Genomic DNA, 70,403 nt, shown 5'->3' with positions numbered 1-70,403 from the left:
TAGTTTCCCTTGGCACTTTCCTCAGAGGTGTCCCAGCAAGCTAGAGTCAGTCAGAGGACATTGAGGGCCAGGCCAGAGTTTAGAAAGAGTCCCAGGACTACCTGAGCGCTGCCGTCACCTGCCACAGGGGTAGCTGTGCAGCCAGTCTCGTGGCAGAGGCTGGGGTTTCCTGGATCTCAGGAGAAGCGTCACCTCTACCACCCTCTCAGGGCCCTGGGCTTTTGCCCTCAAGCTGCCTCTGGATCTAGCAAAGGCCTCAAACCATCTTTGGAGTGGGTGAGTTCCAAGAGCTGCATTAGACTAGCTCGTCTCCTCCGACGCCGAGTTCCAAGGGATGATTCACACCTAAGAGCTGATGGGGTACAGCAGGAGCATGTCGGGGACCCCAAAACCTCGCACTGTGTTGGGAAAGTATGGATTCAAGAGCTCACTGATGCAGGTTCGAATCCCCCACTCTATCACAGAGCATCTCAGTTAAGAGGAGATAGACATGAGAGTAACAGAAAATTCACAGCAGCAGCTATTGTGCTGTGAGTGAGTGGCCCTTGCCCTCACGGTGCAAGGTAGCACGTGCCTACCAAGCAGCAAAACAGAGGGAGGGACAAAGGAGGAGGAGCAAAGAGCAGACACACAACCTGTGTCTTAGGGAAGGCTCCCACACACTGCTGCCTAAGGCGTCCACTTACCTCTCTTTGGCCAGAACTCAGTCACATGACCACACCCGGCCACAAAGGAGGCTGGGAAATGCAGTCTTCATTCTGGGCAGCCACGTTTCTTACTAAAACTTTTCTTACCCTGATAAATAGTAGCAAGTTATTGGAGAATAGCAGCTCCTACCACACTAGACTGTGGCCTCAGGCAAGTCTCATGGCCGCTCTGGGCTTGGAGATAAAGCTATCTTACCACAAACAAGTTGCATGAACTGAAACCCCGGATGCAAAGGATTTAGCACAGAGCCTGGAATATACTATGCTCAACCTCTCCTTTTCCATTCCTGTCTCCAGATATTCTGGAATGTGCGGTGGTAGCTCTCAAATGTGGCCGCAGCTCCTGCAGCCAGTGTCTGAGTGCTTTCTCTATGCAAACTCACAAGATCAATGTTGGAAATAGATGCTTGGTGCCGCAAAGAAAAATTAGCACTGAGACAAAGGATCTTTCAGCAACGCAATTTTTACTTCCTGGACTGCAGGAAGGGTACCCTCGCTAGCCATCTTGCCACAAGAGTACAATGAACAAAAGCAAACAGACAAATTTATCCCTTACGCGTTTGGGGTTGTCCTTACTGCTGTGTCTGATCTCCGTCGGCTGGAGCCAGACCTCACGATCTAAACTAAAACCCAATTGGCTAAGAACTTAAAACTTTTCTAAACAGGTAAAAGCAATGGAGAGCTGGGACATGCCTGTGAGCACGTCCAGCACAGATATTTTGGTCAAAGTACAAGGACATAGAATGTACTACGTGCCAGTAAGCATGGCATGTCTAACTGCTATATAGAATAGAGCTTAACAAAGTTCTTAGCACACTTATTCTTTAGCAAGAAAGGAAACTTTAAAGAGGAACTTTTCTACTTCCCACAGTCACCCTGAAACTTCTTACCAGAACTTCTGAACCAGACCTCAGGGTAGTAGAGTAGGTCACAGTGACATTTAAAGAAGAAATAATGCCAATATCACACACACTATTTACCCGGTAGAGTCTATGCATTATTCCATTTCATTCCTGCACAACCCCAGGCAATAGGAACTATTATCCAGATGGATAGATTGGGAAACTGAGGTTCAGAGAGGTTAAGCCACTTGCCCAAGGTGACAGACAGTAACTGGCTGAACTGGGATCAGATCCTGGTCTGTCTGGCTCCGCGTCCTCGTCCTGTAATCATCATGGTACACCAGTCAGGGGTTTCCCTGTATGAGGCATCTACTCACCGCCCCGTGATGGAAACTATTGTTAAAAGATGTCGGCCACACAAGGGAATCGGGGCGGAGGGGACCCCATGAAGGAAGTCTTTTCGCAGGTGAGGAGACTGAACTGAGCTTTGGGGCCTGTGAGATGCTGATTACAGTTGTTACCAGGCAGGCAACCTAGGAAGACGCCTGGAGCCTGGAGACACGATGTGAGTCAGAGCCTTGGACTTGCCTGCACACTCCCCATATCGCCCCAGCCTCAAGGGCAGACAGCCAGGACCAGATAGGAGTGGGGACAGCCCTAGCCCCTGGCCAACCGCTCTGAAGAGAAAAAGCTTCTTCATAAGCTGCAGTAAATCCTCGGGGTTAATTGCAGCCTGAACATTCATTTCAAAGACCTCACTTCCTGAATCCCAGGAGCATCCAGGAGAATGGGGACCAAGGTGGCCCGGCCCAGAAAAAGCAAGATACAGACAGTTCTCAACCTGTACGGTCTCAAGGAGAAAGAGGGCTCTCCCAGCAGGACAAGTGGGTGGGCTGAGCGCGGGGGAAGGATGGCACAGGGGACTCCATCAAGAAGGCGGTGACCGTGGGCTTGAGCACCCACTCCCTGCTGCAGAACCCAGCCTGGCCCGGCTTCCGGAGCCCTCCAACCTTCACCCTCGGGCTACTTGACTTCCACCTAAATCCAGCACTGCTCCTTGCAAGAAGGCAGGGGTGTGACTTCTTGCTAGTCTCATCTGGCCGGTCTCCTTGGAAAGTGGGAGCTCCCCAAGGGAAGGGCTGATGCAGGCCCCTTCTGGACCTCAGTTCCCACAGTGATTCCCCAGTAGGCTTCCCCACGAAGTGTCTGATGGAACATTGGCCCAGCATGGAGGCCAGTTCCTCCACTGGAGCTGCCCGAAACATGCTGTGTGATCCTGGGAAATGTACTTAAGTTCTCTGAGCCTCATCTTTCCTTTTACACGGCAGGGAGGTAATCCTGCCTTTGGGAGAATGAACTGAAGTAAATCACCCTGACCCCCTAGACGAAAAGGAGGGAGCAGGAGAAATTCTCCCAACCCGCAGGGCCCAGCACAGAGGAGGCGGCACCCCCAATTCATTAACGGCAGACCTGGTGTGCCCGCCCAAGTTCACCGGCAGGGGGCGCCAGGCCACCGCTCGGTGCTCGAGCCTCACTGGGGCGCGGGGAGAGTCTGGTCTCAACAGGTCTCGCCTCTGGCACGGTGCGTCTCGCGGCCCAGAAAAGGCACCTTGTCCCCAGAGGTCTGAAGTCACAGACTGTGTTTATTCAAAGCCAGCCACCGTTGCTCACCCGTCTGATTTCCTCTGGGTGTGTGTGGACGGGGGTGCGCGTGACCGCGTCTGTGCACCGGGGACGGTGCTGTGGGCTTTGCGCTGAGCCAAGGGTCCGGCAGGGGCGGTGCTGATGCTGCAGGAGGATCGGGAGCCATGCCTCGTGCTCAGCCCCGCGGGAGCCGCTCTGTGTGCCCGCAGCGGGGAGGGCCACCGGGCAGACCGCCTCCTTGGCCGGTGGCCCCTGCAACGGACCCGTCTCTCCGGTGCCTCCGCTCGCCGAGTCAGTGTGAGGGCAGACGGAGGAAGCCCTGCTTGCTTCTCTAGTCAGAGGAAAGGGGCCACGGGATTGTAAAACAGGCCTTCGGTTCTTGGACAAGAAGGCAAAACCGAACCAAACCAAAAGCCTGGTGAGATCACTGTCTTACCCAGAGGCAAGTGATTGCTCAGGCCAAATCACCCAGCCTGGGCTCTGATACCTGCCGCGCCAGGTGGGGCCCGTGCGCCGGGGAAGGGGGCCGGCATGGCCTCTGCCTGAGCTCCCAGCCTGAGGAGGCAGTGCGTCCTCACTATGGGACTATGCGCCACCACGCCCAGCTAATTTTTGTATTTTTCAGTAGAGACGGGGTTTCACCATATTGGCCAGGCTGGTCTGGAACTCCTGACCTTGTGATCCGCCCACCATGGCCTCCCAAAGTGCTGGGATCACAGGTGTGAACCACTGGAATCGCCCTTTTCATAGACACTGAAGGGTCACCATGTGATCATTTTTCCCAGGCTGAGGGTACAGACAGGAGCTGGCAGAGCAGGGAGGGTGCTGGGCAATTTCCACATGATCACCAGTCCTGGGGAAGGCCACTGGGGTAGGTGGCCAGGGGTGGGGTGGAGGTGGGGGGCTGCCGCAAAGGCTTCCAAGACTCTGAAGGAGGCGAGGCAAGTTGAGTCTTAAGAAGCCAGAGGATGCCGGGTACGGTGGCTCAAGCCTGTAAGCCCAGCACTTTGGGAGGCTGAGGCGGGTGGATCACGAGGTCAAGAGATCAAGACCATCCTGGTCAACATGGTGAAACCCCGTCTCTACTAAAAATACAAAACATTAGCTGGGCATGGTGGCGCGTGCCTGTAATCCCAGCTACTCAGGAGGCTGAGGCAGGAGAATTGCCTGAACCCAGGAGGCGGAGGTTGTGGTGAGCCGAGATTGCGCCATTGCACTCCAGCCTGGGTAACAAGAGCAGAACTCCATCTCAAAAAAAAGAAGCCAGAGGAATCATCTAATCAGGTGACAGTGCCTGTCCTCAAGGGGCCAGTGGGCCAGGCAGGCACCCACAGCAGCTGTGACAACTTCAGGCAGACCACAAAGCACTTTACAGTTTGCCAAGTTATTTTATACACACTTACTCTGTGATGTCGGTAGAAAAATGAAGCTCAGAGATGTTAGGTAACTTGTCCCAGGACACACAGCCAGGACTTGTGCCTGTATCTCCCAAGCTCTAGCCTGAGTTGGCTCCTGAGGTAGCCTCTGCCCCTCCTACCAACTCCCTGAAGCAGAACCTTAGTTAGAGCCACAGGGCCCATCTTGTTCTGACAGGTCTAGAACTTGCCTTTGTTTTATTTTTCAGGTGATTGGCACTGGTTAGCTTCTACAGGCCTGGCTCACCCAACCAAACACACAGGAGATGGATGGATGGGCAGAGAGAATACCACTGTGACTGCTTACAGTGAGCACCAGTTGGTTTAGAAGGCTGGTGTCAGGAATTGACTCAAGTCATCCATTCCCTCCTGGTGTTACCAGGAAAATGCAGAACCAGAGCAAATGCAGCCAGCCTTCCATGAAGGATTTCTCAGTCTGTCAGACTGGGCTACAGAAATGCGTGACGTGGTTGGGCACAGTGGCTCATGCCTGTAATCCCAGCACTTTGGGAGGGAGAGGTGGGTGGATCACAAAGTCGAGAGTTCGAGGCCAGCCTGACCAATACGAAGAAACCCCATCTCTACTAAAAATACAAAAAATTAGCCAGGCGTGGGGGGGGGGCACCTGTAATCCCAGCTACTCAGGAGGCTGAGGCAGAAAAACCGCTTGAACACAGGAGATGGAAGTTGCAGTGAGCCAAGATCATGCCACTGTACTCCAGCCTGAACGACAGAGCAAGACTCCGTCTAAAAGAAAAAACAGAAATGTGTGACGTGCCGGGAAGCGTCAGGGAAAGGGTGGCTCAGGAGTGACCTGGGTTGTAATCATGGCTCTACCAGTTCTTAACAACATGGCCTTGGCAGGTCGCTCAAGTCTCAGCCTCTTCATCTGACACATGGAGATGATGCGTAGAACAGCCCAGGGCTTCTGGGAGGAGCACAGAGCTGATGTGCGGAGCAGAGACTGGGTCCAGGCAGATAAACAGGAGCTCTTCTATTTGCAGGAAGCTGGGTGACTTCCCTGTCTACAGAAGGCGTATTTGCAACCACTCTCTGAAAGCCATTATCCCTCACCCGGTCAGCACTGGGTCTTTTCACAAACCCTGGCTATTCCCTGAGCCCTTCTCTAGCACAGGGTCTCTCCAGTCAGGCAGGTGCCAAATAATTCACTGCGCTACAGTTTTATTTAGTGACATTCTTGTTTCTCTTTCTTTTCTTTTCTTTTTTTTTTAAGACAGAGTCTGGCTGTCACCCAGGCTGGAGTGCAGTAGCATGACCTTGACTCACTGCAACCTCTGCCTCCTGGGACTACAGGCACATGCCGTCATTCCTGGCTAATTTTTGTATTATTTGTAGAGACGGGGGTCTCACTATATTGCCCAGGCTAGTCTCTCAAACTCCTGGGCTCAAGTGATCTACCCGCTTTGGCCTCCCAAAGTGCTGGGATTACAGGCGTGAACACCATGCCCGGCCAATTTAGTGTCATTCTTACCCTAAGGGTGCACAGCGCTCAACTTGAGGGAGATGTTTTCTGGTTCTTGGAGTGGATTTGAAGATACTAAATTTCCCTTCCCTCAGCCGCATGCCTTCCCTGAGTGACAGGTTTCCAAGTCTGGGGAAGCTGAGATGACAGCCTGGTCCTGCCACTTGCCACAGTGTGTGACCTCGGTCATGTTCTGGAACCCCAGATTCCTTATGTGTCAATCAGGGGACATTCAGCCATGGGGTTGGGAGACGATTACACTTGAAATGTGTGAAGTGTCGGACATCTGGCCCAGCGTGAGGAGGGACTCAATAAGTGATCATTGTCTCGTAGTCATGAAACAGATGCTGGGTTTTATAAGTTTCAAATTTTGAGACTTCACCCATGGGAGGGAAAGATCAACTTCACAAACGGGGCTATGGGGGAGGTTTCCCACGGGCATTGGAACCAGGTTGGTTGAGTCCCTCTGCTCCTTGCCCTCGGCTCTGTGTCCCTGATCCTGCTGGTATCAGCCCACTGTGGAGAAGGGAGGATGCTCCCGGGGTGGTCTGCTTTCCCCATTCCCCCCAGACTGGCTTCTTACCTGGAGACCTGAGGGACCAGGGAACTGAGGCTGGAGCTGCCCAGAGGAATCTGAAGATTTGGGGTTGGTGGGTGGAGAAGAGGGTGTGGGGTGCTTCCTTTTGGAAGAGCCTTTCTTCCCCCCGATGCCCCCTCCCCTTACAATCTCTACTCCACCCGCATTCTCTACACAACCCTCTGAAGGAGGCAGGCGGCCCCAAGCAGGTCTTCCTGAAGACGCCCCAGTTCGGTCTTACTCTCCAGGAAAGCACACACCTAAGAAAGCTAACTCCGACCCCTGCTCCGGTTGGAAGCCTGACGTGGGTGACACGAATGCGAGCCAGCCTAGAGCAGGTAGGACTTCGGGATCCCCTGATCTGGGCTGCACACACAGCCCACAGAGGCCCCTCACAGCTGGCCTTTCAGTCTCTGCTCATCACCATCCTGTGGGTTATTCCCATTTTACAGACCAGGAAGCTGGTCCTGGGAGGGAAGGGGCCTGCCGAGGTCACACCGCCTATCCTTCACTCTAGAGTACATGGAGAGCAGGACTTGCTGTCTCCCAGGGTGGCCCCTTGATGAGCCGAGGGCCCAGGAGGGTGATTGGCTGGCTCAAGTGCTCAGCTCAGCTTCCTGGAGAGATATGCCAAGTCCTAGTACTTTAGGAGAAGGGTGGGAGACAGCCAGTGCCTGGAAACAGCACCCTGGCCATCCCCCACCCAGCCCCTGACCTGCTGGATGGGGCTCAGACTCAGGACGAGCTACTGGAAGCCTGGGTTCCCCTTAGGCTAGGAACAGAAGGGTTAGGAAGGGCTTGGGGAGGCACCTGCCCTCAGTGCTTACCCGTGGGAGTCTGGGGTTTCCCGCTGTTTCCTTGTCCCTCTGGGTTTTTGTGTCATTTTGGTTTTGATTCTCTTTTTGTTTTTCTCCAGGGCTGACAAGAAAAGGAGAGATGGTGGTATACATTTCTGAGCTGGGAATCTGGAAGGGGAACTGAGCTAGACTCTGGTGTGTATCACATTAATTGTATGTAACATTTCTACAGGTCTGCCCTTACTGTGCCTTTGAAAACTGTCATGGTTAGCCAAGGCAGGTGGATCACTTGGGGTCAGGAGTTCGAGACCATCCTGGCCAACATGGTGAAACCCCATCTCTACTAAAAATACAAAAATTAATGGGACCGTGGTGGTGAGCGCCTGAAATCCCAGCTACTTGGGAGGCTGAAGCAGGAGAATCGCTTGAACCTGGGAAGTGGAGGCTACAGTGAGCCACTGCACTCCAGCCTGGGCGACAGAGTGAGATTCTGTCTCACAAAAAGATAGAAAATGGTTATGATTTGATCCCATAATTGGTGGCCCCATCTCTGTCTCTGACTGTCTGTCTGCCTCCCTGTGTCCCTCTCTGCCCATTTCCTGTTTCTGTCTTTGTCTCTCTCTCTCTCTCTCTGTGTGTGTGTGTGTGTGTGTGTGTGTGTGTGTACAAGTAGATATATGTATATATAGTCTGACTTTGTCACTGTCTCTCCCCCGACTAATCTGATCTGAAGGATCACAGAGCTGGATGGGACAAGGGTCACCATCTCATCCATTCACAGCCTTTGACCAAGATGGTCTGTGAACCACTGGATGTGGGTTCGGTTTTGAAACAAACTTCCCCTTCCTGCCCACTGGGGCGTCAGTTCATGCTCAGCTTAGGTTTAACAGTCTCTATATTTCCTCCTTGGGCCAAACTCTCACCCTTCCTGCTGCCGTTTGGACACTGGCTTTGGTGTCCGGCGCGGAATCATGATAAGGCAGAGGCCACAGTCCTGCCCCCACCCAGCCATGCCTGCTGCGCAGTGAAACCGATGCTCGCTGGGGCGGTCCTGGCCAGGAGAGAGGAGGAGGGGCAGAGGCAGCTGGGGAGGGTGCACAAGAGGCCGCGGGGGCGGAGGGGGGGCGGACTGCAGCCAAGGGCTGCGTCTGAGGCTATTTATAGACGGACACACGGAGACACGCACGCAGGGCCAGAGAGTAAGTACTGTTTGTTTCCTGGAAACTGGACTGCTCTCCGTCCTACCAGATTTCCCAGGGAGCGTCAGACTGAATTAGGGAAAGCTGTGTCCGCTGCCTGGTGTCCGCCCTCCACGTAAGGAGAGATCCGATTGGCTCCAGTCCCCCTTGGTAACCGCAGCGCCGGCTCCTGGCCTGGGGAAGGAAGCCCTGTCCAGGAGCTGCTGACTGCCCTGCTCACTTCTCTGTCTCATCTCTCGCCTCCCAGGCCTCCTCACGCTGCTCCCACAGCAAAACACTGCACCGCTGCTTCCCACTCTCCGGGCCTCGCCCCTGCACCCCCCGGCCTTTGCACACACAGCTCCGTCTGCTAGGAATGCTTTCCCATCCATTCCTATTCTTCTAGCAAAGCTCTACCCACCTGCCACGCCTCACCTCTTCTGAGGGGTCTTTTCTCACCTCTCGTCTGAAAGCTTAGGATTCTGCACGGTTATCTCGCTGCTGTTATTTCTGTTTACATCCGTCTCCGCCTCCAAACCATAAATTCCTCAAAGTCAAGGACTTTCTCTTACTCATCTTTGCATCCTCAACATGTAGACCAGTGCCTGAACCAGAGCTGATGAGCAATGGAGAATTGTTGAGTGAATGGATGAGACTTTCACAGTCTAGCTGCTGAGAGCTCAGGTCTCTGTTCAGTGGAAGATATGGTTTAAATACCAGCACTATGTGAACTTCACCTGGAATTAGAAAAATAAAGAAAGAAAGAAATGCATGCCAGCTCTGCCTCTTGCTAGCTACGAGATTTTTCCGGTTACTTGGCCTCACTAAGTGATTCTGCCTCTATAAAACGGGCTGTAACAGTAGAACCTTGCTTATGTGATTAACGTAAAATTTTAATGACAGTGCATACTCACATAGCGCCTGGCTCACATGTGGGTTTTTCTCACAACTCACGTTTTGTCTTTCAGCAAATCCTGTAGGTTCCTCCTTTAAAATGTCCAATCTGTTCTTACCTTCCCACAACCCTATCCAAACCACCACCATTTCCCACTGATACCCCACCCTCACTTATTTCCAGCACAGCTGTCAGAAGGGTCTCTTAAAAATATGTCACATCAGCTGGGCACAGTAGCTCACGCCTGTAATCCCAGCACTTTGGGAGGCCGAGGCAGGCAGATCACAAGATCAGGAGTTGGAGACCAGCCTGACTAACATGGTGAAACCGTATCTCTACGGAAAACACAAAAATTAGCTGGGCTTAGTGGTGGACACCTGTAACCCCAGCTACTTGGAAGGCTGAGGCAGGAGAATCGCTTGAACTCAGGAGGTGGAGATTGCAGTGAGCTGAGATCACACCATTGCACTCCAGCCTGGGTGACACAGCGAGACTCCATCTCAAAAAAAGTATGTATGTCACATCACGGCAGACTCCTCCGCTAAAATTCTCAGTGCTTCCTCTTCACTCAGAGGAAAGGCCCAGACCCTCATCATCCTTATCACAGCCTACGAGATCCTTTAGGATGGTGTCCCCCGCCACCTCCGAATCCCCCTCCTTGTTTTCTCACCTGCTCTCCTGGCTCCAGCCGCACACCACTCCCCCCCAGTGCCTTTCCATGTGCCATTTCCTCAGATTGGAATTCTATTCCTTCAGAATTCTCGTGCTTCCTTCAAAGCTACCTTCTTTGTGCGGCCTTCCCTGACTGTCCAATCTAAACTTTCAGTGATATGCTTTTCGGTGATATGCTCACTCTTTCTCTAGCCCCCTTTTTTAAATTTTTTAAAAACTTTCGTTGAGATGGAGTCTCGCTCTTGTTGCCCAGGCTGGAGTGCAGTGGTGTGATCTCAGCTTATTGCAGCTAACGTTCCTGGGTTCAAGCGATTCTCCTGCCTCAGCCTCCCAAGTAGCTGTGACTACAGGCATGTGCCACCAATGCCCAGCTAGTTTGTGTACTTTTAGTAGAGACAAGGTTTCACCATGTTGGTCAGGCTTGAACTCCTGACCTCAAGCACTCCACCCGCCTCGGCCTCCCCCGTGTTTCTTAGAGGCATGAGCCACTGCACCAGGCCTCACTGTTGGTACCTGCCATTCCACTTCGCTGCTGGATTATTTCACGTTAGCCTTTATCATTAATAGTAACATGTATTTTAGTTATTTCCTTATTTACCATCTGTCTTCCCTAGTAGAATATAAACTTCCAGGGAGCAGGGATTTTTGCTTGTTGTGTTCATCGTTGTATTCCAGCATCCAGGACAGTCTGGCATGAATAAGTACTCAGTAAATACTTTGTTGAACAAGTGGATCAGATCTGGCAAGTTTTGCTAGAGTACATTTCCCTCTGTTTACGGGAGCTTGGTGCCCTGAGACTGTGAAGACGAGACTTATATTGATGTAAAATATGAAAGGTAGCATCCCAGAGATCTGGATGGGGCTCGGCCACTCCTCCTTGCCCCTGGGCAGCCAGAACTGACTCAGAAGGCAGAACCCCAAACCATACTTCTGCCTCAGACTGGATTTTCCCCTCCTTCCAGCCCAGCCCAGCTGCCTCCAGCAGAGGGTTTGGCTTGGGAGTTGGTATCAGCATTGCAAGTTTCTACCTGGGGGTGAAGGCTGGAGGCTGAGTGCAGGAGATGGTCACTTGGAGACCGGACGAGCCCAGGGGCGGAATGAGTTCAGCTGCTCACATAGATGTTGATGTTTCCTCAGGAGGTAGCAGGAATTTAGAGTACAGTGAAAGGCCCTGAGCCTTGCAGGGCGGGATCGTTAGTCAGTGAGAGAGGGTGGCCAAGAGGGCCCATGATGATGAGAAGGTAGGAGAAATGAACTTCAGAGAAGGGCATGAGGAATGATGGCAGGGGAGGGCTAACACAGAGCAAAGAAACACTGGTCCCTGCCGCCTCATCCTGAGGGGTGTTGGGTAAGGCAGAAAAACAGGCTTCTCTTGACACAGTCTGCTTCAGGGAATGCCAGGAGATGGGGAAGGTGCGTGGAGGGGGTGAGGACATAGGTGACTTTTCTGGGCCCAAAGGGGGCTCAGTGAAACGATTTGGAAAGGAAGGTGGTGAGAGAGGCTAGCACAGAGCATGCCCACAGAGGAATGGGGTGAGAACATGTGCCCTTCGGACAGTGACCAGCAGCCAAAGACGGAGTGAGGAGCTCAGTCTTGGCTGGGCCTTGGAGGTGGCAACCAAGGGGTCCAGGAGTGAGGCCCAGCAACTGAGACATGAGACCCAGAGTGCTGGGCAGGCAGAGAACGACAATCTCCAGGGAACTGCCACTTACGCTCTCAGGGGCCAGCCACTGCCTTGACGTCTGCAGAGTGGTGTCCGTGTCTTGGAGGGACAGGGCCTTCGGGGTCCTGGATGCAGGCTGTGTGCTGCCCTAACTCACCTCTTCATCCTCTCCACTACTCTGTATGGCATTGGCCCACACAGGCCCACTCTCCTGCTGCTGGGAGGGAGGGGCTGGAAAGTGTTAGGAATTCATCAAGCTTGTAACTAAAGCTGACTCTATGCCAGGCCCCATCTGGGGAAGGAATCTGCTCCCCCAAAGGCAAGGATTCCCCTGAGGGTTGCTTCTCAGCTGCTGCCCTACTAACCCAGTAGTGTCTGTGGGAAGAAGAATGATCTGGGCTTCTCACCCTCCTTTGCCAGCCTGGCTCTGTGATCAGGGAAGGGTGAAGGCAAGAAGGACGGCTGGGGGTACAGGAGAGAGGGTGAATAGGGGATGGGATGGGAGCTGGGTCGGGAGAGGGATGGGGACAGATGGCCAGCCCAGCCCTAGTGACGTGTTTTTGCTTCTGCGACTCCCTGTGTGTATCAGGAGCAAAAGGATGGGAACGATCTGCTAAAAGTCTGTTATCCTGGAGGCCCCCCAAGAATGTGACCTCCCACACCTTTCTCCCTCTAGGCCTTCTCCCATGGTATAAGAAGGTGTGACTGAAAGTGCCGGAAACTCACAAGGGAACACATGGACTTGGGACAGAAACAGATCTGAAGCCGGATTTATTGCCTCTTTCCCAAATTTAGAAGACAGACATGTTGTAAACGCTCCTCATCCTCACTCCCAGGGGCTCAGGATAAACCCCCTTTATCTTCAGACGAAAACCAAGAGAAGAGGCCCTGAACGTATTGGAGCTTCCCCAGATGTTGTTTTGGCAGCGCTGTAATGGGGCTGGGCCTCCTGGGGCTGAGTGTCTGGGGCAAGCAGGAAGCTGGCATCACAGCTGTGACAGCCAGAGACCACCCGGGGGGTGGGGGCTGAAGGGTGGAGGAGGACAGATTCAGAAAGCAGGACATGAGAAAGACTCTAAAGAAGAGGTACTGCAGCGTCTCACCTCCAGCCTCCTGGCTCTGGGCCTGAGGTATTTCTCTACCGCACCATGGGCTCAGGTCCAGGGGAGGCCAAGCACTTTTCCATCCCTGTGATTTGGAGGAAGGAGCCAGGAGAAAGAGAGAGAAAGTTGGACTTACCCTGAGCCTCAGTTCGCTTAGATATAACAAAAGAGTACTGGGCTAGGAGACCCACTCTGCCTCTTAACCTGTCATCTGGGTCCACACTGACGGCTCCTTGGGCCCTAGTGGAATACGTGATCACCTGCCAGCGAGAGAGGATTTTCCTGATTAGGTGACAGATATCCCGGAGGCCTACTTCCTGAGTTGATCCCATATCCAATTACTGGCCCAGTCCTGTCAATCATCCTTTTGAAATACCTTCTACTCAGCATCACCGAAGCCACCAACCCTTAGATAGTTCTTGGATAGTTTCAGCAGTTTCCCAAGTGGTCTCTTTGCCTGACCTTTCCTCAGTCCATACTCTGCTGTCAGAGCTCCTTCCAAACTTCAGGTCTGTCTTGTTCTTTCATGCTTAAAAGCTCTGAAGGCTTCCTGCAGTTGAAAGTTTAATTCTTAATTTGGCTTTCAAGTCCTTTACAATCTGGCCCAACCTCTAAGCTCAATTCACCCATTCTCAGTGTTTCTCAAATACATACTTTGCACTCTCATACCATTGTGCCTTTGTAGTTTTTTTGTTGGTTTATTTTTATTTTTGTTTGTTTGTTTTTGAGACAGAGTTTTGCTCTTGTTGTCCAGGCTGGAATGCAATGGTGCCATCTCAGCTCACTGCAACCTCTGCCTCCCAGGTTCAAGCGATTCTCTTGCCTCAACCTCCTGAGTAGCTGGGATTACAGGCATGCCACACCACACCCAGCTAATTTTGTATTTTTAGTAGAAACAAGATTTCTCCATGTTGGTCAGGCTGGTCTCGAACTCCTGACATCAGCTGATCCACCCACTTTGGCCTCCTAAAATGCTGGGATTACAGATGTGAGCCACCGTGCCCAGTCTTTTTTTTTTTTTTTGGATATAGAGTTTCGCTCTTGTTGCCCAGGCTGGAGCGGTGAGCCACCACACCTAGCACTGTCTTTTTTTCACACTTGCTGCCCAGGCTGGAGTGCAATGGTGCAATCTCGGCTCACTGCAACTTCTGCTTCCCAGGTTCAAGCAATTCTCCTGCCTCTGCCTCCTGAGTAGTTGAGATTACAGGCACCTGCCACCAGGCCTGGATAATTTTTTATATTTTTAGTACAGATGGGGTTTCCCATGCTGGCCAGTCTGGTCACAAACTTCTGACCTCAGGTGATCCACCCGCTGAGGTCTCCCAAAGTGCTGGGATTACAGGTGTGAGCCACTGCGCCCAGTGTAGCTTTAACAGTGGAGTCTTGCAGTTTTTTTTTTTTTTTTTTTTTTTTTTGAGACGGAGTTTCACTCTTGTTACCCAGGCTGGAGTGCAATGGTGCGATCTCAGCTCACCGCAACCTCCGCCTCCTGGGTTCAGACAATTCTTCTGCCTCAGCCTCCTGAGTAGCTGGAATTACAGGCACGTGCCACCATGCCCAGCTAAATTTTTGTATTTTTAGTAGAGACAGGGTTTCACCATGTTGACCAGGATGGTCTCAATCTCTTGACCTCGTGATCCACCCACCTCGGCCTCCCAAAGTGCTGGGATTACAGGCTTGAGCCACTGTGCCCGGCATCTTGTAGTTTTAAGAGTGAGATCTTGCCATGTTGCCCAGGCTCTGGAGCGCCATGGTTATTCACAGGCATGATCATCGCAGTCTACAGCATCAACTCCCCACCTCAAGGAATCATCCTGCCTCAGCCTTCAGAATAGCTGAGTGCCCAGCTCATTGTACCTTTACTCATGTTATTTGCTTTGCAGGAAATTCTCTCTGTTCAATTCTTTGCCCATCAAAAAGCCTACTGATTACTCAAGACTGACTTCTATATTATCCCCTGTGTGAAGCCTTCCTGGACTCACCATCACTCCATCTCCCTACTGGAACTAATCACTTCCTCCTCTATGCACTCAAAAACTCTTATATATATAGTGTAACAGTTCATTGTGTAGATTTGTGAGATTGTGATTTCTTGAAGGCAGACACTGGGTTGTACATTTATACTTCAGTGTCTGGCACACATACTTTGGCCTCCAGCACACAGTAGGTACTCAGTGAAGCTTTATTAAATTTGGTTGAATTAATTATCTCCAGGCAAGTGATACCGAAGGAGCAAAAACATTATTCTTCCCATATTATTGAAGAAAAAAGTAAGACGTATATAGGACAATGGACATGTCAGAAAAGTCTCTAGAAAGGGGTCTGGGGTGGTAGGGTGAGGGTGGGCTAGGGAAGGGTGGGAAAGGATCCTACTTCCTCCATTCCTTCCACTGAGAAACAGGCTGGGGAGGAGTGGAGAGGAATCTTTATTTAGATTAAGAACGGGTGGTCTGAGCGGCTTGTTATGATATATTGATCTTTTGCTTTTCTTTTTTCTTTTTTTCTTTTTGAGACAAGATCTCTGGCTGGACATGGTGGCTCATGCCTATAATCCTAGCACTTTGGGAGGCCGAGGTGGGTGGATCACTTGAGGTCAGGAGTTCAAGATCAGCCTGGCCATCATGGTGAAACCCCATCTTAAAATAAATAAATAAATAAAAATTTAAAAAAAAAAAAAAAAAAGATCTCACTCTGTTTCCCAGGCTAGAGTATAGTGGCACAGTCTTGGCTCACTGCAACCTCCATCTCCTGGGTTCAAGCGATTCTCCTTCCTCAGCTTCCCGAGTTGCTGGGATTACAGTTGTGTGTCACAATACTTGGCTAATTTTTGTATTTTTAGTAGAGATGGGGTTTCAGCATGTTGGCCAGGCTGGTCTCCAACTCCTGACCTCAAGTGATCTGCCCACCTTGGCATCCCAAAGTTCTAGGATTATAAGCACCTGGCCTTATATCAGTCTTGTGCTGATGATGACTGACCCCAATGGCATATAATTATGCTTTTTTATTTTGGTGTCCCCGAATGGGCTAATTAAGCTTTGGAACTGACATATTTGTTCTAGTGTGGTGGGCAGAGCACGCTCCTTGTTGCCACACTGCCTGGGTTCAAATCCTAGCTATGCCGTCTTAGGCAAGTTATTGAAGCTCTCTGTGCCTTAATTTCTTTATTTGAAAAATGAGATTCATAGTAATTCTCACCTCTTAGAGTTGTTGGGAGAATCAGGTGAGTTTACAGTACTTAGAATAGTGTCTGGCACATAATAGTGGTCACTACATGTTAACTATTATTACTCATAATTTATACTTTCCACAAAAAATTTGAGATAGCTTGAAATATTAAACCACATAGAGAAGAGGATAATTATGTGTGTATTGTTTTTTTTGGAGAATTTCTAAGTCTCATATGTGTATATTTATATTGTATTAAAGATCAGAAACTAATTGGTAGTAGGAGGGAGCAAGAGAAAAACAGGTATTTACCAATTTGTTGAATCAGTTACTTCTCTGACACCTAAATTTATCTTTGAACTTCCAGGAAGCCAAGATAAAAAGGGAAATACACACATTATTTGGTTTTTCATTGTGAAATATAAGAAAGCATTCAAGTTAGCTTGTTAAAACTCCCTCCCTAGTCCCCTACATTTACACATTCCTCAAGAAGAAATGTATGATATGAATCCCTGTGTTGGAATATTGGAGCCGAGGGATCTGCAGCTGTTTTCAGTTGGCTTTTTGTATCTTCCTCAATTGGGCTACCTTTAATAAGAGCTCATAATGACAACAGAAGTCATCGGGATATTGGCTGGGATAGTAACAATCAATATCATCTCTACATTCTTTCTATTCTTATCTCAGTTTCCTTTCTTCTCTCTTGGCTCAGGAACTCTCTGGGGTCAGGGGTTGAGCCTCACTGGGTCAAATAATCAGATGGCCCCAGGTGGTTTTAGCCACCTCCCCGCAGCATTAGAGCTGTGTAGAAGCGAGGTGGAACCATGGCAGAAACTCAGGAGGCGAATGGAGACAGGAAGGTTGTGAGATAAGTCTAAGACGGCTTTGAGAAGACTGAGCTTCCACATTTGGAACAGAACGATTATCTCAGTGGGAATGGGTAAGTTCCTAGAAAGGTAACAACTCTTTGCTGGGTGTGGTGTCTCACGCCTGTAATCCTAGCACTTTGGGAGGCTGAGGCGGGCGGATCGGGAGGTCAGGAGATGGAGACCAGCCTGGCCAATACGGTGAAACCCCGTCTCTACTAAAAATACAAAAAAATTAGCTGGGCATGGTGGCGGGTGCCTGCAATCCCAGCTACTCAGGAGACAGAGGCAGGAGAATTGCTTGAACCCAGGAGGCGGAGGTTGCAGTGAGCAGAGATCACACCACTGCACTCCAGCCTGGGCGACAGTGTGAGATTTTGACTTAGAGGGTGAGGGGGGAAGAAAACAACTCTCTGTCCTCTACCTTTTGAATTCAGAGGAATCTATTGTAAGTCAATATCCTTATGTAAAAATATTGCATAAATCCAGGAAGACCACCACCACCACCACCACCACCACCACCACCTCCACGATCCTCCAGCCTGACCTGCCAGGCTTGAAAAAAGTGGCTCTTTGCCCAAGAACTTACACACTCAGAAGCTTTGGATCTGTCTCATTGAATTCTTAGACAGGTTCAGAGATGTGGGTGGGGGTTAGAGCCTAATCACTCCACAGAAGAAAACAAGAAGAATCTATATTTTTTGTTCCTGAGAGAGGGGAGCAAGAAAGAGGGGCTTGAGTAACCTTCACATGGTGTTGGGAAGGCCTGGAGCCAGCGCTAGAGAGGAAGCCGACGGAAGTTTAAGAACAGAAATGCCCAACTCTCTCTCTTTTTAGCTGTTTATATTTTTGTGAAATTAATCCCCTCCGGAGACCCCAACCTTCACCAAACCCCATGATGCACATAACAGACCTTGTCAGGAGTTCATATGAAGAAACAAGAGGCAGGGCTGACACGGCTCACGGGTCAGCAGGATGATTCCCAAACGGAACTGACCTGAGATCTCAAAGCCAGAGGCACTGATGAGAAGGAATGTCTTTCCCACCCTCCATCCCCACTTCCAGGGAATTTGGAATCTTTTGAGGAAGACTATTGGGTCACTCATTGATCTTCGAATAAAACATAAAACCAGGAGCCCCCGTGGCTCCGGCCAGTTGTTCTGGCGCTTGAGGAGGCGAGGCTACCTGTTCGAAGCCAGCCTGGGCAACATAAGAACCTTTTGCTCATTTAAAAAACAAAAAAAAAAATTGAGCCAATCTATGAGCAGTTGGCTACAGCAGCTATCCAACAGCTTACCCACTGGGAGCATGGAATCAGGTGTTACCTTCACATGTCTGACAGTCAATGAGGTAATGAGGACAACCATCTCCCAAGGGAGGGCTCTTGCCTACCCACTGTGCAATCTACTTCTCAGCAACCTAGCACAGTCTTCCCTAAAAGGGGGTTCTATAGGGCTCACTGAAGCCAGCGAATGGGAGGAGAAATGCTGCAGAAATTTACTCTGTGTGGCTGGCCCTCTGGCTCACCGCCATTTAGGTATGGGTCACAAATCAATCACTGGACCTCGTGATCTGAATACCTTTTTTTTTTTTTTTCTTTTTTGAGACGGAGTTTCGCTCTTGTTACCCAGGCTGGAGTGCAATGGTGCGATCTCGGCTCACCGCAACCTCCGCCTCCTGGGTTCAGGCAATTCTCCTGCCTCAGCCTCCTGAGTGGGATTACAGGTGTGCACCACCATGCCCAGCTAATTTTTGTTTGTTTGTTTGTTTGTTTTTTGAGACAGAGTTTCGCTCTTGTTACCCAGGCTGGAGTGCAATGGCGCGATCTCGGCTCACCGCAACCTCCGCCTCCTGGGTTCAGGCAATTCTCCTGCCTCAGCCTCCTGAGTAGCTGGGATTACAGGCACGCACCACCATGCCCAGCTAATTTTTTGTATTTTTAGTAGAGACGGGGTTTCACCATGTTGACCAGGATGGTCTCGATCTATTGACCTCGTGATCCACCCGTCTCGGCCTCCCAAAGTGCTGGGATTACAGGCTTGAGCCACCGCGCCCAGCCCTGAATACCTTTTGTCCTCTTTGTCCTAGAGTGATCAAAGGAAGGAGATTTAGTCCCCACCCTCAGAAGTGGAGAGTGTGGGCTTTTCATTCTGATTGGAAAGAAATGGTTCCTGCCCTCGGGACACTCCTGAGTTCCCGAAGCGAGGAAGCTTCCACACCCAGGACACAGATGCAAAGCCGCCAGCAGATTCGCAAACCTGGGCAGAAGTGTGCTGCGCAAACCCCATTCACAATTAATCAAGGAGCTGGAGTCAAGGTGCAGCAGGAAATAGCTTGTTGGGCCTGGGAATGTCGAGCTGAGCTGGATTTGGAAGGCGAGATTTCTTACTGGCAGCAGCCACAGAAGGCAGTCGTGTCCTGTGCAGTGTCCAGTACTGAGGGAAGCGTCTGCACAAGGACGGCTCGCTCACCCGCGGTTCCCCTCCCTGCTGGAAGGGTAACTCAGGCGTGCTCACCACCTGCTTCCTAACAGAGGGCGCAGACAAACAGCCTGCCACAGTGCACACAAGAGGCAAACTCCGGATGACTTTATTTACAGAGATGAAGCTTTTCAACAGGGTCAAAGGGCATTCTCAGAGCACACAGGTGTGGCCCGGGAGAGGCAGGTTCTGGAGGGGGCACCTGAACAAGTTGCTCCTCCCTGGCACGAAGTGACCACCTGTAAGTCTGAATAGCACCTCACCGCTTGCAAAGCTGTTTTACACCAAGCAGAACACTCATCTATCCTTACAAGGCTGGAGGCCAGTACCCTCTATATTTTACAGAGAATGAAGCTGGGGCTTGAAGGAATTATAAGACAATCTTAAGGCCACACGGCAGAGGTGAGGGTGTCCTTTCTACCACCCGACACTGGCCGAGCATCACAGCCTTCGGGTCCTGGACTTTGGGATGCAAGAGCATTCAGGGACGATCAGAGTGCATCCATGAAAGGCCACCTGGTCATCTGCATTTCAATCTAGCTCTGCACATTTCAGAAGAAACCCAAAGAGGGAGGAGGCAGACAGATAGTGTCCGGGAAGGCTGCCCGCCTGGGCTCTGGCTCTCAGGAGGAGAGGGGGAAGCCAGCGTCCTTTTTCCAAACGCGGGTCACCTCTGCCTCTGCCTGGGCATTGTCTGGGAGAGGAGAGCCTGGCCCTGGATAGCTGGCAGCTGTGGCCCTCCCGGCCACTCCGGAGTCTGTGCCCATATAAGGGAAGCACTTCCAGGCGGCTGAGGTGGAGGCTGTGACGCCCCCGTCCACGTCAGCGGCCGGCGGGAGGCGCAAAAGCCGGGCAGGAAAACAAGTGACGCGGAAGGGAGGCGTGGGGCGGCGGGCGGGAGCCGCGGCGCCTGCCGAGTTAACCCCTGCCCCTGCGGCGGGAGCCCCCAAGGACAGAGCGCGGCTATCCAAGGTCGTGGGCTGTCCTTGCGCTTCTGTGTGAATGGGGGCGCGGAGCAGGGGAAGCCGGGGGCCAGGGGCCGCGCTGGTGACACCTGCCTGAGCACCCCTGTCCTGGGGTGGGCACAGGCATTTGTGTTTTGGAAGATCTGCCCTTTGGGCGTCCAGGTGTGTTTGAACACCTGCGCATTTTGCCTGGTGGCGTCAAGGACGCACAGTACATGGACAGCCGCTGTGTGTATTTTTACTTCAGAGCCTAGGGATTTTGCCATGGGGTGTTTAAAGACAATCAGGTCTCCTCTTGAAACTCAATCTCTTCTGTCCTGAAACAAGCAAACAAAAAGAACAACTGGTATCTGTGCTTCCAGAGACCCCGGAAAGTCTCAGGAGAGGCGCTGCTGTAAGGGGACTGGTTTCTCATTAGCCAAGTGGCCTCCCCACTCTTTCCTCAGACCAGGCAATAAAAAGGTATGGCCTAGGGGCTGACGGAGAGGCAGCTGGAAAAAGGAGGGTTTCTAGAGGCCTCCTGCCAGGCAGAGGCCAAGAAAGAAGCAGAAAAGGAAGAGAAGCTGCAATGAGAACTCAGGGCTCATCACGGAGCCTTCATTGTCTAGGGGTAGGTTGGGGAGGCTCTTTGATTTCTGAGTCCAGCTGTGTGCTCAGATAAAGCCTGTTGGAGTGCTGTTCTCAGAGGCCTGCCACGTCTGGCCTTAAATTGTGTGTGCGCGTGCCTGCCTGTGGTGGGCTGGGAAATAACTTGGCTAGCTCAGCCTCCGGGAAAGTCCCCAGGGCCTCCCAACCATCCCTTCACACCCACAGTGCTCAGCCACCCACATTCACTGCTCTGAGACCTACTTCCTCTCTCTCCTTCCCCTGGTCCAGTCTATCCCTGGTGGAGAGTTGTCTGGGTGGAAAACTCACCCCATCCCCAAACTCTGGGTACTGTGATAGAGTGGGAGTCTGGGGCGTGAAAAGAGACAGTGGTCCTCTTGGTAGGGCATTGGCCGAGGATGTGGCAAGTTTGCCTTGGCTGTGAGCACAGTCCCTGTCCCTGAAGCTTACCCTTGGGGTGGCTGGTGAACATGGTTTTATGCCTGGGAATTTTAAAGGCTGCTGGAAGGGCCTTCCTTCCTCAGAGCCAGTGGCCTGGGACTGGAAGATAACCAAAGGTGTTGAAGAATGAAAACAATGGGCAGGTGTTTGTGTTTCTGCCTGGACGGTGCTGCATGGTGGTTATGGCTCTGGGCTTTGGGGTCAAATGGCACTTTAGCTCTGCCCCTTGCTGGTAGGTCTTCTGGCAAGTTCCTGACTTCTCAGAGCCTCAATTTCCTTGTTTGGAAATGGAAGTAAAAGTTTTAATCATACTGATTCGTTATTGTTTGAGGCAGGGTCTCACTCTGTCACCACACCCAGGCTGGAGTGCAGTGGCATGACCATAGCTCACTGCAATCTTGACCTCCTGGGCTCAAGCGATTCTCCCACCTTAACCTCTGGAGTAGCTGGGACCGCAGGCAATGCACCACCATGCCTGGCTGATTTGTTTTTGGTATTTTTTGTTGAGACAGGGTTTTGCCACGTTGCCCAGGTTGGTCTCAAACTCCTGAGCTCAATCAAACCATCTACCCCAGCCTCCCAGAGTGCTGGAATTATTGGCAGGAGCCACCGTGCCTGGCTTATATTGTTCTCTAGAGGATGAAAAGAGATCACATTTATCAAGCATTCTGCACATATGTTCACTCCTTCCACAATATTTGCGCACCCGGAACATAAACACATTAAATAGTAACTTTTATGACTATTAGCAGTGATTGTAGTGTCATAAAAGTCCTCTTGGACACCACATGGAGAGTTAGCCGGAGTCACCAGGTGTTCAACGTTTGCCTTTGGAAGTCTCCTGCCTCTCACCTTTCTTTGAGGTCACTCTGGTACCTCATCAACTCCAGCACCTCCTCCACCATCGTGACCCCAGCCTGGCCTGGAAGAAAAAGCAATGGACATAGAAGCACAGGACTGAGGCTTCCACCCCAGCTCTGCCCTACGCTGGAACCCTCAGCCCTTCTGAGCCTCAGTTTCCTTATCGCTGAAATGGAGAGAGGACTTTCTGGCTGGCTTATTTATTGTGAGAGTCGAGAGAATAAATATTTGTGAAAATACTTTGAAAACAGCCCCCACCTATCAGTTCTCCACCAGGCGAATTCTCCCTTCTCATCCTCAGCACCAGCTCCTACCCCACGCCGCCCCTTTAAGTCTCTCTGTAGATTATCATGGCTTTAAGCATTTTGTTCACAGCTCTGTTGACAGTGTTCCTTTGACTTCAGAATTCTGGAGGTGGCTTAATTTTGACTTCCCTATGGACACCTCCTCAGGGCAGGGAATATGCCTTATTCATTCGTCCTGTGATTCCCCTGCCAGACCCAGGAAGGGCACATCGTAGGAGCTCAGCCCACACTGATTCTTTTTCTTCTACCAGCAAATCTCAGGGATGGAGGCCTGAAAAAGTGGCCCCAATAGAATTTGGGGAAGCAGGCTCTGTCCTCCGAGATAGAGGGGTTGAGGAAGGCAGGAGGACAGGAGGAAAGGAGGGGTCATCCATGCACTGTGCAGACCACAGGACGGCCGCTGTCGCCACACACAGACACAGGTAATGCCCGTCCCCGCAGGGTGGCATTGTGCTGACTGGGTTTACTCAGAGTTCCCAAGGCTGGGAGAACCTCTGAGAGCCTCAGCAGAGAACCCAGCCACTCTTCCTGGTGGGAAAGCAAACATTCTGCCTAAAAGGGAAGTCCCTGGGTTTCAAATTCCACTTCCTCACAGGCAGAGCGCTAACCTAAACCCTGCCCTCTCTTCCTCCCTCACCCCACAGGCAAACCATTTCCTCTTCTGCTGAGCTCATGGAAACAAACAACAGCTGTCCTCTCATTGATTGGTTTAAAAATAAGAGACTCTTGCTTTACCTCCCCCTTACCTCTGATGGCCAGAGACCTCAGCACAGTCCCTTCAGGCCTCCACCCACTCCCCTGGGCACAGAGGGGCAGCCCCTGGGCTGCCCACAGCCTCTCTCCTCCTCCCTGTGGGGACCAGACTTTGCCTGCCACTGAGCCACACCCGTTCACCCTCAGTGGGGTGACTGCAGCAGCCCTGTCATTGAGTCATTTTTTTTTTTTTTTTTTTTTTTGAGACGGAGTCTTGCTCTGTCATCCAAGCATGTTCTCGGCTCACTGCAACCTCCACCTCCCAGGTTCAAGGGATTCTCCTGCCTCAGCTTCCCGAGTAGCTAGGACTACAGGTACGCGCCACCACGCCCAGCTACTCTTTGTATTTTTAGTAGAGACAGGGTTTCACCATGTTGGTCAGGACGGTCTCAATCTCTTGACCTCGTGATCTGCCCTCCTCGGCCTCCCAAAGTGCTGGGATTACAGGCGTGCGCCACCGTGCCAGGTCCTGGCCACTGGGTCTTACCAGTGTGGCTCCTGCACTCACGCTTTTTGCCACATCACTTTGTCTCTGCAGTGGGCCTTGCGCAAGGCTGGGAGGAAACAGCCTCTGTAGAAATCAAGATTTCCTGCCCCGTGAGGGCTGGTGCAGCGCCGTGGAGCTGCTTCCTACAATGTTGCCAGGCAAACTGCAGGCCAAGGAAAAGATCGGGAGTGTGAAGTTCTGAGTTCACAGCTACTCAGAAACCCCTCTAAGCGTCATTGTTCTCCTCTGAAAGACGACAGTGGCAAACTTCATACAGAGTGACTGTCAGGGTCAGAGGAGATGTGGTTGTGAAGGCGCATCGTAAACGGTGCCACCACGGACACACGAGTTGCTGCTTCTGCCTGCCACCTCCACAGACCCCAGGTCACCACCAGCTGCCATCTCTACAAGTGGCCCTGCCTTCCTGAAAACCCCAAACCAAGTCTTGCCTCCCTGGGCCTCTGAGTCCACCCCATCCTGTCTCCTCGGGCGTACTTACTCAGCCTGCAGCACAGGGAAACGCGCCTGTTGCTTGAGAGGCGTGGAAAGTTTCCTCCCGTTTTTTCCATGGTTTGTTTGTCTTACCTGTTCCGCCTGCTTCCTGGTAGCACCAGAGTGTAAGCTGGTTCCTCTGCAGTGGATCCATGGCCAGTTCCTGTCTGTTCCCTCACAGCACAGGACAGCAATAAGTGTGATCAATGGAAGTGTGTGTGGGAGAGGGCACACAGCCAGATGGCTCCGTGGGGCAAAGCCTTATTTCTACCACGTAAGACTTTGTAGACAATCAGTCTCTGGCTACCGAGGGGTTTTGTGTTCATTTTCTCTTGTGAATCAAGCTAATTTTGGATTCACTGGGATACAATAATGAACTAAAAGGCAGCTGCCTACAGGAGCTCAGAGAACCAAGCAGTGTCAAGCCCTGGGAAGCCTTTTAGACAATGATTTGCGGAGAAGGAGAGGGACAGTCATAAAGTTCCCACATCCCTCCCAGTCCCAGGCTCACCTTGCAGAGGTGTGGTGGAGGGCAAACACGCCCAGCAGCTTCTCATTTGAAAGCCGACTGGCACAGCCCGCCTCCAGTGGGCTACCCATATTGCTGGGCCAGTGAGCCTCCAAGCTGGGAAATCCTGGCCAAACAAATGCCCTCCTGCCCCAGAGAGCAGAGGGTTCCAGAAGATCAGGGTAGCTTTATCCCTGGCTTAGCAAGCAGACCTGGAAGTGGGATGGAGAAGGGCTTTTGAATCTCCTTCCAAAGGTCCAGAGAAATCTCCTTGGAAATTGGATTCATTATTGATTATTGTAACAAGAGTTCCTCCTCTCCCAGGAAGCTCCCCAGAGTGGTCTTCTTCTAATAGAGGCAGAATTGTGTGATGGGTGGTCGGAGGTTCTGGCTGCTGTACTAGACCACTTGAGTTCAAATCTTATCTTCAACAAGTTATCTAATATTCACTATGCTTTAGTTTCCTCATCCATAAAGAGGAAACTACATGATATCTATCACACAGGATTGTTTTTGAATAATGAGTTACTGGGGGCCAAACATTCAGGGCTCAAAATTGTTATTGTAAGAAAAGACTTTACTTAAGAGTCTTCCTAGTTTAATTTCTCTACTGCTATGAAAAGAAATTCTCTCTCTGATTCTGACACCTTTGTTTGTTTCTTTTTCTTTTCTTTTCTTTTTAAGAGAAGTGGTCTCACCATGTTGCGTGGGCTGGTCTCAAACTCCTGGGCTCAAGCCACCTACTCATCTCAGCCTCCCAAAGTGCTGGGGTGATAGGTGTGATCAATATATTACATATATGATGTTATATATAATATATTATGTTTCTCCTGGCCTCTGAACTTCAGGTTCAGTGAGAGGAGAATGCTCAGTTCCTTCCTGTGGACTACGAAAACCACAGGAGCCATTCATCAACAGCAACAGGGTGATGAGAGCCATTTGGGAGTATTAGGAAGCAGAAGGTCTGAGAGCTTTTCAGACTAAGAAACTCACCTGGCCACGATGTCCCTGACTTGACTTACTCAGTCCCTATCCTGCCATATGGTTATTATAACTATATTGTAACCCAGAACTTTCCCATTTATTGTGTTATTTAATCTTCATGATGAGCCAACAGAATAGTCTATAAAGATCTTATCAGAGAAGCCAACTGGGACCCGGGGAAGGGTCTCCCACCTCCTGCCGTACTGAGAAGGATCCCTTCCAACTTTGCCCCGGGCCGTTCCACTGAGGAAGCTGCAAGGTGGTTCCAAGGAAGACCAGTTCAGAGTCCATAAATAGCAGGATGACTTAATGACAGGTTGAATCAGTGGGTTATTTGGAGCAGGCACTGCAGGGAAAGGGCTGGCCCTGTCAGACGTGGCTCATCCTCTTCCCTCTTCAAAAGCACTCCCTCTTAATGCTTGACCTCTCAGAGTCAAGGAAGTATGTGGCTCTATTGCTAGAGCCAAAATCTGCAGAGTCAAGTGCACATCCAGCCTGCTAACCAGAAATTCCAGGTGCCCCTAGGACAGTGGAGCTGGCCTCAAAGTCACAAGAGCTTTCTGGGTTTAGGCACACCCTGCACTGCCGCTGGGGGACTGGGAGTAAGACACAGAACCTCTCCAGACACCTGGCCTGGGAGGGTCATCCTGTCCTGCTTACAGCAGAGAGGAACAGAGCCTGTCAGTCCCAGCCCCAGCTCTCCAGCATGATGCCAGAAGTCAGGAGCCCGGTGAGCTCTCTGCCCCAGCCACCAACTCTCTGGACCTCAGTCCCCTTCATTGTAAAATGAGGATGTCAGACTAACCGTAGCTAAGATAGCCGTGAGCTTGGACAGCCTGGATGATCTTCTCGGAGCCAAATGACCCTAATTCCTTCCATCTTCTGTCATTTGCTGTCCACTTGTTGGTCTCATATACATCTTGTAAAGGCTTTTGTCAGTTCAGTTCAATTCAACATTCTCCAAGCAGCTGGTATACAAGGGACATTGACCCAATCCTGGAAAATTAATGGTGCCAAGATATCTGTTTCCAGGTGCTTCCAGTCTAGCAGAGGAAGGCAGGCAAGGGAGCGGACAAGGCGATTAGGGTCTCTGGAAGCTGTGGGAGGGAGAAGAACAGAGAAAAGATCCCACCAGGCCATAAACGGTCTTCCTGAGGAGACTTGAGTCTGGGAAGAAACTCATCCCTTTCCAGGAGAAGTAGATGCAAGGGAGAAGGGGACTAACATTTTCTGTTTGTTTTAAGATTTGGTTTCACTATGTTGCCCAAGCTGAAGTAAAATGACCATTCACAGATGCAATAATTGCACTGTAGCCTTGAACTCCTGGCCTCAAGGGATCCTCTCACCTCAGCCTCCTGAGTAGCTGGATAGGTGTAAGCCATTGCACCTGGCTGGGGGGACTGACTTGTAAGTTATTATTTATTTATTTATTTATTTATTTATTTATTTATTTATTTTTGAGACAAGGTCTGGCACTGTTGCCCAGCCTGCCGTGCAGTGGTGTGATCTCAGCTTACTGCAACCTCCGTCTCCCAGGCTCAAGTAATCCTCTCATCTCGGCCTCTGAGTAGCTGGAACTATAGGCACACACCACTACACTTAGCTAACTTTTGTAACACCATGTTGCTCAGGATGGTTGCATGAGCGACCATGCCCAGCCTTAATTATTTCCAATAGACCAAACACCGCACTAGACAACTTACATTATTTCACGTCATTCTCATAACCTTTTGAGTAAGTATTAAGCCCATTTTACAGATGAACAAACTAAGGTTCAGGGTACCTAAAGCCATGCTACAGGGTCAAGCTGAGACTCAAATTCCAGTCTGCCCAATTCCAGAACCCATGCTTTTTTCCACCCAGCTAACAGAGTGTGAAGGGCACAAATAGCTGAGACTTTGCATACTGGGTAGGGCCTGGGCCTACTGGCCTTTTCTGAATCCTCCTGGCCTCTCCCACAGCCAACAGGAGAACTGCCACTTTAAGAGGCACAGCCCCTAGAAGGGTTGGTTTCCATTCATTTTTAATGGCCCAGCTGCTGTGGTCTCCCTGCCTCCCCATGGGCTAGTCCAGGAGTTTCTCTGCAACTGAGCACTCTCACCACGAGGAGGCCTGTCAATGTTTAATAGCAGCAAGGATCTTATCTCGGTTACCCAAGTCGTTTAGATTACTCCTGCGCAGGGTGCTTGGAGCATGAGAGGAGGCCGCAGATGGCAGACCCATCAGTTACCCCACTGCTCTGCGGACGGAGGAGGGATTATGGGAGCAGAAAGTGCTAGAGGGTGGGAGAAACGGAGGGAGGGTGGCGGGGAGACACACTCTAACAGGACAGAATTTGCATGGCCCTGGCTGCATTCTCCACCCTCCCTATTCTCAGCCACCTCCCGCGGCGGCTGCCCACTGTACGCACTTTCAAGGCCCTCCTGGGAGACCCAAAACACAGCGGAGTGAGTGGTTGAATTTTTGTGGAACTTGAACCTAGATGACCTTTGCACCCCCTCTGGTGTTCCCTGGGCATGAGAATCTCTGCCTGTTTTCAGGGCAAAAACAGCACTACTTGTCTCTCTTATAAACTGTTGAAAACAGGGACCCGGGTGCTGCAGGGACATGGTGGTCGTGTTGCAAAGGTCACACAACACTATACCTTCAGTACAACCTCACAGATTCATAGATGTGTGAGCTGGGTAGGGGAGGGGGGTCCCCATGCCCCGGGTCCTGGCTCTAGAGTAACGTAAGTGGGAGGGATAGGTTCTGGCCACTCCCCTGGGCCCAGGGAATGCCTGGATCAGATAGTCAAGTTCTATTTGGGGAGTGAACGTCACGGTTCAAGTACCGTACCAGAGGCCACTCTGATGTTATTTACAGACATTGTCTAAAGATCTAGCCTCCAAGTTGGGGAGGAAGGGCAATGAGCTTGCTGCCTTCTCCGATTTCTCCTGCTCTCTGAATTTCTTATATCCTGTCACCGTTCCTCATCCCCCTACCTCGTCTCCATCCAGGAACACCCTATGCTGCTGTACCTGATGAGTCACTCACAGCTGGGGGCCTGGGGAGTGTTCTTAGAGAGAAGGGGAGGATTGGGAGCAGAGCAGAGGACCCACTACCAGGGCCAGAGGACCCAGAGAGGTTCCTAGACATAGGGTTGGACAACTGGGAGTGGGAGAGGGGCAAGGAGGGTCCAGGGAGGCCTCACTGGATCTGGTGAATATTTCCCTGCCCTGTGTTCTGGAACTTTCTGCCTGATGGGAATTACAGTGAAAAACAGCCGATGCTTTTCTAGGAAGGCTTCTGCAGGTTGAGGGTGGGGGCAGTAAGGGTGATATTATCATTATTTCACTCCTAGTTCAAATGGGAAGAAGCCTGGCTTAATGGACCAGTAATAGGCAGCATATCAGACAAACGTTCACAGAGCAGGGACCTTTGACTCCTAGGGTGGGTTTCTGAAGTTTGAACTTCCAGAGTCTGGGGAATCCTGAAGGAGATTTCTGAGACCCTGTGGAGCTTGATATCAGTGGTGTTAGGATTGAAGGCACCTGGCTTCTCTGCTCTGAAAAGCACATGCTACCTCCTGTGTCACTTGCTGAGGTTTCCATGCCAATGAAGTCCCTCTTCCTGACTTCTCCCTTTACCTTCAACATGCATGCTTGGTGTCTATGCCAACCACTTCATACCCTTTACCCCCGCAAACAGCACAGCCCAGATAATGCACATGATCTGTGTAACAACAGTCCCTACCTCAAAATGCTATGAGAATTAACTGAGATACTTATGTGTGGAATGTCTAGAGCAATACTTGGTGCACAGCTAACGCTCACTAAGTCAGCTTGCTTGTCTGGGGAGGCAAGACAGATGCTTTCTGAGTAGTAAGGGCTACAGGTGTGTGCTACCCCATGTTCCACTAATTTTTAAATTTATTTTATTATGTGTAGAGATGGGATCTCCCTATGTCGCCCCGTCTGGTCTCGAACTGCTGGGCTTAAGTGGTTATCTCCTGGCAGCCGGGCGCGGTGGCTCAAGCCTGTAATCCCAGCACTTTGGGAGGCCGAGGCGGGTGGATCACGAGGTCGAGAGATCGAGACCATCCTGGTCAACATGGTGAAACCCCGTCTCTACTAAAAATACAGAAAATTAGCTGGGCGTGGTGGCGCGTGCCTGTAATCCCAGCTACTCAGGAGGCTGAGGCAGGAGAATTGCCTGAACCCAGGAGGCGGAGGTTGCGGTGAGCCGAGATCGCGCCATTGCACTCCAGCCTGGGTAACAAGAGCAAAACTCCGTCTCAAAAAAAAAAAAAAAAAAAAAAAAAGTGGTTATTTCCTGCCTTGGCCGCCCAAAGTGCTGGGATTACAGGGGAACCCAATAAATATTCCTTGAGTAAGTAAATAGGTGAATAAAGCCAATGTCACAGGATGGGAGTCTGGCCTAATGGAAAGAGCCCTAGACGGGGCGGGAGGTGGAGGTTCTAGTCTGAGCCCTGCTACTAAGTCGCTGCATGACTTTGGACATCTCTTTTTTATCTCATGGCTTCCTCTTCTTCATCTGAAAAACTAAAATTTTTGTGTAGGTGATTTCTGAACACCCTGCTTCTGACAGTTGGCAATTATGAGATACGGTTTGCTGAGCCTCTATGATATTTAGGTACTATGCTAGGTGCTGCCTATAAATTACCTCTAATATACTGATTCAGTAGTTTGAGGTGGGGCCCAGAATCTCAGGGAGAGGCTGCATGATTAATTTTTATCGAACTTCCCGGGTAATTTAAATTGGTGTCTTAAGGTCCCTTGGTATGCAGGCATTTGAATGTCAGAGGAGAGATTTTTAATTAGTACTATAGGCAATGGGAAGCCATTGAAGGTTTTTAAAGCAGAAAAAGAAGGGTAATGCTATATAGAGAAAGAAAGAACTAAGAAGCTAGGAAGAAGGAAGAGAAGTATCTTTGACCTGTTACATATTGAGGCTGAAATACCAGAACAATGTTTCAAAGGTGTCCAGCTCTCAATTGGGAAATAAATAAATTGGAAGCTCTGTAATAAAGGTGGAGTTAGAGATGATGATTTTGAGATTTATTCTTTATCAGGAGATGCAAATTCAAATACTCCAGAATCAAGGCAGGTAATGCATATGAGGATTAAGTATAACTATTTAAAAACAGCATTCATCTTTAGTGGCAAGTACCACTCTGTCTCAGCAGGGATGCAACAGATCGTGGGGGAGACTGTGGTGAACTAGAGGATGGACTCCCTGTCTTATGGTTCAGTCATTGCCAAAGAGAAGTGTGGGATCAGTGTTAACAGACGGAGAAATTCTAGATATTTTTATTTTGACACTTCCTAATTATTATTATTATTATTATTATTGAGACAGAGTGCCAGGTGCCAGGCTGGAGTGCAGTGGCACAATCTCAGCCCACTGCAACCTCTGCCTCCCGGGTTCAAGTAATTCTCCTGCCTCAGCCTCCCAAGTATCTGGGACTACAGGCGCACGCCACCACGCCCAGCTAATTTTTGTATTTTTAGTACAGACGGGGTTTCACCATATTGACCAGGATGGTCGCGATCTCTTGACCTCGTGATCCACCCACCTCAGCCTCCCAAAGTGCTGGGATTACAGGCTTGAGCCACCGTGCCCGGTGACACTTCCTAATTATTAAATGTTTACAACTAATTTTCTTTTCTTTTTTTTTTTCTTTTTTTGAAACGAAGTCTCACTCTGTTGCCCAGGATTGCAGTGGCGCAACCACAGCTCATTGCAACTTCTGCCTCCTGGATTGATGCAATTCTCCTGCCTCAGCCTCCCGAGTAGCTGGGATTACAGGCACCTGCCACCACACCCAGCTGATTTTTGTATTTTTAGTAGAGACAGGGATTCACCATCTTGGGCGGGCTGGTCTTGAACTCCCAGCCTTGGCCTCCCAACGTGCTGGGATTACAGGCATGAGCCACTGCACCCGGCCCGCGACTGATTTTTTAAGTGCTTACACACTAAACAGACAGAACCATTTATATCTATGGTCAGCTCTGCCTTGGGGGGTTCCAATTTGTGGCTTTTGCCTTGTACAGATGGGCTTCAAGACAGAGGGTTGAGTAAACTGAGAGGAAATCCAGGCGCTGCACTGTAAAGAAACACGGCCCTCCCAAGCTTCCAGGCTTCCAACCAGGCTTAGAGAGAGCCTGGTTCTTTTGGCCACTGGGTGTTTGGTGAGCTCCCATGTTGGTGGCAGCAAGTGGAGCCCGCACCTGCTGTGGCTATTTCCGCCCATCAGCTAGAAATATGTGGGTAGACTCTGAGGTCCTGATACCTCTGAGGTTAGATTCTGCCTTGGGGAGGGGCCTCAGCCTTCACTCCACCACTCTGTATGTCCACTTTCATCCCAAACTGTGAAGACGTCCTCTGCCCAGGAGTGTCTGAGTCCTGGCTGGAGCAGGCATCTTGTTTAACACATCTCAGACATTCACTTTGTATCAGGAAATTCTTCTGTTGTCTAATTTAAATGCTTTTTGAACAATTCAGTCTTTTTTTGCTGCTTCTATCTTTAGAGCAAGTGGTGGAACGGGTTACTCTTTAGCTTCCAGCCTCTCCCTCAGCCTTCAAAAGGGCCTCAAAAAGTCCCTTCACAAAAAGTGTCCTCAGGACTGTAAAACTTGTGGTTACCTGCAGATTAGAAAGCCGTTTGCTTATTTATGTGTTAGTAAGCCTTCCTTTAGTCTACATGGGTAGTTTTCTGCTTACCCTCAACCCTGATCATCTTTGCATTATCTATTTCTGTCCCTACTCTCAGTTCATTCTGGGGTGGAGGAAGGGGTTCAAACCAGAAATATTAAAAATAGCTAGCATCCCCACCTTCCTGTAGTTCTCATTAGCACGTTTTAGAAACAATGTCATTTTCTTCCCTTCTTAAACTGTGTTCTATTCTAAAGAATAACTCCCAGACTGGCTGGCCTGGAACTGACCTTGAAAGGTTCAACTTTGGGAGAAAATGATAGGGAACCCACAAACATGTCCTAATCAATACCCAGAAATGCCTGCAAAGAGTTATGATATATTTAGCAGTATCTCCACCCTGATTAGGCAATGAGGAAGAGGAAGCTGGTCTTCCCTGGGTGATGTTTCTTATCAGCTCCGGCAGCACAGTAAAGCTGTCACCAAGGAGGTCTGTAAAGAGGAATGATCAAATTAGCATTAACACCAGCTACACTCAGACATACTCCACCAAAACGTACCCTCTGCCCTGATGCCCACATTTCTCAAGACGACCTTCTTCAACAGATACCATTATATGTGCATATTAACATAGCTAACACATACCCATATCCCCTTCTACCCACAAACATCAGAGCCCACGTGCAATCTAAGCATGTATGTTCACTCGAATATGTATACTAATACCTCCCTAACTACACTGACACACACACACAGACCAACGAAAAATACACGCTGCATAGTGTAGAAATGACCTGCTTATTCTCCAAGAATATCAGCCCAGCCTCTGCCTACCTCACTCAACCTCAGGTTCTACTTATGCTCAGAAAATTAAGGCAACCGGCTGGGCGCGGTGGCTCACACCTGTAATCCCAGCACTTTGGGGGACTGAGACGGGTGGATCACGAGGTCAAGAAATCGAGACCATCCTGGTCAACGTGGTGAAACCTCGTCTTTACTAAAAATACAAAAATTAGCTGGGCATGGTGGCGCATGCCTGTAGTCCCAGCTTCTCGGGAGGCTGAGGCAGGAGAATTGCTTGAACCCAGGAGGTTGCGGTGAGCCGAGATCACGCCATTGCATTCCAGCCTGGGTAACAACAGCGAAAGCCTCAAAAAAAAAAAAAAAAAAAAAGGAAAATTGAGGCAACCAAGCCAACTCCCCACAGGCCCCACAGCGCTGGGAAAGATAGAAATCACTTGCAACCGCCAGGCGCGATGGCTCACGCCTGTAATCCCAGCACTTTGGGAGGCCGAGGCAGGCGAATCATAAGGGATCAGGAGATCGAGACCATCCTGGCCAACATCGTGAAACCTCATCTCTACTGAAAATACAAAAATTAGCTGGACGTGGTGGCACATGCCTGTTATCCTAGCTACGTAGCGTGGTGGGGCTGAGGCAGGAGAATCGCTTGAACCAGGGACTCAGAGGTTGCAGTGAGCTGAGATGGCACCACTGCACTCCAGCCTGGTGATAAAGTGAAAACTCCATCTCAACAACAACAACAAAAATCATTTGCAACCATCTAGTTGCTTCTGAGCTGGAAATGGAGAGCAGGGCTGCGTGCTACCCCCACAGACAGGGCCAGCACAGAGGCCTGAGGATTGGGAATACGGCCTGAAGAGAGCCGGTGAGTCACTCCTGAGTGGGTCACACAGGTGGCCTATGCAAGTGGGTGAGATGAGCAGCCAGGACCAGAGGAACCAATAGGTCTGAGGTCACATGGCACAGAAGTTCATGCCCAATAAGGCATAAATGAAGTCCACCCTCACTCCCACCACCCCATCCCCCTCTTCAGTGGGTGAAGTCACTGGTCAGCACACATCAACATTTAAAGTTCAAAATTCAATCCAAGACCCTTGGGGTGGGAGTGGAGGGAGGAAGAGAAGAACGAGGAGGAAGAGGAGAAGGAGGAAGGGCAGGAAGGGAGGAAGAGAAGCAGGAAGGACTGGTGGGGAGGGAGAGTGTGACCCACTCTCCTATTGTGCCGCTCTAACAGCACCTTGGTTATACCAAGGAATGGGAGGCAACAGGCACCATGCAAAGAAAAAAAGCAGGGGTGACATCTTGACTTTTAGAGCGTCTAAGGATTCTGGTCCTAGCAATTTAAGAACAGTTTCAGGAAATTTCAAAAACAATTGGGACTACTTTATTGTATTTGTCCAGAAACTGATTGAAAACCTAAATCCAGAGCAGGGTACAATTACACTGTATATATATATTTAAATTTTTAAAAACATTTTTTTTTACTTTTTGAGATGGAGTCTTGCTCTGTCGCCCAGGCTGGAGTGCAATGGCGTGATCTCAGCTCACTGCAACCTCTGCCTCCCAGGTTCAAGCAATTCACCTGCCTCAGCCTCTGGAGTACCTGGGACTACAGGCACGTGCCACCACGCCCAGCTAATTTTTGTATTTTTAGTAGAGATGGGGTTTCACTACATTGATCAGGCTGGTCTTGAATTCCTGTCCTCAAGTGATCAAGCTGCCTTAGCCTCCCAAAGTCCTGGGATTACAGGTGCGAGCCCAGCTGCACTGTATATTGACTTAGAAACTTTGAATGATGAGATAAATTAAGCTTCCTCTCCCTAGGCTTGTGTATAGAAAAAGAGGATGGCCAGGCACAGTGGCTCATGCCTGTAATCCCAGCAGTTTGGCAGGCTAAGGCCAGTGGATCACCTGAGGTCAGGAATGAGACCATTACCTCATCTGGCCTGATCCAGCATCTGGTGAGAAGCCAGTGAAGAGGCCGTCTAAATGTGTTTAATGCCAAATCTTAGAATTCCAGGGCATTTTGATTTGTTGTATGAAGCAGTAGAGCAGAACATCTGAATTTTGTATCGTCTCAAAAATGTGGGACAGGTGAGCATAGTAACCTGTTTTCAAGTAACTTGCAAAGTCTGGCTGAGTCTCTAAAAAGATCACTAACACTACCAAATGATAGATGATGATGCCCAGTGTATGATATGGATGACCTTAACTCAGCCACGAGAGAATGGTCAGCATAGGTTTTCAAGGTGAAAGACCAAGATTACACTGTGTCTTTGGTGGTGTTGGGGAGTGAGGCGGGCAGGGCAGGGGGCGTGGTGGAGACGATGTATGCAGGAGATAAGGACATGAGCCATGGGGCAGCAGGGTCATGCATGTTCAGGCATGCATGGAGTGGGGACCACGTTACAGGGAAGAGATGGGGATCATGGGCAAACTGTTGAGGGATCCAGGCTGTAGATTTGCTGTGATACTTAGAGGACAGTGAGAAGAGTGACCCTGGAGCACGAAGTAGCAGAAACCTAAAAAGGCAGATGGGGTTAAATGATGAACGGTCTTAACCATTAGGCAAAGGAGTCTGGATCTGATTTAGTAGATGAATGGGTGTGTGTGTGTGGGGGGGGGTGTTTCAGAATGACCTGAGCAAGAGAAGAGTTAGTGAATGGAGTATTTTAGGAAGAGAACTCCACTAACAGTGGGAAGGGTGGCCTGGAGACGGGACTGGATGGAATCCACTGCAACAATCTAGATAGAAAGAGGCAACCAATTAGGGAACTGGATCTGGGGAGCAAAGTACAAGGAGAGGCTGACCTTTCTGAGCCGAGTGACTGGGAAATGATGGTATCGCTGACAGAAATGGAGATCAGGAGGGAGCTGGCTTCGGCTGACATTGAGGTGTCAATGTGAGGCTGGACATCCAAGGGAGAGGACAGAGCCGGTGCAAACAGGAGCCGGATGGAAAGACTGTGCAGATGAGAAAAGCCATGGTGAAACAGTTACATCAAGACAGACGTCATGCACGGGACCTCTCCAAGGAAAGGCAGCCTACAGAAAAGGGAGGAGGACTGAGGAGACATAGTGCGGGGAACGGGGCAGGAAGGGATGCAGGGCCAGCACAGCAAGGCAAGGGGCTTGGAGAAGCCTGGGGCACAAGGAAAAAGGACAGGGACATTGCTTCCAGGTGGTCAGAGGGTCCAGAGTTCAAGGAAAATGGGAATTTACAGAGGCCATTGCGTGTGAGTCATTTTACAAACACTGGGCATCTATATGCCAGACCCTGGGTCAGGCTCCGGGGTGTTGGGTAGAAGTTATTCACATTCAACAGACATCTACCTAGTGCCGGTGATGGTGGCAGGCCCTGAGTGTAGCAGAGGGACACTGAGGCCAAATTCTTTCTCGAGAAGCTCCAATCCACAATAAGAAAGGAAGACGGCTGGGGAAAGGAGGCACAGGATGGAAGAATACCTACAGTTGCGAGCAGACTACGAATTAAAAAAAGTCGGCACTTAAGGAAAGTGAGAACTAGAAAAGTAAGTGGAGAAGACAAAAAAGGCTTGCAACACACCCCCTGCCCCTACCCACCAGAAAAGTTAGACTCGAGTGGTTTTTTTTCTTTTCTTTTCTTTTCTTTTCTTTTCTTTTCTTTTTTTTTTTTTTGAGACGGAGTTTCGCTCTTGTTACCCAGGCTGGAGTGCAATGGCGCGATCTCGGCTCACCGCAACCTCCGCCTCCTGGGTTCAGGCAATTCTCCTGCCTCAGCCTCCTGAGTAGCTGAGATTACAGGCATGTGCCACCGTGCCCAGCTAATGTTTTGTATTTGTAGTAGAGACGGGGTTTCACCATGTTGAACAGGATGGTCTCGATTTCTTAACCTCGTGATCCACCCGCCTCGGCCTCCCATTACAGGCTTGAGCCACCGCGCCCGGCTAGACTTGAGTGTTTCTAAGCAAGAGAAAAGGCATTGCTGTAGACGATGGAACTTGTTGTCGGACGTGGGATTACTACGGAAATAAATAGAAGACAGCCTCCCTTTCCAAAGAGCCAAGAGGAACCCACTTGGTCTAGTTAAGAGAGGAAGCAAAGCCGTCCAGCGGTGACCACACGTCCTGGTGAGTGGTTCTGACCGTGTATGGTTGGAAAATGCTGTGGGAATCCGAAAGGGGAAACTTTGGGAGGGGTGGTGTCACCGAAGGCTCCTCGGAGGAGGTGGCTTCTAACCCGAGTCTGAAAGATGGGCGGAGAGGCGAGGCCCGGGCCTGCCGGGCGCGGAGCACTCGGGAGCCGCCTCCCTCCGCCCCGAGCGCTTGGGCCCCTCCCCGGCCCTCGCTTTCTCCTCCCGCCCCGCAGAGCTCAGCCGGGCGCGGGTTCCTAGCACTGACGTCAGCGAGCGATGACCTCAGTACCGCCGAGGCTGCGACGGCGGGGGCGGGCGCGGCGGGCGTGGGGGACCGGCGTCGGTGCGCGGGGCGGGGCGGGGCGGCTCCGGGCCCCGCCCCCATCCGCCAGCCGCGGCCAATGAGCGCCGCCGCCGGCTGTCCCCACCTTCCCCGACAGCCTGAAAAGCGCGGCCCGGGGGAAAGTCCGGGCAGAGCCCGAGCAGCTGCCGGCCAGCGCTGGCTTGTGGACCCGCACTTCCCACGCGAGACCTCCCACTGCGCCCGAGCCGCGCGCGGCATGAGCCACGGGAAGGGAACCGACATGCTCCCGGAGATCGCCGCCGCAGTGGGCTTCCTCTCCAGCCTCCTGAGGACCCGGGGCTGCGTGAGCGAACAGAGGCTTAAGGTCTTCAGCGGGGCGCTCCAGGAGGCACTCACAGGTGAGCGCACGCCGAGGGCCTGGCGCCGCCGGGGGTCGGCGCCCTCCCTGCCAGGGCCGTCTTTCCTCTACTGCTGCGGCAGGGTCGCCCACGGGAGCAGCTTTGGGACTCGGTTGCCCCCTGGGACGGCCCGCAGTACCCTGTTTCCTGGGTCCTCCTCCCCAGCTGTGTGCTCGGGTCTCTGCCCGCGGCGATTCTGATGGGGCGCAGACCCTGGTCCTGGAGTGCCAGCCCGAGTCCCCAGCTTATGCCCCGGTCTGATGACGGGCTTGTCTCCCTCGCTGGACCCTCGAGATCTGAAGACCCTCGATGGGTGTTGTTGCGGGCCGCCCGGCCAGCCGAGGGGTCTCGATGAGGAAAGAAGGTGCAGTTGAGCCTTTTCAGCAACTTGGAGACCCAGTGCGGCTCTTCCTGCCGACCGGGGTGCGTTGTGTCTGGGGCAGTCCACTGGTTGCTGACTCGCTTCAAGTTGGAATCTGGGCCCCCTTTGTGTTCTCTTTGGTCCCCCTTAGCCATCTGCCACCTATTGTGGTAGGGAGGAGAGCCTGGTAGGTGGTGACCCTGCCCGGAGGGCCTTCGAGTCGGGAGGTGGAGAGGAGATAAGCAGCTCCCTCGCTCGCCGCTGGGGAGAGAGACCTCTCTCCCAGCTGTTTCTAGCTGGTTGCTGCAGTTTTGGGAAGAGATAGCCATCTCGGAACGCACCCACACAGACCCTGCCTTCTGAGGGAAACAGATGTTTCATCAAAACAACGCAGTTTTCACCCCCTTAGGCACTGCTAAGGAAGGTTCTCTGACTCTTCTAAAGGAGGCAGAGGGAACGCAGGGTGTGAGGCCCAATGCCTTGCTGTGGACCCAACAATGTTGGCAGCGGAAGCCTTCCTGGCCCTGAAACTTCAGCTCACAGGTCTCCAGAGGCCCTGCCTGGGCATGCCAGCCTGTCACACCCTTCCCTCCTGATACTGACGGTGTGCCAAAAGCAATACAGTGGCTACTAGAGAGTAGCCCAGAGCTCTGGAATCCCCTCCTAACACACACACACACACACACACACACACACACACTTGTCCTGGGCCGGTCTCTCCAGCTCCCATAAAATTTTCTCTGCTAAGTGACAAGAGGGTCCTGGAACTGAGGAGAGTGCACCTCCCTCCGGGCCCTTCCTCTCCTCCTGTCCTTTCAGTGGCCCAGCTGCTCTAAACAGGGCATCTCCCCCGGTCCTGTCTCCACAGAGCACTACAAACACCACTGGTTTCCTGAAAAGCCATCCAAGGGCTCCGGCTACCGCTGCATTCGCATCAACCACAAGATGGACCCCATCATCAGCAGGGTGGCCAGCCAGATCGGACTCAGCCAGCCCCAGCTGCACCAGCTGCTGCCCAGTGAGCTGACCCTGTGGGTGGACCCCTATGAGGTGTCCTACCGAATTGGGGAGGATGGCTCCATCTGCGTCTTGTACGAGGAGGCCCCCGTTGCCGCCTCCTGTGGGCTCCTCACCTGCAAGAACCAAGTGCTGCTGGGCCGAAGCAGCCCCCCCAAGAACTACCTGACGGCGGTCTCCAGCTAGGCCCTCCGCCCCCACCCCGGCCGCAGTGCTCATGCTGCCGTGACAACAAGCCACCACATACCTCAACTTGGGGAACTGTATTTTTAAATGAAGAGCTATTTATATATATATATATATATATATATATATTTTTTTTTTTAAGAAAAGAGAAAAAAAACCAAAAGATTTTTTTTTTTTTTTTTAAAGAAAAAAAATCCTTCAAGGGAGCTGCTTGAAAGTAGCCTCCCCAGGTGCCTTTGGAGAGAACTGTTGTGTGCTTGAGTCTGTGAGCCAGCGTCTGCCTATAGGAGGGGGGGTCTTAGGGGGTAAACCTAGCCGAGGTGAGGTAGGAGATGTTTGGCTAACACCCCAGAAGATGTGAGAGGGAGCAAGCAAGGTTAGCAACTGTGAACCCAGAGGTCGGGACTTGCCCTGGGGGAGGAAGAGAGGCCAAGTGCAGAACTCTGTCTTCCCCAGCCAGACACCTGCATCCCGGGCTCCTCTCTTACTCAGGGGCATTCATGCCTGGACTTAAAGAATACTTTGTTGCCTAATCTTCTCTTTTATTTTTCTAATGAGGTCCTGGGCAGAGAGTGAAAAGGTCTCTGCTGATTCCTACTGTCCTAAGCAGCTTTTCTTGAAATCCTGACTTGTTTCTAATTCTACCCTCAGGGGCCTGTAGATCTTCCTTCTCAGCCAGGAATCTAAAGCTTTGGGGTTTTTTGTTTTTTGTTTTTTGGGTTTTTTTGGTTTGTTTTTTTGTTTTTTCTCTGAGGGAGAGAAAGGAACTGGAGGTTACTGGGGTTAGGATGGAAGGAAACTCTGCTCAAAACCTTTGCTTTGCTAGTGCTGCTTTGTGTGTATGTGTGGCAAATAATTTGGGGGTGATTTGCAATGGAATTTTGGGACCCAAAGAGTATCCACTGGGGATGTTTTTTGGCCAAAACTGTTCTTTTTGGAACCACATGAAAGTGTTGATGCTGCTGCCATGATCCCTTTGAGAGGTGGCCCACAAGCTACAGGGAACTCCAGGCCCTTTATTACTGCCTTCTTTTCAAAAGCACAACTCTCCTCTAACCCTCACCTCCCCTTCCCTTCTGGTTGGGTCATGGAGCTACCCTCTTTTCTAGGACAAGAGTTCTCAGTCACTGTGCAATATGCCCCCAGGGTCCCAGGAGGATCTGGAGGGAAACTGGCTCTCAGAACCTCCTGATGCCCTGGTGGGCTTAGAGAACCATCTCTCCCGCTCTCCTTGGGATGATGGCTGGCTGGTCAGCCTTGCATGTATTCCCTGGCTGAATGGGAGAGTGCCCCATGCTCTGCAAGACTACCTGGTATTCTTGTAGGGCTGACACTAAATGAAAGCCAAACCTTGGGCACTGTTTTTTCTCCCTGGTGCTCAGAGCACCTGTGGGAAAGGTTGTCTCTCTCAGTACAATCCAAATCCGTTGTAGACTTGTGCAATATTTACTGATGTGGGTTGGAGAAAAGTGGAAAGCTACCCTGGGAAGAAACTCCCTTCCTTCAGTTTCTCAGTGACATTGATGAGGGAGTTTCCCAAACCGAATCACCTTCAGAAGGACAGGGCTAGAGCATTTGGCCAGGATGGCTACCCTCCTGCTGTTGCCTCTTAGTGAGGAATCTTCCCCTCTCTTCCTCTACACCCAGGCTCCCGTCCCCGCAGTCGGTCCCCTTTCCTGGATTTCTTAACTGCTCAATTTTGACTCAAAGGTGCTATGTACCAAACACTCTCTCTAACCATTCCTGGCAGTGCTGCCTCCTTTGCAACGCCCCACATTTTTGTGTTGCCTTCCCAGACCCTGCTTCCAGCCTTTATTGCTTTGAAGCTAACTTTGGGCCCACAGAACCAAGAGCTCATTTTCTGGCTTGTGGGTTGAAACAAAGCTGTGAATCAGGTCGTGTTCTCGCATCTTGTCTGCAAACAGGTCCCTGCCTTTTTAGAAGCAGCCTCACGGTCATGCTTAATCTTGTCTCTCTTCTCTTCTTTTTGATGTTCACTTTAAAAACAACAAAACCCCCGAGCTGGACTGTTGAGCAGGCCTGTCTCTCCTATTAAGTAAACATAAATAATAGTCGTATGTTTGTAAGCTATTCTGACTGAAAAAACAAAGGTTACTAATTGTATGATAGTGTTTTTATATGGAAGAATGTACAGCTTATGGACAAATGTACACTTTTTTATTACTTTAATAAAAACGTAGCAGGACAAACTTGTGTGGTATAGCGAAGATAAAATTCCCACATTTTGCATTTGCATTTCCCTTTCAGATCCAAATCCTTTCTTTGTGTTTCATAGTATTTCTCCTCAGTTGCACTCAGACAATCTACAGCATGTGGGTGGTATAAAAGAAAAATCTGGTTGTGTGGTGGGGCCATTTCCAAGCATCCCCTCTTCCCTGGAAAGTAGCTCCTTACTTCCCTCCCTTTTTTTTTTTTTTTTGAGACGGTCTCTCCGTTGCCTGATGCAGTGGTGCAATCTCAGCTCATTGTAAGCTCTGCCTCCTGGGCTTAAATAATTCTCCCACCTCTGCCTCGAGTAGCTGAAACTGCAGGCATGTGCCACCATGCCCATTTGATTTTTATATTTTTTGTAGGGACTGGGTTTCGCCATGTTGCCCAGGCTGGTCTCAAATTCCTGAGTTTAAGCAATCCTCCCATCTCCGCCTCCCCAAGTGCTGGGATTACAGGTGTGAGCCTAGCCTACTTCCACCTTTTTTTGAGAGAGTCTCATTCTGTCGCCAGGCTGGAGTGTAGTGGCATGATCTCGGCTCACTGCAACCTCTGCCTCCTGGGTTCAAGCAATTCTCCTGCCTCTGCCTCCGGAGTAGCTGGGACTACTGCTGCAGGAGGGTGCCAGCTAATTTTTGAATTTTTAGTAGAGACGGGGTTTCACCATGTTGGCCAGGGTGGTCTTGATCTCTTGACCTTGTGATCTGCCCTCCTCAGCCTCCCAAAGTGCTGGGATTATAGGTGTAAGCTTAGCCTACTTTCACCTTTTTTTTTTTTTTTGAGACGGAGTCTCACTCTGTTGCCAGGCTGGAGTGCAGTGGCTCGATCTTGGCTTACTGCAGCCTCCAACTCCCAAGTTCAAGTGATTCTCCTGCCTCAGCCTCCCACATAGCTGGGATTATGGGCACGTGCCACCACACCTGGCTAATTTTTTGTATTTTTAGTAGAGACAGGTTTCTCCATGTTGGTCAGGCTAATCTTGAACTCCCAACCTCAGGATGATTCGCCCACCTTAGCCTCCCAAAGTGCTGGGATTACAAGCGTGAGCCACTGCATCCGGCCAAGAGCAACTACTTCTGGCAGCAAACACTGGAGTGACAGCCAAAGTTTATTATCAATTTCTAACTCCCTTTGGGTACAGGCAAGGAAATAACACTTTTTATCCTCCCTGACTTCCGAGTTCTTTCCATGAGGTTTTGACACAGACCCAGCAGTTCCCACTGAGGCCAAGTACATTTTGACCTGGTCTACTTTTTCCTTGGCTGTAGGTGAGCCATGTTTAAACTAAATTTTATACATGTGGCTTCATACACAGTAACAACTCCCCCAACTTCATTTCATACCTCCATTACCTGTATCAACATACAGTTCTCCCTAGGTGTGCTAGGTTGGAGGTAGCACAGGGAGGCTGTGTGAACTACGCCTATATTGAGCGAGGAGGGTAGGGGAGCCAGGGATGGGGTTGGGGAGGCCAGGTCATCTGTATCATAAAGAGAATTTGGTTGACAGGGTGTGGTGGCTCACGCCTATAATCCCAGCACTTTGGGAGACCGAAGCAGATGGATCATTAGGTCAGGAGTTCAAGACCAGCCTGGCCGATATGGTGAAACGCCATCTCTACTAAAAATACAAAACTTAGCCAGGTGCAGTGGCACTCATCTGTAGTCCCAGCTACTTGGGAGGCTGAGACAAAAGAATCGCTTGACCCAGGGTGGAGGTTACAGTGAGCCGAGATCATGCCACTGCACTCCAGCCTGGGCGACAGAGGGGAACTCTGCCTCAAAATAAAATAAAATAAAATAAATAGAATGTGGTAAAGACTCATAGACTCATTGTATCAAGGGGCTTTTATTGAAAGTAGTCTCATTTTTATTTGTAGCTTCTGAAATAAATGTCCTAGACACTTGTTGAAAAGTGCTTTTTGGATGCAAGGACAGAGTTAGTTAGGGTTGAGGAATTTTTACCTACCCTTTTTTGAGTGGTACAAAGTCAGCATCTGTCTTCCTGATTCCTCAAAGATCTCGCTCATGAAGGTTATTTCCTTGCTTAGTGGAAAGCCTGAAATTTAGGGAAGGCTATCTGGAGACTGAGGAGACACTTTACCAACTTCTGTGTCTTCAAGTCAGGGAAACCACAGCAAGGCAGATTCAGTGTGGGGCCACTCTCGGCTCTTGGTAAACTAGTAGTCCCTCAATTTACATGAAAAGGTTCTGTGATCAAGCAAGATTTTCTCTTTTTAGATGTGAACCAATTTCAGCAGAACTGGAGCATACCCCTTGGCTACCTGGAGGTACAGGGGCTCTGGCCTGAACTTGCTTGAAGAGTTGCAGTTGGTGGCTTTCCCATGTTCAGGGACTAGGCATTGGTTGGTCTGTTCTGCTGGCGTCTTCTCCACTTGGTAAGCAGTGCCAGCTTGGGAGACCTGTGATTAGTCAGCTGTTTTTGAATGATAATACGCCTCCCCAGAGAGTGTAGACAAGGCCCTGTGCACTGCAGATTAAGAGTCCATCCTGGCTCCTGATAAGGAGTTTTGGGTGGGGGAGTCCTTGGTGCTGCAACAAACAAGTCTCAGGAGGAAGAAACTCACTTCTGCAGGCCTGACTGCTATAAGGAGCCTTTGGTAAGGAAGGTGAGGACTCGGGTCCGGGCTTCCAGGCCAACATGGCATCCCTGGCCCAACAAAGATGAGTGCAACAGAAAGAATTCTGGACTGGGGGAAGAATGTATGGGTTATGGTCCTGGTACTTCCTAATTAGCTGTGTGAGTTTGGACAAGTCCCTCTGCTTTCTGTCTTGAAAATAAGGGGGTTGGCTGAGTGCAGCAGCTCATGCCTATAATCCCAGGACTTTGGGAGACCTAGGTAGATGGGTCATTTGAGGTCAGGAGTTCGAGACCAGCCTGCCTAACATAGCAAAACCTCTTTCTATCAAAAATACGAAAATTGGCCGGGCGCGGTGGCTCAAGCCTGTAATCCCAGCACTTTGGGAGGCCGAAACGGGTGGATCACGAGGTCGAGAGATCGAGACCAACTTGGTCAACATGGTGAAACCCCGTCTCTACTAAAAATACAAAAAATTAGCTGGGCATGGTGGTGCGTGCCTATAATCCCAGCTACTCAGGAGGCTGAGGCAGGAGAATTGCCTGAACCCAGGAGGCGGAGGTTGCGGTGAGCCGAGATCGCACCATTGCACTCCAGCCTGGGTAACAAGAGTGAAGTGAAACTCCGTCTCAAAAAAAAAAAAAAAAAAAAAAAAAAACGAAAATTAGCCAGGTGTGGTGGCGCTTGCCTGTAATCCCAGCTACTCAGGAGGCTGAGGCAGGAGAATCACTTGAACCCAGGAGATGGAGGTTGCAGCAGCCAAGATCAAGCCACTGTACTCCAGCCTGGGCAGCCTGGGCAGCAAAGCAACACTCTGTCTCAAAAAAAAATAAAATAAAATAAAATAAAAAATAAAAATTAGAGTTTTGGATTAAATGACCTATCTTCTTTTCTTTGGCTATTTATTTGTTTGCTTATTGAGACTAGGTTTTGCTCTGTTGCCCAGGCTGGAGTACAGTGGTGTGATCACAGCTCACTGCAGCCTCCTATCCTTGGCTCAGGGAATCCCCCTGCTTCAGCTTCCTGAGTAGTTGGCCTGGCTAACTTTTTCTTATTTTTTGTAGAGGTGGGGTTTGCTATGTTGCCGAAGCTAGTCTCAAACTCCTGATCTCAAGCAATCCTTCTGCCTTCAGCGTCCCAAACTGCCGGGATTACTGGTTCTCGCCCAGCCTTTTTTAGCTTTTGATTCTAAATTATTCATCCTCATTATCCTGCCAATCACCGGGGGTAGATTAGCACCGTTATTATTATTATTTTCAATTAGTTGAACTGAAAGGTAATTTGGTCTGAGAGTACAGTCAGTAATAATCTTTTGCTTGGGTCAGACTGTGCCTGTTAAGGTTTCAGTTTGCAAACACCGTGAAGCAGTACTACAAAGACATTAGGAGCTTAGGCACTGGTGTCAGGCTGCCCAGGGAGGTCTAATCTCAGCTCTACCACCCACCTATCCACTGAGCAACCTAATGGCTAGTGACTTCAACCAGGCCTCAATCTCTCCCCTCATAAAATAGAATTAAGAATATAACCCGGCTGGGCGTGGTGGCTCACACCTGTAATCCCAGCACTTTGGGAGGCCGAGGCAGGCAGATCACGAGGTCAGGAGATGGAGACCGTCCTGGCCAACATGGTGAAACCTCATCTTTACTAAAAATACAAAGGTTAGCTGGGTGTGGTGGGGTGTGCCTGTAATTGCAGCTACTTGGGAGGCTGAGGCAGGAGAATCACTTGAACCAGGATCAGAGGCTGCAGTGAGCCGAGATGGCGCCACTGTACTCCAGCCTGGGCAACAGAATGAGTCTCCGTCTCAAAACAAACACATAAACAAGCAAATATAACCCACTTCAAAATGTTACAAAGATTAAATGAGATCCATAAGCTACTTATAATAACAGTCCTGGCATATTTAAGTAATCAATAAAAAGAGAATAGTTGTTCTTGTTTTTTTAAAACAGTTTTGCTCTTGTTGCCCAGGCTGGAGTGCAATGGCGCCATCTCAGGTCACTGCACCCTCCACCTCCTCGGTTCAAGTGATTCTCCTGCTTCAGCCTCCTGAGTAGCTGGGATTACAGGTGCCTGCAACTATGCCCAGCTAATATTTTAAGTAGAGATGGGGTTTCACCATGTTGGCCAGGCTAGACTCAAATTCCTGACCTCAGGTAACCCACCTGCCTCGGCCTCCCAAAGTGCTAGGATTACAGGTGTGCGCCACCGTGCCCGGCCTGAGAATAGTTGCTCTACATAGAAGTTAACCTCATCTCCTTTTTTTTTTTTTTTTCTTTTTTTTTTTTTAGACGGAGTTTCGCTCTTGTTGCCCAAGCTGGAGTGCAATGGCGCGATCTCGGCTCACCGCAACCTCCGCCTCCTGGGCTCAGGCAATTCTCCTGCCTCAGCCTCCTGAGTAGCTGGGATTACAGGCACCCGCCACCATGCCCAGCTAATTTTTAGTATTTTTAGTAGAGACGGGGTTTCACCATGTTGACCAGGATGGTCTCGATCTCTTGACCTCGTGATCCACCCGCCTCGGCCTCCCAAAGTGCTGGGATTACAGGCTTGAGCCACCGCGCCCGGCCCCTCATCTCCTTAAGGGCTCTGAAAAGGATCCCAAAATGAAAGGTCCTAAAATAAAGAACACTCTGGCAGACTGCTAACTGGAAGGAAACCATTATTAAAATCATAGCACCTCCTAGTACCTTCAAGAATAGCTACAGCTAACACTATCTGGGCAGCCTGTGGCCTCTCCCCTACAAAGATGATTCTCAATCCTTTGTTTAAAAACATGCACAGGACCAGGTGTGGTGGCTCATACCTGCAATCCCAGTCCTTTGGGAGGCTGAGGCAGGTGAATCACAAGGTCAGGAGTTTGAGACCAGCCTGGCCAACATGGCAAAACCCTGTCTCTGCTAAAAATACAAAAATTAGCTGGATGTGGTGGCGCATGCCTGTAATCCCGGCTACTCAGGAGGTTGAGGCAGGAGAATTGCTTGAACCCAGGAGGTGAAGGTTGCAGTGAGCTGAGATTGCACCACTGCACTCCAGCCTGGGTGACAGAGCAAGACTCCATCTCAAAAAAATAAAAAATAAATAAAGAAAACAAAACAGCCCAGTGCAGTGGCTCATGCCTGTAATCCCAGCACTTTGGGAGGCCAAGACGGGTGGATCACTTGAGGTCAGGAGTTCAAGACCAGCCTGACCAATATGGAAAAACACTGTCTCTACCAAAAATACAAAATTAGCCGGGCATGGTAGCACACAGCTATAATCCCAGCTACTTGGGAGGCTGAGGCAAGAGAATCGCTTGAACCCGGGAGTCAGAGGTTGCAGTGAGCCGAGATTGCGCCATTGCACTCCAGCCTGGGCAACAAGATCGAAACTCCGTCTCAAAAAACAAACAAACAAACAAAAACAAACAAACAAAAACAAACAAAAAAACCCCCATAAACATAAACAGAAAAACAAAACAAAACAACAAAACAAACATGCACAGGCCAGGCATGTGGGCTCACGCCTGTAATCCCAGCATGTTGGGAGTCCAAGGCAGGTGGATCGCTTGAGCTGGGGAGTTTGAGACCAGCCTGGGTAACTTACTGAGACCACAACTCTACAAAAAATAAAAAATAAGACTGCACGGCCAGGTCTGTGGCACAGAAAATATGCACAATCCAAAAGCCCTTCCTGGGGTCCTCTGTAGCCTATAGTAGAGACTCAAAAAGTACCTGCTAAATTAATGATTGATAACTGAATGAACTCATGTCTGACCTCTGTCATTCTTGTAGAAATGTACGGTATCCTTGCTAGGCATCTGACCTTGTTGGTGGGCCCCAGGCAACTTTGACCCATTGGCTCCACTGGTCTGCTTGTGGATTAATACCAAACTGGGCTACGTGCTCATTTACACACAGTGGGTGGGGAAAGTTTTCCAACAGCAGCTTGCTTACCTCCACACGGCCCATCTGTGGAGTACACCCACAGGTTCTCCCTTCCCAGAAGAGAAATAAATGGGGAAGCTGAGAAGGGCAAGCCCGCGCTCTCTGGCTTTCTCTCCATGCGACTTATTTGCAGAGCTGGCAAGAAAAACGTTTGAGCTCCGTCTAAGAGGCTCCCAAGGCCCTGGATAAGGATCTTATATAAGCGAGTATGCCCTGGATATGCAGCCAGTCCTTCCCCCTGATGTAAGCCTGGCTCTCTGGGCCCCCAGCAGCTCCAAGCCATATTGTTCCCAGTGGCTCTGCCATTCCCCACCCTCATTCCTGTAAACAAGAGTGAACCTTGATTCAACTCTTGTTCAGTAAACTGCACAGGTTGCCTAGAGCATATCAGATAAGAAGAGGTAATAGCTGGGTAAGTTGGAGCAAGAGCTACTTTACTTAATATCACCATCAGGGAAGTGCCATTTAAAGTTCGATGGGCACGGGATGGCCACGGGAGCGAGGGTGGGACTAGGCAGTAGATAAGTGAGGCCGGCTGGACAGAAACTGTGGTGAACTTGAGGAGTGAGCTCAAACCTTGTCTGAAAAGGGTCCCGGCTCCTTAGCTCCAGTCCACTGCAATCATGAGAGACCAGTGATTTCAGATATAGTAATTTTCAAGAGCAGCCAAAATGTAAACTTTTGACGTCTCCCTAAACTCTAATGATGGCAACTAATTTTTTGAAAGTGTTAAACACTGGGGTTTGTTGTTGTTGTTGTTTCTGTTTTTTGAGATGGAGTTTCTCTCTTGTTGCTGGAGTGCAATGGTGCTATCTCAGCTCACTGCAACCTCCACCTCCTGGGTTCAAGTGATTCTCCTGCCTCAGCCTCCTGAGTAGCCGGAATTATAGGTATGTGCCACCATGCCTGGCTAAATTTGTATTTGTAGTAGAGACGGGGTTTCTCCATGTTGGTCAGGCTGGTCTCGAACTCCTGACCTCAGGTGATCCACCTGCCTCAGCCTCCCAAAGTGCTGGGATTACAGGTGTGAGCCACCACGCCCAGCCAAATGCTGTTTTTTTAAAAGTACATATCTGCATGTGCTCCAAACTGTGGCCTATGATGTACCTGGGGCCACCTGGGAATGGGATGTAAGGGTTCACAACCCTACCCCCAAGCTAGGGGCGAGTCTCTGCATTGAGGACCTCAGTGGAAGGCTGTCCCTACGGCCACAATCTCTAGGAAAGAGCATTTTGCATGTTCCTGATAGAAATGAGAGCATACAAGGGGCCTCTTCACCCAACAAATTAGACAAAAAGCAGCTCTCTTCACCTTCAGCTGGTGGTACGCGTTACACTTGTACTTGGGACTGCAGCCTCCCAGCCTTTGCTCCAGGAATGCCCTGTCCCCTTCCTGTCCACCTGCTTTTGCCAGGTTCACTCACATTTTCCAGCTCACACCTTTTCAGTGTTCACATTTTTCAGTGACCTCTCCCCTTCACAGACTGGGATATGTGGCCTTCTCTTGAGTTCCTATGATGTTCGGTTTTATAATCGTGAATTTACAGCTAGAATGTAGGCCAGAGACCTTGCCTGGACAGTGCCTGGTACTTAGTAGGTATTGGTGAATTTTAGTTGAACAAATGAATGTCTAATTGCCAAGAGTGGAGGCTAGTGGGTGAAAGGAATTTAGATTAGGGGTAGAAGAAAAAAATTCAGCCCATTCAGCTATTTTGAGCTGGGACTCACTAGAAACCTGTAATTGTACCTTAAGAAAACTTGGTCCTGCCGGGCGCGGTGGCTCAAGCCTGTAATCCCAGCACTTTGGGAGGCTGAGGCAGGTGGATCACAAGGTCAAGAGATCGAGACCATCCTGGTCAACATGGTGAAACCCCGTCTCTACTAAAAATACAAAAAGTTAGCTGGGCATGGTGGCGCGTGCCTGTAATCCCAGCTACTCAGGAGGCTGAGGCAGGAGAATTGCCTGAACCCAGGAGACAGAGGTTGCGGTGAGCCAAGATCAAGCCATTGCACTCCAGCCTGGGTAACAAGAGCGAAACTCCGTCTCAAAAAAAAAAAAAAAAAAAAAAGAAAACTTGGTCCTAAGCCTATAATCCCAGCCCTTTGGGAGGCCGAGGCGGGTCGATCACGAGGTCAAGAGATTGAGACCATCCTGGTCAACATGATGAAACCCCGTCTCTACTAAAAATACAAAAAGTTAGCTGGGCATGGTGGCGCGTGCCTGTAATCCCAGCTACTCGGGAGGCTGAGGCAGGAGAATTGCCCGAACCCAGAAGGCGGAGGTTGCGGTGAGCCGAGATCGCGCCATTGCACTCCAGCCTGGGTGACAAGAGCGAAACTCTGTCTCAACAAAAAAACAACTTGGTCCTTTGAATCTTGCAGGCTTTTAGGTCTTTAAGTACCTGCCACTGAAATGTAAATGTCACTTAGATGGGGGCGTACACACTTTAGATCATATGTGAGAGAGGCTTCATTATCAATCAACTCCCTAAGTGGATTTACCTAAAAGGTAACTACCTGGAGAGAAGAAAGCTGGGCTGGCGCCAAAATAGGACTCTGGACTGTGCAGCAGGAGAGGGAGAATAGATTCCACAGCTACTACTGATTCCATCCAGAGAAATGCTTCCCAATATCTACTTTGGAGGCTGGCTGGGGGCTGATGAAAATGGGGTAGGAGTTGTCAGGAAATAGGGGGCCTAGCGTCAGGGCTGACGATAACTTGTAATAGAAGTCTTCAGTATCTTGAACTAGTCTCTTCCCCACTCTGAGCCTCTTTTCTTTTCTTTTCTTTTTGAAAGTTTTTAGTTCATTAATCATCTTGTGAAAAATCCACGATGGCCACAGATGACATCATTGCACCACCTTTTCTCCTTCGTGAGCCTCAGTTTTCCCATCTGTAAAATGAGTCACTTGTGCTAAATTATCTCTTGCCATTCTATTTTTGTTTTCACATGGAACAGAAAAAAAAAAAAAATCTATCTCCTCTGTTCTATTTGCTGCCGGCACATGACCTAGGTCTTGTCCTCGTGACAGTCATATGACAGCTTCCTGCCTCCCTGCCTTACCGCCGGAATGATCTTCACCCTGGGACGATGCAAACTCTATTTTCTTTCTTTTTTTTTTTCCAGTTTTTTTATTTATAAAAATATGGAATGCTTCAGAAATTTGTGTGTCATCCTTGCGCAGGAGCCATGCTGATCTCCGTATCATTCCAGTTTTCGTGTCTGTGCTGCTGAAGCACGGATGCAAACTCTATTTTCATCACGCCATTCCCTTCCTGCTCTTTCTTTGCTGTTCTGTATCCCTAAGATGGGAATCCAAGGCTCTCTCAATCTTTCCAACCCCAAACTCCCTGTGCAACAGCCTAGCCAGGCCAGAACCCCTCACCTTGTCAGATTCTCTCCTGCTCACCTTTCCTTGCAGCTCTGCCTACATCTGCAAGTTTCTCTACTCTGCCAATTGACATGGCACAAATCACTTTCTTCCAGGATGTACACCCCTACTGTGTGCTGAACACCCACTATTGCCAGGGACTCTGCCTGGTACCTTACACAGTCTCTGAGATCTTCCAACCTCAGATTCACAGATGAAGAAAGTAAGGCACCAGGAACTAGAAGGGGTAGAAATGGGTTTAAAACCCAATGCACCTGCCTCCAGTGATGATGCTGTTTTTCTTTACGGCTGCCTCTTCAGGATGCCTTCCCCGAATAATGCCACTTGTCCTCTCCACACATTCTTACCTCGGGGGTTTCCAGCATTCATGCATAAGGTTTAAAACAGCTCACATCTTTATGACATAGTTCTTACTTCAGAATCCCTTAAGGATGTATACACACAGTTTATTACTGTTCACATTTTTATAGTAAACACAAAGCACAAAGCTGTGTGTGTGTGTGTGTGTGTGTGTGTGTGTGTTTTGTTTGTTTTGTTTTTGTTTGTTTGTTTTTGGAGATGGAGTCTCGCTCTTTCACCCAGACTGGAGTACAGTGACACGATCTCGATCTTGGCTCACTGCAACCTCCGCCTCCCTGGCTCAAGCCATTCTCCTGCCTCAGCCTCCTGGTCAGCTGGGATTACAGGCACCCGCCACCACACCGGGCTAATTTTTGTATTTTTAGTAGAGACAGGGTTTCACCACGATGACCAGGCTGGTCTCAAACTCCTGACCTCAGGTGATCCCCCAGCCTCAGTCTCCCAAAGTACTGGGATTACAGGTGTAAGCCACCACGCCCGGCAGCACACTGCTTTGAGTTGATGTGTGGTGGCTCTGCAGCCCTTCTCCCCTCTCCAACTGTCGTCACTCATGCCTCCATGGCAAGAACCATTGTTTCTAGTTCTTTTTTCACCTCCATGTGCTTGTCTACCACTCTGCAAGGAGCAGGCCTCAGTACGTCGACTGCTGGATGAAAGATGGGTTGAACAAACCATGGTGTGGTCCTCAGGTAGCTGTGGGGCAAGTGTCCCCTCCTCACCACCGCTCCATCCTCCCACTCTAAACCTAAAAGGAAAAGTGCTCTATTTGGGAGTCTCCGGAGGGCATCAAGGAACTCTGTAAGCTAAGCCTGCCTGCATACGTGGTTCCTGGCATAAGCTCTACACACTAGGGAACATGTTCTTGGGTGGATGCTGATGGCAGGGTTTTGTTTGATCTCGGTGAAGTCAGTTCCACCCTGAACCTCAACAACTGGAGATCATAAGCAGTAAACAGGCAGATACAGATGGTGATCTAGATAAGTTTGGTAATAACTGGAGACTTAACTTTGGAATGAGCTTTCACATTACACGGGCTTTCACATCACATGGGCTGAAGAAGACGGATGATTCAGTCTTCATGCCTGGACCACGGGTTTACTTTTACATGGGCCACAGAGGTTTAGAAGCTCTGGCTGAGGATAAGGAGGCCAAGCCTTTAGAGGAGTCTTTCCTATATGATTGCTCTTGTCCTCGTTCAAGGCAAGCTGGTGCTAGAGAGGGATGATCCCTTTACTGTGTAAGCGTTAGTGGGGGACTGGGAGGAGGATGGTGCATTTCAGCAACTCAGCTGTTAGTTCCCAGCAGCTGCTGGGTGCCAGGAGAAGTGCAATTAAGCGCCTGACCACCCCCTCCCCCCAGCTCCTCCCCAGCCTAGTTAGTCCCCTGCAAACCCTTTCTTCGTGGGCAGAGTGTCCCCTTGCCAGCTGCCTGCTCCTCCAGGTGTTTCCTGTACTCTCTATTTACTGGTTGGGGTGGCTGAGGGCGGGGAGAGGGAGCCTGTTTTGGCTTCCTGTTAGCCAATGGCAGTGGGTGTGGGGAAGGCTGGTGCTCCTGTATCTGGGGGGGCTAACCGCAAGCAGCAGCTGCCTCCTGACACCTGCCTTTCTGAGAGCGTATAAACAGGGTCCAGGGAGGAAGAAGTCCTCCTGAGCAGGGCAGGCACTTCCGTTGGGTCAGGCTGGAGGAGGTCATTTCATAAGCACCCAACCTCCATTCTTTCCAGGGGAAAAGGGTGAGGTCAGGGCCTAAAGTGTGGGTCACCCCAAGGACCTCAGGCCACCCTGGACTCTAACCCCTACATGAGAAGCCCCGGTGGTGCTGGCTGCACCTCCACTGTCCACCTGCCATGAAATGGATGGCACTGCCTCCCCAGGCAAGGGCCAAGAGTGGACGGTGAGATCTTGGCAAAGCCTCCATTTCCTTACCTGAGACCTGAAACAGCTACACAGTCCCCATCTTTACCTCGGCTCCGCAAATCCAGCCAGCTTGGTGCAGAGACACCATCAGGTGTTTCCTCCTGGCCATTCTTTCCAAGAAGGCAGGACAGTATTTTTGGTTCCAGTTTTTTCATTCCAGTTGAAATAACACACTTGTCTATGTATGTATGATCCTTCCCTTCCTTCCCTTCCTCTCTTCCTTCTGTCCTCCCTCACTCCTCCCCTCCCCTCCCCTCCCCTCCCCTCTTCTCCCCTCTCCTCTCCTCTTCTCCTCTCCTCTTGACAAGGTATCACTCTGTCACTCAGGCTGGAGTACAGTGGCATGATCTTGGCTCACTGCAGCCTCAACCTCCCTGGTTCAAGTGACCCTCTTGCCTCAGCCCCCTGAATAGCTAGGACGACAGGCGTGCACCACCGCACCCAGCTAATCTTTGTATTCTTTGTACAGACAGGATTTCACCATGTTGCCCAGGCTGGTCTCAAACTCCTGAGTTCAAGCTATTCACCCGCCTTGGCTTCCCAAAGTGCTGGGATTACAGGCTTGAGCCACCATGCCCGGCCTCCTCAGAGCAATTCTATAGCATTGACGTTGTTACCCTTAGACTACAGATGAAGAAACGGAGGCTCAGAATGTTAAGCAAATCACCTATGGGCACAGTGCTAGCAACTGGCAGTCAGGTTTGAATCCAAGACTGGCTGAATACACAAGAAAAATGACAGCAAACAACCCAGGGTTTTTTCTATTTCTTCTTGTCATGCTTGGTACTCTTGTCTTCTGGATTCCAGGAACTTTCACACAAAGCCACAGTTTATTTTGCAGATAGTCTACAGAAGATAAGCAGTCTGACATCCCAATCTTCCTCATCTCTTATGCCCAAGCTCAGATCATCTTCCTCTGTGAAATCACTGCCATTCAGCCTAATGTGAAGTGATGTTTTAAAAACCTGCAGAGCTCTTATAGCAAGCAGCTGCTGCTCCCTCCCACTGTATGTCTTCCATGGGTTTCTTTTTTGTGCATATGTCATATTTCTTTCTTTCTTTTTTTTGAGATATAGTCTCGCTCTGTCGCCCAGGCTGGAATGCAGTGGCAAGATCTCGGCTCATTGCAACCTCCGCCTTCCAGGTTCAGGCGATTCTCCTGCTTCAGCCTCCCAAGTAGCTGGGACTATAGTCACCTACCACCATGCCCGGCTAATTTATTTTTATTTTTATTTTTATTTTTATTTTGAGATGGAGTTTCGCTCTTGTTACCCAGGCTGGAGTGCAACGGCGCGATCTCGGCTCACCGCAACCTCCGCCTCCTGGGTTCAGGCAATTCTCCTGCCTCAGCCTCCTGAGTAGCTGGGATTACAGGCACGCACCACCATGCCCAGCTAATTTTTTTGTATTTTCAGTAGAGACGGCGTTTCACCATGTTGACCAGGATGGTCTCGATCTCTTGACCTCGTGATCCACCTGCCTTGGCCTCCCAAAGTGCTGGGATTACAGGCTTGAGCCACCGCGCCCGGCCTGCCCGGCTAATTTTTTGTATTTTTAGGAGACAGGGTTTCACCTTGTTAGCCAGGATTGTCTCAAGCCCCTGACCTCGTGACCCGCCCGCCTCAGCCTCCCAAAGTGCTGGGATTACAGGTGTGAGCCACTGTGCCCGGCCACATATGTCACATTTCAACTTAAATATAAGGTCCTAGAGATCACCTCTGATGTTGCCCAACATTCACACAGCATCTGCATCTAGCAGTATCTGGGCATGAAGCTGAAGCGAGACGGACTGAGGAGACCAGGTAGTCTAGATCACGGGTCCCCAAACTATGGCCCGCGGGCCGCATGCGGCCTCCTGAGGCCATTTATCTGGCCCCCCGCCGCACTTCAGGAAAGGGCACCTCTTTCATTGGTGGTCAGTGAGAGGAGCACAGTATGTGGCGGCCCTCCAACGGTCTGAGGGACAGTGAATTGGCCCCCTGTGTAAAAAGTTTGGGGACGCCTGGTCTAGATCCTCTAGGGAAGCCTCTCTCTTCTACCCTTTGCCTCGCTCCAATTGGAGAAGTCCCGGTTTAATACAGACTGGCCAGCCAGACGCTTTGCTTCATCCTAATCAGGCATTTCAGAGGCTGACTTCCCAGCCCTGGTACAAAATGCAGGAACTCTCTGTGTTCATTGTGACCCACTTCCTTTCTTACTGGAGCCTGCTCAGCGTGGAGGCGTAGGTCTCAGTAGCTTCTCTTGTTTTCACAAAAGGAAAATAATCTCTCCGTCATAATTACTGCTTGACCAATAGGCTTCTCCTGCGACACCTCCCTGGGGGAAAGAAAATGGAGCACTGATTGTTTCCTAGGATGAGATTCAAAGACATCCAGAAGGGTGGAACAGGATGCAGCAGCACTTGTTGAGATTATGGTGCCATTTGAATGTCAGGGACTGATGAGGATCCATGCTGGCCTTGGAGTCCAGAGGTTGTTATCTGGGTCTAGCATGGGGCCAGCTGCAAATGGCAGCTTGAAACTCATTTTTTATAGTTTTGAGTTTTCAGCCACCAGCCTGGCAGGCAAGTAATGACTGTTGGGGCAAGTGTCCTCTTATAGGCAGAGACAGGTCCTTTCGAGAAGTATCGGGAGAGCGGAGAGTAGAGGAGAAGGAACAGGGATTGGTTCTCAGGGTGTTGCCTGTCCAAAGGAGGTGATAGGATAATTATATATGAAAGCACCTAAAACACTGACTACATGGGGTTGAATGCAAATCATGGAATTACACAGAATGATCTACATCAGTGCTCGGATGTTTGCTAAACAAATGGAAATGATCAGAGATGGGTGAGGTTAGCTTCAGCAAGGATTGGGAAAGACAGATGTTTTGAGAAATGCCTTTGTAGCTAACATCTTTACGACCTTATTTATGCCCAGGAGGACATTCCAGCCACTTCTGAGCACTGGCACTTTGGCCAACACAAACCACAGGAGGTCAGGTGGGTGGGCAGGAGAGCAGGGCATGAGGCCAGTTAGAAGGAGAGCATCAAGTACTGTCACCTGTGTTTCCTGGGTAGCAGCTATGCTCCTCCATGCCCCCTATCCTCCCCTAACACCAGTATCACCACCTTAGCCCTCTGCAGAAAGAACAATGGTGGGCGGGGCGTGGTGCTCAGGCCTGTAATCCCAGCACTTTGGGAGGGCTGGGCGGGCAGATCATGAGATCAGAAGTTCAAGACCAGCCTGGCCAACAGAGCGAAACCCTGTCTCTACTGAAAATACAAAAAAATTAGCCAGGCGTGGTGGCTGGTGCCTGTAATCCCAGCTATTCTTGAGAGAGTAGGAGAATCGTTGAACTCAGGAGGTGGAGGTCGCAGTAAGCCGAGATCTTGCCATTGCACTCGAGCCCGGAAGACAGTGCAAGACTCCATCTCAAAAAAAGAAGAAAGGAAGAACTGTGGCATTTAGCCTAGAAGAATGCATGCCTATGGCCTCAGAATCATAACTTCACTAAACTATGATTAAGACATAGGAATGGTTCTCTTTTATTCTGAATGTATTGACCTCAATAAATAAACTAAATAAACTCTTAGTAGAGTTCCCCTTAAATCCTCCCAAGTCAGGCTAAATTGATGGAAAGCAGAGAGAGAAGGGAGACAAAAATCTGAGATTCGGGAAGTTGAGGGGAGGGCGCTAGCCTTAGCTCAGCCTCCAACCCTACTCTCTAAAAAAAGATCTCTGCACAGCCTTGAACCTTTCTACTCTCAGTTGCCTCATGAGGTAACAGATGTGAAGTACTCTGAACTATGTTCATTTAAAGTGCCATGCCCACTCCACTTCCTGGGAGCTGTGGGTGTGGGGAAATTGAGAGTAAAGCCTGACACAGCTTCTCCTGATGGAGCATCAGTGTGCTCTCTACCACACTAGGAGGTAGGAGGGTGGGTGTTTTCCACTCCCCAATTTACAGAGAGGAAACTGGAACTCGAACAACCCAGATGACTTGCCCAGAATTACACAACACGCATACGGTGAGCTAGACAGGAAGCTGAGTTTTCCGACTCCTGGCCCACTCCTAGCTTCTTAATGTTTGCGGGAATGTGTGGAAGATTTTAATAGAATCCCATTCTGGAGCAAGTCAAACTTTATCATGTAACTGCAGAGCACCCAGGTCCTGCTATTCCCCACCTGTCCCAGAAGCCTCAGACTTTCCATTTAACCCTATTTCTGAAGAGGCAAAACAACTCGAGTCAAGGGATTTTTGCCTAATGAAAGCCTCAAAGTATAAAGTCCCAAAGTATTGCGGCTTAGTGCTGCTGCCCCAAACTGAAGTCTTCCTTTCCAGGGGCCCCGGCTCTGGGCAGGGCTGGCCAGAAGCCGAGGAGGAGCATGGGGCAGAGCTTCCCCAGAGGACAGATGGGCTAGGCTGGCCGTGGTGCCTGTGCTTTCAACAAACTTTTTGTTTTCCAGCCAAACGTGCAGCGTCCAGTTGCCTCTCACCTCCTGCTCCCTGGCAGCCCACCGGCTACCCCATCCTGCCTTCGGATTGGCCCTGAGCAGCCGATGGGCTCTAGAGGGACGGGGGTCTTTCTCCTTTATGACTTGGGAGATGGATGAAAGGAGGCTTGCAACTGGTGTGGGGCAACTGTTGCCATCTGTCTGGTGGGATGTCACCAGGGAAGGTCTCGCCCATTCACTCCTTCACGCACCGCTGGCTTGGGCCTTTTGTTTGCTTGGCCGGGGATGGGGGCTGCTGTAGCGGAGGGAGGCCTCGGGTGAGAGCAGCAGTTTCTTTGTGTCTGGACCAAACTTCCAGTGACTCACTAGGTTAATTTGCATGAGGATGCTGCCCAAGCCCCAAACCACTCAAGTGATTGACACCCCCTCCCTCCTTTGGTCACACAGCTCCCCAGAGTCAGAGGGAGATAGCCTGGCTCCCGCACTGGGATAAGGAGCAGGCAAAGCCTCTGGGTCCTCTCTCTCCACCCTGGTCCCTTTGCCCTTCCCAGGGCGACGTGGATCTGGTGTTTTCCTCCCCCCCCCACCCCTAGCCTGGAAGAGCTGACATCCAAAGTCCGGCTGCCTCCCCACCCCCATCAGTCCCTTACAGCTCTGTTCTTTTTGTTTGTTTTTTCTGTGGACTAGGCCTGGCAGGCGGAGGGGCCAAAGCAGGAGAAAAGACCCATTAGCCACCGCCCGGCAGCTGAGCAGGAAAAGAAAGGAGCTGAATAGAGGCGGTGGGGTTGGCAGCCCTCCAGCCCAGCTCCTGGTCTTTGAATAAACACCCCAGCCAGAGGCTGGGGATCAGTGTAGTGAGGCTTTGGGGCATTTAATTATTTAAAGGTCTCAATTCGAGGAGCTAAGTCCCTTGGGAAGGGGGAGGACAGGCAGATGGTGTGCCCAGGAGCGGGGAAACGCGTGCAGGGTGGGGTGGAGGACGGGGGTGGGGAGGAAGCGGGTACTGAGCCAGGGCATGGCTCAGGGAGTAAGACCATGGGGGAATGGGAAGTGAAACAGTTGACTGCCCTCTGGACCCAAGCAGCACCCTGCAAATAGCCGTTCCCAACACCAGCTGGGGGCAGGTTCTCAGCCTCTTCTTCCTGTACCCCTGCTCAACATTCCCCAGATTCAAAGTTGGTGTCTGCCCTAAGAGAGATCCATTTTCAAAATACACAACAAAGCTGTGAAGTTTGGGGGATGAATACTTCACCTTTCTCCTGGCTCTGAGACATGCCCCGGGCTGGTCCAGGGAATCAGGACTGGACAGATGGGAGGATTTTCTCTGGCTTCATTTTTCTTTTTTTTTTCGCATAATGGTGAAATTCGCCTATAAAATCTAGCATTTTGTCTGGTTTCATTTTATGTGGTGAAACCACAGGATGAATCTCTTGGGAGTCTGGAGAAATCTCTTGGAAATCTCTCTCTCTCTCTCTTTTTTTTTAGACGGAGTCTTACTCTGTCGCCAGGCTGGAGTGCAGTGGCATCATCTTGGCTCACTGCAACCTCTGCCTCCCGGGTTTTAGAGATTCTCTTGCCTCAGCCTCCTGAGTAGCTGGGACTACAGATGGCCGCCACCACACCCGGCTAATTTTTGTATTCTTAGTAGAGATGGGGTTTCACCATGTTGGCCAGGATGATCTCAGTCTCCTGACCTTGTGATCCACCCGCCTCGGCCTCCCAGTCTTGGGAGACTTAAGCACTGTAAACCGAAAGTCCTGCTCTTGTGGGGGCGGGGGTCAGGTGCTGCTTCGAAAGGCAACCATTCTAGCCATTTCCTTCGACAAAGTAGCAGGAAATCTACATTTTCTAGAACCAAGTCGGATGGGTCTCCCAGGTGGAAACAGACTACCTAGGTACAGCTAGCTCTGTGACAACAGGCAAGTTACCCAACTTCACACCGCCTGTTTTCTCACCTGAAAAGGAGGATCATTCCTGCTTGGTACTGTTGAGAGGACTGATTTTTGTGAGTTGCTCAAAAGGATACCCAGCTCTTAGAAAGTACACAATAAATGTGATTAAATATTATGGCCATTATGAGAACAGGAGGCACGTATCTAGGTTACACGATGCAAAGAGAGAAACAGGATTGGGGAATTGAGTATGAGGCCAAAGGAGAACGTGTGAGGGTGTAGCTTGGCCTCTGCCCTTTCTCCCTTGTGCAACTGGGCTGCGGGTGGAAAAGCGAGCCCCTCCGGTGCAGACCCTTGCTTTGCAGCACTTTGGGCGTTACTGTTACACGGTGAGAAGGTGCGCGATTTTCGTCTCCTGCTTCTTGGGGCCCCTTTCACGCTCTCTTAAGCCCCTCCGGGCCTGCAAGGTCAGCTGGTCACTTCGGGGACACCCGCTGCAAGACAGCCCCGTCTGCAGTTCGTATCTGGTCTGCCTCCCAAGTTAGGTGGGTGATTTTTGCACCTCCTCGCGTTTGCAGGTCTCTCTTCCCCAACATGCTCGGTGGTGAGGGTGAGGGGGCGACGGCGACGCCTCGCACCCCGGGACCGTGGCGGCCGAGGCGACCCCACACGGGCTGCCTGGAGTCAGACCTGCCCGACAAGGCAGCTTCGGGGAGGAGGGAGACGGCGCCGGCTGGCGGTGCGAAGGCCGGCAGGTGTCTGGCTCCCTCCCTCCCGGATGTGGGCCCTCGGCCGCCCCCCTACCCGCCCCCCACGTCCTTCAGTCCCCAAGAGCAGCTGGCTGGGACCTGTCAGAACCACCAAACGCCCTGGCAAGTCTGCTCTCTCGGCTCGGCAACAGCGGCCGAGCTGCAGCCGCCGCCCGCTCGGGGGAAGCCCCACCTTGGCAACAAGCTGCTGATTGGTTGGCCCGGGGGCGGCGCGGACCAATCCAAGCCCTCCCTGACGCCGCGGCGTTTGGCGAAGTATTCACGGGGGAAAAAGAGGGAGCAAGGTGGGGCGCGAGGTGGCTTCGGAGCGCGCTTGCTCCCCCGGCCGCGGTGGAGAATGGGGCCTTTCAGAGACGGGGGAGGCGGGGCGGCTGCTGGGCTGGGGCCTTCTCGCCACCTGCCGCGGGCGGAGCTCAGGTCCCTGGAGCCTCCAAGGCGTCCCTGCCTCTCAGGGCCCCGCCCCGCGCTTCTTGAGCGATCTGGGGGTTCGGGGGTGAACCCTTTCCCGTCCTCCTTCCGGAGCCCCGCAGGCTTTGGGCACAGATTTCCCCAAGTCCGAGCTCAGGCTCTCTTCCTTTTCTTCTCGGGTTTCTGTGTGCGTGCGCCCTCCTATGGCCGAGTGAGTTGAGCGCCGTCTGCCATCGCCAATCGGCCGCCCTCGGAAACCAGACACCCTAACCTATCTTCAATAACGTTGTCCTTCCACCCCAGGGCGCAGAAGCACACACACACCTACACACTCAGAGAATGCGGCACAGTAGCTTCGAGATTAAGACTCAAGAGACAAGGGACCACGATTCGACCCTAGCCTCTGCCACTTTCTGGCTGTGTTACTTTGAGCAGTTACTTAACCTCTCTGAGCTTCAATTTTCTCCTATGAAAAATACTCATGATAATAATGGCACCTGTCTCCTGGCATTATTCTGACAAAATGCCCGGCACATAATTGTCTCGTAAATGGTGATTTTTTTTTTTTCTTTTGACGGAGTCTTGCTCTGTCGCCCAGGCTGGAGTGCAGTGGCACGATCTCGGCTCACTACAACCTCCGCCTCCCGGGTTCAAATGATTCTTCTGCCTCAGCCTCCCGAGTAGCTGGGACTACAGGAGCGCACCACCACATCCAGCTGATTTTTGTATTTTTAGTAGAGACAGGGTTTCACCGTGTTGACCAGGATGGTCTCAATGTCTTGACCTCATGATCCACCCACCTCAGCCTCCCAAAGTGTTGAGATCACAGGCGTGAGCCACCGCGCCCGGGTAAATAGTGATATTATTTTAGGTATTAATGCCAAAGGAATGAGTATCTCTTTCTCACATTTTACCTCAGCTGACCATTCTTGATTTAGGTGCGGGGGATAGCATTAGATCCTAAGGACATTTAAAGTCTTATTAGTAAAGTAATCTAAGACTCAGAATGGCACAGTATGGTTTCAAAGCCATGGGCTGGGTCTTCCGTTTAGCTCCTAGATTTTTACTAAGGGAGAAATCTCTTGGCAAGACTGTATTTTCTCTTTTCCGCAAGGTCTTTTCTTCAAATTTCCCCCTCTCAAACATTTTCAGAACAGCAGCACCCAAGGATTTACAACTCCCTTTTTAACAGGATTTAACTTTCCCCTTTTGTGAGGTAGAGCACTCCGTAAATGTTCTCTCTCTCTCTCTTTTTTTTTTTTTTTTTTTTTTGAGACGGAGTTTCGCTCTTGTTACCCAGGCTGGAGTGCAATGGCGCAATCTCGGCTCACTGCAACCTCCGCCTCCTGGGTTCAGGCAATTCTCCTGCCTCAGCCTCCTGAGTAGCTGGGATTACAGGCACGCGCCACCATGCCCAGCTAATTTTTTGTATTTTTAGTAGAGACGGGGTTTCACCATGTTGACCAGGATGGTCTCGATCTCTTGACCTCGTGATCCACCCGCCTCGGCCTCCCAAAGTGCTGGGATTACAGGCTTGAGCCACTGTGCCTGGCTTATAAATGTTCTCTCCGTATACGTACATCAACAAACACTAAGATGGGCTTGTATGTTTTCCCCAAGCCCCTTTCCTGAAGTCTTTTCTTGTCACCTTGTCAACCCTTCTGCATTCTCTTGCCTGCCCGAAACATACCACATGCTGATACATACATTGTCTTCAGTGAACATGGAGACTGGCTGTTCAGTGCTCACAGACCCCTGGCAGCTGGCCAGGTCTAGCACCTGCTGGGCTTGGTTGATGTTTTACATTGTTAAGAACAGAAGCAGTGATGCATCTGGGGCATTTCAGTGGTGCCTGATGGCCGGATCAGGGAGGAGAGCAAGGGGCACACAGCGACAGGATACAGTTCAATGGGGAGCCAGTAAGCCTGGGGTTCAGTGTTGAGTCTATGCCTTTAGGGGGACAAGTCAATTAAACGTGCTAGGTCCCAGTTACCCTGTCTGTAAAGTGGGGTGCTTCATACCTGTCTCCTTACCGCATAGATGCGTCAGAAAAATAGATGTCATAGAATTGAAAGTACTTTATATTTTCTGAGTAAAAAAAGGTGTGTGGGTGTGGCAGGGGTGGATGTGTAATGGGTTATTAAATCCCTGCCCTGCCACTCTTTTCATTGGACCCCAAAGAATATGATTCCACAGATGTCATTAAAAACTTATGAATGCAGCTCTGTGTTAACTGTTGGGGAGTATTTGCAGGAATCATATGATGTGATCCCTACCTTTAAAGAACTTACAGTCTAACCAGGTTGCTCAGCTAACACATGAAGCATTTACTACAACGGTCCCTCAACCCATCCAGGTCTGTCATCTGATCATCTGGTGACGGGACGGTGGAGCCGATCGTCGGGTGTGCCTCTCCCCAAGCAGCACGAGTGCTGCCCCTTACCTCTCCCTTCTGTCCTTGGCGGTCTTACAAACCATCCTTGCTGCTGCCTTCAGTGTTTATGATGCCGAGTCCTGGGCTTGGGATGATAGTGCATTCATTGGAGTCTTCTCTCCTGCTCACCCCGATGCTGCCCTTCACCCACATTCACCCAGCGCCTGTTCCTGATGCTTTCTCGCCTGCACCTGCCATCACCGCTGCCCACAAATGCGAATACAGCCATCACAGCTGCAGCTGCTACTCTGGGGTGGACTCTGGTTGGGGCATTGGGGATGCTGTTGTCCCTGCCTCTCCCATACTGGGATAAAAGGGCCATCTCTCTTCCCGCTTCCATGAGAGGAGGAAGAGAGCTAGTGTATCCCTCTAATCTCTGCATTTGCTCCTTAGGTTAGGCAGCCTAGAAAAGATGCAAGGTAGCCAGGTGCAGTGCACACACCTGTAATCCCAGAACTTTGGGAGGCAGAAGCCAGAAGACTGCTTGAGCCCCAGGAGTTCGAGACCAGCTTGGGCAACATAGGGAAGACCTGCGTCTACAAAAAAAAAAATTCAAACTAGCCAGGCTGCAGTGAGCTGTGATTGTGCCACTGCACTTCAGCCTGGGCAACAGAACGAGACCTTGTGAAAAAAAAAAAAAAAAAAGTGCAAGGAGCTCACTTTTTTTTTTTTTTTTTTTTTTTTTTGGTCTAAGATGAAGTTTCACTCTTGTTGCCCAGGCCAGAGTGCAGTGGCAGGATCTTAGCTCACCGCAACCTCCACCTCCTGGGTTCAAGCGATTCTCCTGCCTTAGCCTCCCTAGTTGCTGGGATTACAGGAGCCTGCCACCATGTAATTTTTTGTGTTTTTAGTAGAGATGGGTTTCACTGCGTTGGCCAGGCTCGTCCCAAACTCCTGACCTCAGGTAATTCAACCACCTCAGCCTCCCAAAGTGCTGGGATTACAGGCGTGAGCCACCGTGCCCCACCAGCTCCTCTTTTCCCACAGCACAGAGGGCTGTGCCTACTTTAGGAGCTGCCTGCCCTCGCTTCCTTGGTGGAGGCTGTTAGGCTGGGATGGCAGGGGAACCAGTTCTGTTGCTGCATGCTCGGCTCCCAGCTCCCAGCTCCAGATTCCCAGCGCTGGGCCAGCAGACTCTGCTCCTTTCCTTTTTTGAGGATTGCCAACAAAGGCTCAGAATAACTTCTGGGAAGGAATGGATGAGTGTACTTGCTACTATCTTTGAAAACAAAAGATGAAACATGCCAATTAAAAGCAATACCAAGTCCCACTTATCAATGTGGCAAAATTTCTGGTCTGAAGGAATATTTGGCACTGGGAAAATGTAGGGACACAGGGACCCTCGTATACCAATGATGTGAGTGTTTATTTGTACAACCACTTTGGAGAGCAGTCTGACAGTATCAAGTAAAGGTAAATTGGTCATACTTCATGGCTCAGCAGTTCCCTCTTGGCATATATGCCAGTGGTTTTTAACTGGTGGTGATTTTGGCCTCCAGAGAACCTTTGGCAACTCTGAAGATGTTTTTGATTGTTCTCACTGGGGTGTAGGTAGAGGGTGGGTGGATAGAGAGTCTAAGGGTGCTGTAAACGTCCCTCAATGCACAAGCACCCCCCACCCCACCAGCAAAGAATGATTCAGCACCAAATGCCAAAAACTGCCACTGTTGAGAAGCCCTAGGTATATATCCTAGAAACGCTCTCAAATGCAAGCCCAAAGACAAGCAAAAGATGTTCACTGAATTATGTTTTTAACAGTAAAATATTGGAAAACTAAATAAATGTCCTCCAAAAGGAGAAGAGAGAAGTCAATTTACAGGAGCTAGAATAAATGAACTGGAACTATGAGAATTAATATAGATACATCTTAGACACACAATGTTCAGGGAAGAAACCAGAGTGAGGCATAGTGTATGATGCCACGTGCAAAATCTAAAGACAGAAACAACTCTCTATGGCTATATGAATACGTAATAAAAGTTTAAAATAGCCGGGCGCGGTGGCTCAAGCCTGTAATCCCAGCACTTTGGGAGGCCGAGGCGGGTGGATCACGAGGTCGAGAGATCGAGACCATCCTGGTCAACATGGTGAAACCCCGTCTCTACTAAAAAGTGCAAAAAATTAGCTGGGCATGGTGGCACGTGCCTGTAATCCCAGCTACTCAGGAGGCTGAGGCAGGAGAATTGCCTGAGCCCAGGAGGCGGAGGTTGCGGTGAGCCGAGATCGCGCCATTGCACTCCAGCCTGGGTAACAAGGGCGAAACTCCATCTCAAAAAAAAAAGTTTAAAATATGCCAATCTCAGAAGAGAGTTTACCTCTGGAGAAGAAGGGAGAAGAATGTGAAGAGGTAAGAGGAGACTTAAAATACAGTTCCAATGTTTTGTTTTCTTCAAAATTTACTTACAGCATATATGACAGAATGTTAGCGTTTGTTAACTCTGGTAAACAAATGGATGGTGAATACATTGGTCTTTGTGATATTGCTTTCTGTGCTTCACTGCAGTTTTAAAATGTTTTGTAATTAACAAAAAAAGGAAAGATACAGACTCAAGGATCAATGTGAGCTGGGCGTGGGGGCTCACACCTGTAATCCCAGCACCTTGGGGGGCCAAAATGGGAGGATGGCTTGAGGCCAGGAGTTTGAGACCAGCTTAATCAACATAGCGAGACCCCATCTCTATTAAAAAAGAGAAGAAAAGAATACATGTGAGTTGTCATCTGTATACACCAACCCAGAAAGATGTCCCCTCTTCTTTTTCTCTGTCGTTTAGTTTGGTGAATATACGATGCCTCCCTTGGGCTGTTTCTGCTGTTGTCAGGGTGTCATACACCAAGGCCTGGGTCTCAGGTGCCTGTGCCTTAGTGCTTGGCTGGTATTCTGTTCCTAAGGCCCTGGAAACCTCTGTCTGACATCCTAGATGAAGCTCTTTTGTCTGCCTTACGGAAGTCCCTGTGAGATGGTACAGTGCATTGAAGAGAGTGCCCCCAGCACCCACGTCCACCCAGAACCTTATAATATGACTTATTTGGAAACAAGGTCTTTGCAGTTATAATCAATTAAGGGCCAAGATGAGATCCTAAGATAAATATGTACAAATATTTCATGTCTGTAATAATGAAAAATAAAAATAACTTAAAAGATGAGATCCTAATGAATGAGGGTGGGCCTGAAATCTGATGACTGGTGTCTTCATAAGAAGCAGGGAACACAGAGAGACAGGGAGAAGGTAGCCATGTGAAGACGGAGGCGGGAGGAGACTAGAGTTATGCTAGCACAAGCCAAGGCATACCAGGAGCCGCCGGAAGCTGACAGAGGCAAGGAAGGATTTTTAGAGCCCTTGGAAGAAGCTTGGCTCTGCCAACCCTTGGCTTGGGACTTCTAGCCTCCGGAACTATGAGAAAATCAATATATCTTAAAAATTGTTTTAAGCCACTTAGTTTGTGGGTACCCAGTTATGGCAGCCCTAAGGAATAAATAGAAATGGGTTCTGCAGATCTGAAACCAGATTCAAAGCAGTGTTAGCTTTCACTAGGATGAAATGTTTCTGGATTAAGAGGAAGGAGGTGTTTGTATGTGGCAGTCTAATTTATGTAAGGACACTCTATACCCCTGCTGGTGTCTCTCTTACCTAGTTCCACAGAGCTTTCTTGGTGGCTGGAATATGGATGAATGCAGGGCCAGGGACACCGGTTCACATCTGTAATCCCAGCGCTTTGGAAGGCTGAGGCAGGAAGATGGCTTGAGTTCAAGAGTTTAAGACCAGTCTGGGCAACACAGCAAGAGCCTGTCTCTACAAAAATTAAAAACCAAGTTAGCCGGGCATAGTGGCGGGCACTCATGGTCCTAGCTATTTAGGAGGCTGAGGTGGAAGGATTGCTTGAGTCTGCAAGTCAAAGCTGCAGTGAGCTGCGATTGCACCATTGCACTCCAGCCTGGGTGACAGAGCGAGACCCTGTGTCAAGGAAAAAAAAAAGATGAATACACCTCAAAAAACCCCTTCCACAGATTTCTTGAAATGAAAATCTATTTGTTTGGCTGTTTGGCATCTGAACCCTTTATTTATTTTGGGAAGTTCCCCACTATGTGAGACAGATCGCCAGATATTATTGAAGACGAGATTGCCAGATACTCGCTTTCCAGTCTCACTTGCTGGTAGGGCACCAGCACATGGCTTGGTTCTGCCAGTTTGACTTGGAATTGAAAGTTAATGATGTGACAAAGCAAGGACCCTGTGGAACCCACTCTGGTGAGGGCAGGGCAGTGATGGCGCTGGTCTCCAGATTCCATGGGCAGGACCAGCAGCAGGTCTCATAAATGGAGCTCCAGCTTCTGTGCCAGGGTGTGTGGGGGGGTGGGTCTTTATGGGCATGACTTTGGGTCCTTGGGCATTGTTTCTGGCTGTATGCCCTTCCAGCTTGGTCTGGAGCCCTCCCAGAACTACCTGATATGCCACCCGCTTTTAAACGAATAAACAAATGAATTCTCTTTCTGTTTAAATCAGCAAACTTCAGTTTCTGTTGCTTGCAAACTAAGAGTTGGGACTGCCACACCCCTCCCTCTAGTTACTGGTCTGATCCCAAGTGGCTCTTGATGATTATGTATTGGACTTCTAGGACACAAATGTTTAAAACTATTCTGTTTTATGGTCCCATGAAGACATAGGTATTTATTAAAATGTGTCATAATTTTTGGCTCAGAAAACATGCTAACTGAGGCCAATGAGAGATGCTTTTTGTAATTTTAAGGTGTCGATGGGCTGAGACTCTTTATGGGAGGACTGGCCAGGAAACACCCCCTGACACTTGCACTGGGCCAAAGCCATCAGGGGTGTCCTGGGCCCACTCTCCTGCTGCCATAAGGACATCCCCTCTGCTCCTGGCTTACCCTTGCTACTGGGCTTGGAGCTGCTTATACCCCTGACACCTTGACCGTGTATATACCTTGACTATGTATATCTGCTTCTACTTTGGGGCTTGAGTTTTCTGGCTCCTTCCTTGAAATAGCTTTCCCACACATTCCTGTGCAAACTGCCAGTGTTGGTCCTGATATATCTACCTCTGGGATCTGAGTGAGATACCGGCTAAGCCTGGCACCGATGGCATGCTTCTGATAGTGTCCCTGCCTGTCTCCAGAGTCCTATTTTGCTAAGACTCATGGCTCTGATGAACACCTGTGGAGAAATGTGGGGATTATCTGGGTAGAATGCAAGGACCAAGCGCTGGTTCTCTGCTTCTAGTGGGTTGTAAGCGGGCTCAAGACTGACCCCTCTGATTTCCAGCGCTCTTACTTACATAGGTAGGTCTTCCTATTGCCTCTTGGAACTCTGACCCATTTTCTGTTTTTATTTATTTATTTCTTTTTTTTTTTTTTTGAGGTGGAATCTTGCTCTTTTTGCCCAGGCTGCAGTGCAATGGCATGATCTTGACTCACTGCAACTGCTACCTTCCAGGTTCAAGCAATTCTCCTGCCTCAGCCTCCCAACTACCTGAGATTACAGGCATGCACCACCATGCCCAGCTAATTTTTGTATTTTTAGTACAGATGAGGTTTCACCATGTCAGCCAGGTTGGTCTTGAACACCTGACCTTAGGTGATCCACGCCTTGGCCTCCCAAAGTGCTGGGATTACAGGTGTGAGCCACCGCACCTGGCTCCTGTTTTTCTTTCTTTCTTTCTTTCTTTTTTTTTTTTTTTTTTTTTTTGAGATGGAGTTTCGCTCTTGTTACCCAGGCTGGAGTGCAATGGCGCGATCTCGGCTCACCACAACCTCCGCCTCCTGGGTTCAGGCAATTCTCCTGCCTCAGCCTCCCGAGTAGCTGGGATTACAGGCACGCGCCACCACGCCCAGCTAATTTTTTTGTATTTTTAATAGAGACGGGGTTTCACCATGTTGACCAGGATGGTCTCGATCTCTTGACCTTGTGATCCACCCGCCTTGGCCTCCCAAAGTGCTGGGATTACAGGCTTGAGCCACCGCGCCCGGCCTGTTTTTATTTCTTAAACTGGGTCAGATGTAATTTTGTTCTTTCTCCCCTACATGTAGCTCACAATCAGGACACATAGATGGAAACAGCTCATTTATCTTAGTGTCTACAGTTTCTGCTGAGGCCCAGCATGGCTGGGCAGGGTCTGCCCGGTCCTTTTGTCTGTTCTAGTCTTTCTGGACCAACTTCCCCCTTCTTCTGCTCCCTGGACCACATAATCCAGGCGAGGATTAGGTCTAGTTTATTGTGCCATTTCTTCTTGCACCACATATGGGCTCTGTCCCCAGGGCATGGCCTAGTTTCCAGGAATGTTTGCTACTCTGGAA

General features: G+C 50.2%; 1 protein-coding gene, 1 long non-coding RNA gene and 1 pseudogene across 2 annotated transcripts; 1 reads left to right on the top strand and 2 right to left on the bottom strand.

Annotated features, from left to right (window-relative positions):
* Positions 1 to 19,095: 19,095 nt before the first annotated feature.
* Positions 19,096 to 24,827, bottom strand: LOC101031931 (uncharacterized). Its single transcript, XR_012513510.1, has 3 exons — positions 24,492 to 24,827; positions 22,353 to 22,422; positions 19,096 to 20,770 (listed from the first exon to the last, which is right to left on the bottom strand). It is a non-coding gene; the product is annotated as an uncharacterized LOC101031931 (long non-coding RNA).
* Positions 24,828 to 37,925: 13,098 nt separating this feature from the next.
* BTG2 (BTG anti-proliferation factor 2) lies at positions 37,926 to 41,941 on the top strand. Its single transcript, XM_003938305.3, has 2 exons — positions 37,926 to 38,167; positions 39,397 to 41,941. Exons 1-2 carry the CDS (start codon positions 38,026 to 38,028, stop codon positions 39,729 to 39,731), a joined length of 477 nt encoding a protein of 158 aa, XP_003938354.1. The 5' UTR covers positions 37,926 to 38,025; the 3' UTR covers positions 39,732 to 41,941.
* Positions 41,942 to 51,625: 9,684 nt separating this feature from the next.
* LOC120362852 (U6 spliceosomal RNA) lies at positions 51,626 to 51,725 on the bottom strand (annotated as a pseudogene).
* Between the last annotated feature and the right edge of the window lie 18,678 nt (positions 51,726 to 70,403).

This window comes from Saimiri boliviensis, chromosome 14, assembly GCF_048565385.1.
Source record: "Saimiri boliviensis isolate mSaiBol1 chromosome 14, mSaiBol1.pri, whole genome shotgun sequence".
Taxonomy (NCBI): Eukaryota; Metazoa; Chordata; class Mammalia; order Primates; family Cebidae; genus Saimiri; species Saimiri boliviensis.
Note: the sequence above shows the minus strand (reverse complement) of the source record. Positions and strands in the feature narration are given on the sequence as shown.

Coding starts and splice junctions, on each gene's coding strand:
- BTG2 (XM_003938305.3), top strand. CDS start 38,026: ATGAGCCACGGGAAGGGAACCGACATGCTCCCGGAGATCGCCGCCGCA. Junction 38,168..39,396: donor GCTCCAGGAGGCACTCACAG/GTGAGCGCACGC, acceptor CTGTCTCCACAG/AGCACTACAAACACCACTGG.